The 70,315-nt window shown below is 41.4% G+C and overlaps 5 protein-coding genes across 14 annotated transcripts; 4 read left to right on the top strand and 1 right to left on the bottom strand.

The window, feature by feature from the left end:
* The first annotated feature begins 13,539 nt into the window (after positions 1-13,539).
* Positions 13,540-17,347, top strand: LOC135526370 (ras-related protein Rap-2c). Of its 3 annotated transcripts, XR_010453288.1 has the most exons (4): positions 13,540-14,725; positions 15,116-15,434; positions 15,910-15,986; positions 16,186-17,347. XR_010453288.1 is itself a non-coding variant. In XM_064954700.1 (3 exons), the coding sequence occupies exons 1-2, from the start codon at positions 14,453-14,455 to the stop codon at positions 15,392-15,394; spliced, it is 552 nt and encodes a 183-aa protein (XP_064810772.1). In that variant the 5' UTR covers positions 13,540-14,452; the 3' UTR covers positions 15,395-15,434; positions 16,201-17,347. The 3 variants fall into 3 exon arrangements, 2 of the variants coding, with proteins under 2 accessions (XP_064810772.1, XP_064810771.1); XM_064954700.1 differs by lacking the exon at positions 15,910-15,986 and having other exon boundaries at positions 16,201-17,347; XM_064954699.1 differs by lacking the exon at positions 15,910-15,986.
* A 1,916-nt stretch (positions 17,348-19,263) lies between these two features.
* Positions 19,264-24,166, top strand: LOC135526369 (UDP-N-acetylglucosamine transferase subunit ALG13 homolog). Of its 3 annotated transcripts, XM_064954698.1 has the most exons (8): positions 20,892-20,980; positions 21,163-21,295; positions 22,347-22,417; positions 22,526-22,612; positions 23,195-23,317; positions 23,449-23,517; positions 23,649-23,761; positions 24,004-24,166. In XM_064954698.1, exons 3-8 carry the CDS (start codon positions 22,393-22,395, stop codon positions 24,091-24,093), a joined length of 507 nt encoding a protein of 168 aa, XP_064810770.1. In that variant the 5' UTR covers positions 20,892-20,980; positions 21,163-21,295; positions 22,347-22,392; the 3' UTR covers positions 24,094-24,166. The 3 variants fall into 3 exon arrangements, with proteins under 3 accessions (XP_064810768.1, XP_064810769.1, XP_064810770.1); XM_064954696.1 differs by lacking the exons at positions 23,195-23,317; positions 23,449-23,517; positions 23,649-23,761; positions 24,004-24,166 and adding an exon at positions 19,264-19,492 and having other exon boundaries at positions 20,892-21,295; positions 22,526-22,609; XM_064954697.1 differs by lacking the exons at positions 22,526-22,612; positions 23,195-23,317; positions 23,449-23,517; positions 23,649-23,761; positions 24,004-24,166 and adding an exon at positions 19,264-19,492 and having other exon boundaries at positions 20,892-21,295; positions 21,452-22,383.
* A 6,386-nt stretch (positions 24,167-30,552) lies between these two features.
* Positions 30,553-47,306, top strand: LOC135526368 (sestrin-3-like). 2 transcript variants are annotated; one of them, XM_064954694.1, is made up of 9 exons: positions 30,553-30,717; positions 41,768-41,968; positions 42,219-42,401; positions 43,068-43,313; positions 43,421-43,532; positions 43,857-43,981; positions 44,196-44,362; positions 44,618-44,762; positions 44,983-47,306. In XM_064954694.1, exons 1-9 carry the CDS (start codon positions 30,652-30,654, stop codon positions 45,070-45,072), a joined length of 1,335 nt encoding a protein of 444 aa, XP_064810766.1. In that variant the 5' UTR covers positions 30,553-30,651; the 3' UTR covers positions 45,073-47,306. The 2 variants fall into 2 exon arrangements, with proteins under 2 accessions (XP_064810766.1, XP_064810767.1); XM_064954695.1 differs by lacking the exon at positions 30,553-30,717 and adding an exon at positions 35,248-35,271.
* A 2,760-nt stretch (positions 47,307-50,066) lies between these two features.
* LOC135526367 (forkhead box protein O4-like) lies at positions 50,067-58,013 on the bottom strand. Its single transcript, XM_064954692.1, has 3 exons — positions 55,545-58,013; positions 53,873-55,329; positions 50,067-53,650 (listed from the first exon to the last, which is right to left on the bottom strand). Exons 1-2 carry the CDS (start codon positions 55,974-55,976, stop codon positions 53,902-53,904), a joined length of 1,860 nt encoding a protein of 619 aa, XP_064810764.1. The 5' UTR covers positions 55,977-58,013; the 3' UTR covers positions 50,067-53,650; positions 53,873-53,901.
* Positions 58,014-58,709: 696 nt separating this feature from the next.
* Positions 58,710-69,187, top strand: LOC135526365 (sorting nexin-12). Of its 5 annotated transcripts, XM_064954688.1 has the most exons (6): positions 58,711-58,838; positions 58,972-59,253; positions 60,354-60,449; positions 60,577-60,701; positions 60,861-60,951; positions 67,197-69,187. In XM_064954688.1, exons 2-6 carry the CDS (start codon positions 59,089-59,091, stop codon positions 67,383-67,385), a joined length of 666 nt encoding a protein of 221 aa, XP_064810760.1. In that variant the 5' UTR covers positions 58,711-58,838; positions 58,972-59,088; the 3' UTR covers positions 67,386-69,187. The 5 variants fall into 5 exon arrangements, with proteins under 5 accessions (XP_064810761.1, XP_064810760.1, XP_064810759.1 ...); XM_064954689.1 differs by lacking the exon at positions 67,197-69,187 and adding an exon at positions 63,875-64,531 and having other exon boundaries at positions 58,710-59,253; XM_064954687.1 differs by having other exon boundaries at positions 58,711-59,253.
* The last annotated feature ends 1,128 nt before the right edge of the window (positions 69,188-70,315 follow it).

Genomic DNA, 70,315 nt, shown 5'->3' with positions numbered 1-70,315 from the left:
TCCTCTGATGTCAGGAAGCTTGGCTCCAATGATGTACTGGGCCGTACGCACTACCTTCTATAAATCCTATTATTTATCCTGATACCAGTCACTTTCTCCTAATCCTTGCCTACATGTACAGTTGAAGTCGGAAGTTTACATACACGTAGGTTGGAGTCATTCAAACTAATTTTTCAACCACTCCACAAATTTGTTGTTAACAAACTATAGTTTTCTACTTTGTGCATGACACAAGTCATTTTTCCAACAATTGTTTACAGACAGATTATTTCACTTATAATTCACTGTATCACAATTCCAGTGGGTCAGAAGTTTACATACACTAAGTTGACTGTGCCTTTAAACAGCTTGGACAATTCCAGAAAATTATGTCATGGCTTTAGAAGCTTCTGATAGAATAATTGACATAATTTAAGTCAATTGGTGATGGACCTGTGAATATATTTCAAGGCCTACCTTCAAACTCAGTGCCTCTTTGCTTGACATCATGGAAAAATCTAAACAAATCAGCCAAGACCTCGTTTAAAAAAACTGTAGACCTCCACAAGTCTGGTTCATCCTTGGGAGCAATTTCCAAACGCCTCAAGGTACCATGTTCATCTGTACAAACAATAGTACGCAAGTATAAACAGCATGGGACCACGCAGCCGTCATACCACTCAGGAAGGAGACGTGTTCTGTCTCCTGGAGATGAACGTACTTTGGTGCGAAAAGTTCAAATCAATCCCAGAACAACAGCAAAGGACATTGTGAAGATGCTGGAGGAAACAGATACAAAAGTATCTATATCCACAGTAAAACAAGTCCTATATCAACATAACCTGAAAGGCCGCTCAGCAAGGAAGAGGCCACTGCTCCAAAACCGCCATAAAAAAGCCAGACTACGGTTTGCAACTGCACATGGAGACAAAGATCATACTTTTTGGAGAAATGTCCTCTGGTCTGATGAAATACAAATAGAACTGTTTGGCCATAATGCCCATTGTTATGTTTTGAGGAAAAAGGGTGAGGCTTGCAAGCCGAAGAACACCATCCCAACCGTGAAGCACAGCATCAAGTTGTGGGGGTGCTTTGCTGCAGGAGGGACTTGTGCACTTCACAAAATAGATGGCTCATGAGAGAGGAGAATTATGTGGATATACTGAAGCAACAACTCATTACATCAGTCATGAAGTTAAAGCTTGGTTGCAAATGGGTCTTCCAAATGGACAATGACCCCAAGCATTCTTCCAAAGTTGTGGCAAAATGGCTTAAGAACAACAAAGTCAAGGTATCGGAGTGGCCATCACAAAGCCCTGACCTCAATCCCATAGGAAATTTGTGGGTAGAACTGAAAAAGTGTGTGCGAGCAAGGAGGCCTACAAACCTGATTCCGTTACACCAGCTCTGTCAGGAGGAATGGGCTAAAATTCACCCAACGTATTGTGGGAAGCTTGTGGAAGGCTTCCCGGAACGTTTGACCCAAGTTAAACAATTTAAAGGCAATGCTACCAAATACTAATTGAGTGTATGTAAACTTCTGACCCACTGGGAATGTGATGATAGAAATAAAAGCTGAAATAAATCATTCTCTCTACTATTCTCTCTACTCTACTATACATTTCACATTCTTAAAATAAAGTGGTGATTTTAACCTCTTGAAACTCCCCATCCCGGATCCGGGATTGTGACTAAGCCTCAGGCTCATTAGCATAACGCAACGTTAACGATTTCTGAAAATCGCAAATAAAATTAAAATAATGCGTTTGCTCTCAAGCTTAGCCTTTTCTTAACAACACTGTCATCTCAGATTTTCAAAATATGCTTTTGAACCATAGAAATTGACTAATTTGTGTAAGAGTATGCAAAGCTAGCATAGCATTTTGTGTAGCATGTAGCACGCAACATTTTCACAAAAGCCAGATAACCAAATAAATAAAATCATTTACCTTTGAAGAGCTTCTGATGTTTTCAATGAGGAGACTCCCAGCCACATACCAAATGCGCAGTGTTTCCTGAAAGCGTCTGTGTGTAGGAGAAATCGTTCCGTTTTCTACATTGCGCCTGGCTACCGAAACGAACCGAAAATGCAGTCACCTACAACGTGAAACTTTTTCCGGATTAACTACATAATATCAACCGAAACATGGCAAACGTTGTTTGGAATCAATCCTCAAGGTGTTTTTTCACATATCTCTTCATTGACATGCAGTTCGTGGAAGCTTGCTTCTCTCTCTGTGCCCCATGGAAAAATACTGGCAGGTGACTTTTGCGCACCAATTTCGGCGCAGGACACCGGGCGGACACGTGGTAAATGTGGTCTCTTATGGTCAATCTTCCAATGATCTGCCTACAAATACGTCACAATGCTGCAGACACCTTGGGGAAACGACAGAAAGGGCAGACTCATTCCTCTTGCGTTCACAGCCATATAAGGAGATCATGAAAGACAGAGCCTCAAAAATCCTTGTCATTTCCTGGATGCCAAGTCATCTTGGTTTTGCCTGAAGCTCACGTTAAAGGGCACGCACAGAGAAGATATTTGTATTTCTGGACACGTCAGAGTGTTTTCTTTCGAACAGTAGCAATTATATGCATAGTCGAGCATCTTTTTGTGACAAAATATCTTGTTTAAAACGGGAACGTTTTTCTTCCAAAAATGAAATAGCGCCACCATAAGTGTAAGAGGCTAACTAACCTAAGACAGGGAATTTGTACAAGGATTAAATGTCAGGAATTGTGAAGAACTGAGTTTAAATGTATTTGGCAACGGTGTATGTAAATCTTCAACTGTAGTATTTTTCCACACTTGATATCACCATTCCTCCAGTATTCAGTATAGACCAGCATAAGTGACACTCTGTGCACTGGAGGTGCTCCTATCAAATTACACTTCACAGGGTAAAACTTTGAGCGACAAATGCATTAACGGTAATCTGTAATTGAAAAGGAATATGAGAAGCGGATTTGACTGCACACATTGGTGCGGCAAAATTGTTGAAGTGTACCTATGATGAAAATTACAGGCCTCTCTCATCTTTTTAAGTGGGAGAACTTGCACAATTGGTGGCTGACTAAATACTTTTTTGCCCCAATGTAAATTGGGATTAGGTCTGGACTTTGACTAGGCCATTCCAAAACTTCAAATGTTTTGCTTTTTAGTGTTTTCATGCAGCCTTGATTGTGTGTTTTAGATCATTGTCTTGCTGCATGACCCAGCTAAGTTTCAGCTCACAGATGGATGGCCTGACATTCTCATACAGAGCAGAATTCATGGTTCCTTCTATTAAGAAAGCCAGAGGTTGATAGCACAAGGTCGCAACCATCCAACTGCATTTGCCCAGGTCACACTCTAATGTGCTCCTTCCTGTAAGTTTCCATACAGCTGACTTCCTACAGATAGTAAAACCACGGGATGTGTCACATGCTGTGGTCACACCCAAACGGATCTTAGCTATATGCCCAGTCCAATGACTAAGTCACACAAAGACAAGTTTGTATGTGAAAAAAAACATTAGTATCTAACGAGATAATTCTCTCAGTAATAAAACAAGGGATAACATGACTAATTTTGTAATCCCCCCCACATTTCCTCCCTTTTGAGACTAAGTCTCAACCTACTGGAAAATTACTTACAAGCATTTTCATCAAACATTAACATGATTTGGAAAGAGGAAAAAGGAAATACTTTCTTACACTTAGAACATTACAATTGTAAGTGACCTCTGTTGTCATTGACCTCCAATGTCACATAGTGCAATTCATTCTCAGAATGGGGAAAAAGGAACATGAATTAAACATCTGTACATGCTTCATCTCCACACACAAGGCAATCGCTTCATTGACACTGTCTACATTGCCATGGGAGCACCCTTTACATGACCCGCTTTGTGGGCATGGCCTATGGACATGCTGCATCATTAACTCAATGTTTTTACCTTGGTGTTATGGATTATCATCGTCTTCATCAGACGTAATCAGGCATAGGAAATAAATAATGTAAATAGGGTTCTGGGGCATCTCCTTCAGGGGTCAGTAATGGCATGGTGAGAATAGTGTCATTGGTTTTGCTGTACAATGTCTTAACATAAGTTATAATAAACATTAATGCAAACAAGATAACTTAAAAGCCATAAATCAACCAATGAAATATTGTAGCTCCGATAACACCAAATAATAACTGAACCCATCCAAATGGATTCTAATCATAAATTCTATCCTAATCGATCTAAAAAATTGTCATTTTCCAATGCCCTATACCAAGGAATTAACCCGCGCCAAAACTTGTCAACTTTCGAGGATCGTCTTGACTCAACTGGAACGTCATTCAATTGTGAAATGCTTCTTCTACCAGTCTTAATCTGCTTGGAATGGAAGAGTTGGTATTATGAATTACACAGCACTCAGTCCAATTTGTTGGTAAATAAAGATATGCCTTATCACCACAGATCCAATAAATGATTGGTAAACGTGGTTGAGCCATATTGATGTGGAGAGTGAGTGTCTGTTTCAATAGTGGTGTGCCCTACATTCAGTTTAACAGGAATTCGAGAAGTGCATGTTCAATTTATCCAGTTACATCCTATTGGGAAGACACTGTAATTAACACGTTGACATTCCCATCAATTGAGGTATTTTACCTTTATTTAACCGGGTAGGAAAGTTGAGAACAAGTTCTCATTTACAATTGCGACCTGGCCAAGATAAAGCAAAGCAGTTCGATACATACAACAACACAGAGTTACACATGGGGTAAAACAAACATACAGTCAATAATAATAGAGTAGAAAAATAAGTATATATACAGTGTGAGCAAAAGAGGTGAAACAAGGGAGGTAAGGCAAAAAAAAAGGTCATGGTGGCAAAGTAAATATAATATAGCAAGTACAACACTGGAATGGTAAATTTGCAGTGGAAGAATGTGCAAAGTAGAGATAGAAATAAATTATATTATAGATGGGCTATGTACAGGTGCAGTAATCTGTGAGCTGCTATGACAGCTGGTGCTTAAAGCTAGTGAGGGAGATAAGTGTTTCCAGTTTCAGAGATTTTTGTAGTTTGTTCCAGTCATTGCAGAGAACAGAGAACTGCAGAGAACTGGAAGGAGAGGCGGCCAAAGGAATACTTGGTTTTGGGGGTGACCAGAGAGATATACCTGCTGGAGTGCGTGCTACAGGTGGGTGCTGCTATGGTGACCAGCGAGCTAAGGGGGGACTTTACCTAGCAGGGTCTTGTAGATGACCTGGAGCCAGTGGGTTTGGCGACGAGTATGAAGTGAGGGGCAGCCAACGAGAGCGTACAGGTCACAGTGGTGGGTAGTATATGGGGCTTTGGTGACAAAACGGATGGCACTGTGATAGACTGCATCCAATTTATTGAGTTGGGTATTGGAGGCTATTTTGTAAATGACATTGCCGAAGTCGAGGATCGGTAGGAAGTTTTACAAGGGTATGTTTGCAGCATGAGTGAAGGATGCTTTGTTGCGAAATAGGAAGCCATTTCTAGATTTAACTTTGGATTGGAGATGTTTGATGTGAGTCTGGAAGGAGAGTTTACAGTCTAACCACACCTAGGTATTTGTAGTTGTCCACATATTCTAAGTCAGAACCTTTTAGAGTAGTGATGTTGGACGGGCGAGCAGGTGCAGGCAGCGATCGGTTGAAGAGCATGCATTTAGTTTTACTTGTATTTAAGAGCAATTGGAGGTCACGGAAGGATAGTTGTATGGCATTGAAGCTCGTCTGGAGGGTTGTTAACACAGTGTCCAAAGAAGGGCCAGAAGTATACAGAATGGTGTCATCTGCGTAGAGGTGGATCAGAGACTCACCAGCAGCAAGAGCGACATCATTGATGTATACAGAGAAGAGAGTCGGTCCAAGAATTGAACCCTGTGGCACCCCCATAGAGACTGCCAGAGGCCCGGACAACAGGCCCTCGGATTTGGCACACTGAACTCTATCAGAGAAGTAGTTGGTGAACCAGGCAAGGCAATCATTTGAGAAACCAAGGCTATCAAGTCTGCCGATGAGGATGTGGTGATTGACAGAGTCGAAAGCCTTGGCCAGGTCAATGAATACAGCTGCACAGTATTGTTTCTTATCGATGGCTGTTAAGATATCATTTAGGACCTTGAGCGTGGCTGAGGTGGACCCATGACCAGCTCTGAAACCAGATTGCATAGCGGAGAAGGTATGGTGAGATTCGAAATGGTCGGTAATCTGTTTGTTGACTTGGCTTTCGAAGACCTTAGAAAGGCAGGGTAGGATAGATATAAGTCTGTAGCAGTTTGGGTCAAGAGTGCCCCCCTTTGAAGAGGGGGATGACCGCAGCTGCTTTCCAATCTTTGGGAATCTCAGACAACACGAAAGAGGTTGAACGGGCTAGTAATAGGGGTTGCAACAATTTCGGCAGATAATTTTAGAAAGAAAGGGTCCAGATTGTCTAGCCCGGCTGATTTGTAGGGGTTCAGATTTTGCAGCTCTTTCAGAACATCAGCTGACTGGATTTGAGAGAAGGATAAATGGGGAAGGCTTGGGTGAGTTGCTTTGGGGGGTGCAGTGCTGTTGACCGGGGTAGGAGTAGCCAGGTGGGAAGGGTGGCCAGCCGTAGAAAAATGCTTATTGAAATTCTCAATTATAGTGGATTTATCGGTGGTAACAGTGTTTCCTATCCTCAGTGCAGTGGGCAGCTGGGAGGAGGTGTTCTTATTCTCCATGGACTTTACAGTGTCCCAGAACCTTTTGAGTTTGTGTTGCAGGAAGCAAATTTCTGCTTGAAATACAATACAGCAGTACAACCCAAATCCCCCTCCCCTTCGGCAAAGACATGACTATACTTCAGTTGCAAAGTTTGTGCCGCTTGTTCTTTGGTTGGTGTAAGGCCTGGCAAGGGTAGTTTTAACCGTTCATTAGCAATGGGGCTGGGGTCCGCAGTGTGGACGTGGACTGAAACCATTGTGTCCTATTTCCCCATCCTCTTCTAGGAACTCCTTCCTGTTCTCACATTCAACTTCCTGTTCTCCCACTACTTCAATTGGATTAAATGTTCTCAAGACTTACATAGGCTGAAGAGGTGCCCTCTTGGTTCCTACATTGACTATAGGGACCTGTGCTTTCCCAACCCTTACCAATGTATGGGACATCCGGAGGCCTTGGGCGAGTGCATATGATCCTGGCTAGAGTAGTGCGGTCCTAGCCGTGGCACAAAAATCTTGACGGCTACTGACAGTGACAAATGTCAGACTACATGCAGGGATGTAGATGCTTGACTTCTGGTGCACCCTGACCTTCCTCTCTGTGATGCTGGTATGAGTTTCCATGCTGTTGCAGAATGGTATTGTAAGCTTCGCGCCTGAGTAGGATTCCTGTGTAGGAGTGAACAATAACCCCCCTTTCTGGTCAAACAGTTTGTGATAACACTCACTGATCTGGTCTTGGCTGTGCGCTGGGGCGTGGAGGATCTCAGATTACCAATACTTCACATCTGGGGGTGTTTTGATTAAACACCTGAAAATCCAACTCGAGATACCCAAAATAGGGGATAACAAGACTGTTAGTCGCTTTGAGTGTTAACCACACACAATCATGAAGTGTGTGCAAACCCCAGGGCTTTAAATGTTGGTCAAAGATGGATTCTGTTACTATGTTAACCATAGAGCCAGCATCTATCAAACAAGGGACAAACACTACCCCCATCGAAATGTTCATGACCAGACACTTGCCCCCTATCTGTTTGACTATGTTAGGACAGGCTACATCAATGGTAGTATTGGCATTAATAGTGGTCTCAATAGAGTTTCTGGCAGTGGTTAAAGGATTTGTGTCCGTACCTGCTCTCTTTGCACTTCTTTCCGATTGTAGCCTGTCCGATCTTGGGCGGTTGCCTTGATAGCAATCTCAGATTATGTGGCCTTGTTTTCTTGCACTTGAGACAGATTGGGACACCATTCTCTGTGAGTTGAAGGTTAGCCTTAGAGGAACCCCCTCATCCAATCTTTTACATATCATGTCTATTTAGGTTTGTTGTTTCAAAATAATTATATCAATGCATTCAAATAAAAAGGTTTTGGGGTTGTGACAGCATTACAGTTGCCCAAAGCTCTTTGCCATACATACCATAGCAGTTACGTTCTGAGAATACACTGCTGTTCAAAAGTATGGGATCACTTAGACATTTCCTTGTTTTTTAAAGAAAAGCACATTTTTTGTCCATTAAAATAACATAAAATTGATCAGAAATACAGTGTATACATTATTAATGTTGTAAATGACTGTTGTAGCTGGAAACGGTAGATTTTTAATGGAACATCTACATAGGTATACAGAGGCCCATTATCAGCAACTGTCACTCCTGTGTTCCAATGGCACGTTGTGTTAGTTAATCCAAGTTTATAATTTTAAAAGGATAATTGATCATTAGAAAACCCTTTTGCAATTATGCTAGCACAGCTGAAAACTGTTGTCTGATTAAAGAAGCAATAAAACTGGCCTTCTTAAGACTAGTTGAGTATCTGGAGCATCAGCACTTGTGGGTTCGATATCAGGTTCAAAATGGCCAGAAACAAAGACCTTTCTTCTGAAACTCGTTAGTCTATTCTTGTTCTGACAAATTAAGGCTATTCCATTTCCATTGTCAAACCAGTTGGAGAACATTCCCAAAATTGAAATGAAATATCAATGATACGTTCTGTTAAAGTAATGAAATACCAAGAAAATAATGTTTCAATTTTGGTCAATTTCCTTAAAATGTGCTGAGAATGTTCCAAAGCCAAGCAACTCTCTTGCACAATTTCCAGAAAGGTTGTATGCAAAATAAATCACCAAAGCACTAAGAAACATATGTTTCTCAAAATGTTATGTGCTCGTTGTGATTCTACTACAGGAGACATTCTACTACAGTCACATTCTACTATAGTCACATTCTTTTATATTATACTACAGTCACATTCTAGAATTTAGTCAGTTAGAATAAGGGATGCAGAACATCCCCATTCTCTCACTACAGGACCTCCATCTCTCTGAGCCAAGGACAAAGACCCCCCAAAGCCTTATCTGAGTGAGTCAGGCAGGGCATTCCTCTGGGCTGGGGGAGAGGGCAGCTGGAAGGGAAAGGGCAGCGGTTCATGTGGTCAGAAGGGGAGAGAGTGCGGGAGAGGGGTTGAAGGTGAGACCATGCCTGATGCTTGATGGTGGCACATAGCTGCCAAGTGTATTTGTCAAGGTTATTATAGATGTGTGTTTTTATATTAGATTTAATGTTTTTGTTTTTTGTTTTTTCTGCATCCAAACACTATGTCACCTAAACCAGTTTGCAACCTCTGCTAAGTGGGAAATATGGTTTGTGTTTAGAGAGCTCAGCCCTCTCCCTCGCCCACACAAAGCTCTGGGGTTTACACAGAGAAAGGAACTCCGATCACACAGCCTCTGAGACAAAGAGACAATTCACAGAGATTTCCCCCTATTTAATTCCCCGTCTTCTCTCTCTCGCACATACACACACACATTCACACGCACACACACACACACATTCCGCTACACTCGCAATAACACCGGCTAACAATGTGGATGTGACCAATACAATTTGATTTGACACATGTATACATAAACACACATATACACACAAACACCAGGGATGGGGGGACCATCAGAGACATGACATAATACAGTCCCCCAGAGAGAGAGAGAGAGGTTCAGGTTGGTTCTCCCCTAATATGCTTACTGTTGCCCTACTCACTATGGCCCTGTATCAAGACACACATTCCCGTGCAAGCACACACGAACACACACACACCGAGAAATGAAAAGAGAGAGAAAGGGAAGTGAAGTGAAGGAAAGAAGGAGTGAAAGGGTGATGGAGTGGAGAGGGCCAGAGGCTGAGGAGGATATCTCCCACAGTACACAGCTTAGGGTCTCTGTGGTTAATGGCTCCTGTGGGAGAGAGAGGGAATGACGGAGCAAGGGGGAGAAAGAGGGGGAGAACATAGAGAGAGAAACCCATTAATGGTATGTTGCTCTTATCAAATACACAGCAATAATAAAGTCTACCTCAGAAGCAGCACTCCACCAACTTACCTCTGGGGAATTACAGTGTGTGTGCGTGTGTGTGGATTTTAGCAAGGAGTAAAATGTTTGTTTAGGAACTGTTACTGCATTGCTGCTAACTGTATGTACGTGTAGGCCACTCAGCAAACTCAGCCGGTCATACCCATACCCCAGAGACAGAGGGGAAGAGAGAGAGAGAGAGAGGGGGGGGGTAGAGAGAGAGGGAAGAGAAAGAGGGAGAGAGTATAAGAGACTCTGTGAGAGAACCTTCCTTGCCTTCTTAAATACACCTGCAGTGCAGACTGACTGACTATGCAAGCTCAGTCAGAGATGGAAAAACACAACATTTCACTAAGCAAAGTAGATAATGTGTGTGTTTGTGTGTGTGTGTGTGACCCAGCTGCTGTGTCAAGCTGCCCCTGCACTCCCCATGGAAATCTGAGGAGAGACATAGTTCAATTCCATCCATTTCATTTCAAGTCTATTCAGAGAAATTAAGCAACTGAAATTCAATTAGTGAAGTAAATGTTTTTCAAAGAAAATGTACTGTATTTCTATTCGTTCCCTAAAGCAATAATATATACGTTTTAAATTAAAATGTCACTGTTAAAACGAGAAACCACGCAGACTATATTGAATGAGCTGCATGTCCTTTTTACTCCTTACTTGCCACTACTCATCAGTCTCTCCATTTATCCTATCATAGGCAGGTCTCACCATCTAGTGGTGAAACTGAACAGTAACGCAGTACACGAAGGTGTTATAATTGCAAAAGAATACAATGCCAAACCAAGTCAATAGCGAGTGGTAAGTAATCCTAATAAAACACTACTTTAGCAATATGTCTGGAACTCAAAACAAATGGCAGAACAGAGTAGAAAACACTATTTAGCCAAAAATGTTATTAACGGCTACCAGCGCATTGCCTACCGGCATGCCTAAGAGCCTGTTTAAGCTTGATCCTAAAATGTTGTTGGAGGTTCCGTATGGAGGGTGTGACCCATTTGCGAAGCCTCCTGGGCACTGCCGATTTTAGCATGGAAATCCTGGTAGGCAAAAAAAATAAAGGTTGAATGCATGCCAGCAAAGCCAGTATACAACACGACACAATACAATACATTAATTGCACTATAACGGTGACAAATGGTACCCACAAACTGTTAGGGCCTACATCAAGCTATCCCAACAGCAGTCCCAACATTTGAATTGAACTGAATTGCTTGACAATTGAGATGTACAAACTATGGCATAAGGGATTAGAGGCAATCCGTAATTTCGATTAAGACATTAATGTGTGAGCTACTATTTGTTTAGCACTTTTCAAATGTACAGTGACAGAATTCAGAACATGGACAGTTGTTACAGTGTTCTCCCTGTACAGCAAGTCAGACCGTATGATAAATAAAAAGGGCATATAAGCAGATGATGAAAGCCCTTACAATATTCAATGATTACATTTCTCTAAAACAGGTTATAGGCTACATGTGCACCACCAAGTCAGAATAGTAGGTAAATAGAACAAATTATTAGGGTAAGGCACATGTGCTTCTAACAGCTACATACACTTAGTATTATTTTCTTAGTTACAGTATACATATCTCCCATATCTCCCTGGCATATAATATAATTTATGCAGCAGCATACAAGACATTTTTGGACTCACCTTGTTGTGCTGTGCTCACTTGAACAGGAAGGTGGCACGGCGGGTTTCGTGGGCAAATTTTGTCATCGAAGTCTGGCACTCTCTGGATTTATGGTGCTTTCAAAACAACTGGGAACTCTGAAAAAAACAAGGTCAAATCATGATGACGTCATTGATCTTCAGGTCATAGCTGTAGAAAGAGGCCGGATTTACAATTCCAAGTTAGATGACCGTTCAAAACGTATTTTCCTCGTCGGAGCTGGTTTATTCCCGACTTCCCAGTTGTCTTGAACTCACTGAAGTCAAATTTTTGCAGTTCCGAGTTGTTTTGAGTGCGGTACAAATCATGCTTCATTGACAGCATGGCCAATGTTGAATGTTTAGCATTTTAAACTTGAAAAAGATTTGGGACCACACAGCCACTGTCATTGATTCCTTCCAAACCACTCATTGTTGAATTTGCGATTTCTAACTTGCTGTGTAATGTTAATGTCCAATGGCCGATGAGCACCGATATGTTTTATCTATCATTTCTCTTCATTATTTCTCTTCATGTGACAAGGATTAAAAAGGATTTGCCAGTAGATTGTCAACTTGATTCATGATGATGGCTGCTAGCTAAGATTTTGGAAGTATGATGTTGACATGATCAGTGCAATCAAAGCTAATGTACATATAACGTAATTTGACGTCATTTTACCTGTGGCCAATGACCTTGGGCCTTCATGGATGGGCATTTCTAATGTAACTCTATGGCAGCATCCAAAGGGTTAGAATTTTCTAGGTCTACCCTGAGACTTGGCGGTGACGTAGTGTCCCCATGAGTGTCAGAACACTGAGCAAATCACGGCACAATGCTCTGTATTTTCTGCTGGCTTGCCCCACCACCACATAAAGCACTGAGCTAGGCTGAAACACCTTCCTTTTGGAGCTGCCTTACTCAAGAAAACAAAAAAAGAGACCATTTTCGTATGCCGCTTTATTAACTCAATGTTTGTTTGTTTTTTACATTGTTTGCAAACTAATATGTGACACATATTAATGCCAAAATAACATTTAACTTTCTCTGTAACTTTTTCACTCATCACTATTCATGATTAATTCATGATTTTTCTTAATCATGGCATTATATGGATTGATTTAGAAATTTTCAGAAGCATCTTGTCTACTCACTTAAAAATAGAATTACTCCAGTCATCATTCACCATTCAGTTCCTATTGGACAAAATATAACCCAAAATACATTCAAAACAAACTGCAAATACATCCAATGAGTTTTTAAAAGTCACATGCTTGATGTAGTCATTGTGTGCTTGGAACATGGGACCAAATACTACATTTTTGACTACTTCAGTGCCCTATAACTATAAATGAAATTTGTCCAAATACGTATTACATCTTCAAATGGGGGGACTATCTCTATGAAGTGCTTTAATTTATAAATGGTAAATCAGATATATATGAACAAAAATTATCCACAAGAATATGAGGTCCAAAAAAGCTGAAAAACACCCACAAATTCACATCAGTGCTTTTGTTTGGAATCTCCTATTTATCTTGCTATGGAAAAGCTGAAGCACAATTAAAACACACACAAAAATAGGACAAATCAGACAAATTATTTCTTGCCTATAACAATCTATAACATAGTTTCTGTAAATAGCTCACTTAATGTTCACACTTCGATTATCAGCCATTATAAAGATGAATGTATTCATTCATTGCAGCGAACTGAATCCTGTAAATTCCATTCTATGCAGCATATTTCTATGTGCAACGTTCTATACGTTGCGCCCAACTGTCCCGCCTGAAGTTATATTTGAACCAATGGGAATGACAATAAATCTTCAAGGTGACCAATTACATTGCAGATTTTTCACGATGGTCCTTCCTTGACATATGGCCTGCATTTTGGACAACCATGTAGCGGTTCAATGTCCCTGCTGAGGACTTAAATATATTAGTATTTGCACCAGCAAATTTGGTGCTCGTAATTTGATTAGATTTTTGAAAGAAAATAAGACCTGGTTACTTACTAGGTTCCACAGGACATTGCAGCCCAGTGGTGGTCGTGAGGATGTACGGATACTAGGGAGAGGCCGTGAGGACGAAATTAAGGAAGGGAGTGGGAGGTCTTTCCCTGTCTCGTACTAAACAGCAACCAAGCAGTGTACTGTGGACAGCATTGGACTGAAACTCCAACCCGAGGTTCCTGAACGATATCTGGCTGCTGAAGTGCAGCTTGCCCGTGATAAGGCCAGGGACCAGCCGTGGTGGAAGTGGCAGACGCTGGCATTGGGCTTTTGCGACACCGGTATGCTTTATGATGTGGTGTGAGCGAGCCACATTCACATGTTCTCCAAAAATGGAGACAATACAAGTCATTATAATATTGTGCATATTAACTAGCTAGCCACCAACTCCGGTAATGCACCGTTTTGGGGCAGATTACTGATAGAAGCAACAGCCCATATTCATGTCAAGGTAACGTAGTTATGTTTACTGTCTGAAGGATTTGTCATAAGAAGGCTCCTTATCGAGAGCGAGCATGGAGGGGCGTTGTGGATTTAGCCAACTTTGCTAGTTAGCTCAGTGCAACACTTCTGCTTTTAACTAGATTTTAAATTGTTTTAACTAAACGCATACATGTTAACATTTTAACTGGGAGGTTGATTTGTGCGGGTTTACAGAGTTGTGTTGTCAAGGTTTACTTGATTAATGTTGTCACGGGCTATAGCAAACCAGCTAGCTAACGTTAGCTAAGTAACCCGGGTCAAACTCGTGCACCCTAATGAAGGAGTACAAAGTGGTTGTGCTGGGAAGCGGCGGCGTCGGCAAGTCCGCGCTGACTGTCCAGTTTGTCACGGGCACTTTCATCGAGAAATATGACCCTACAATTGAGGACTTCTATCGGAAAGAGATCGAAGTGGACTCGTCGCCTTCGGTGCTGGAGATCCTTGACACGGCGGGGACAGAACAGTTCGCCTCCATGAGGGACCTGTACATCAAGAACGGCCAAGGTTTCATACTTGTCTACAGTCTCGTCAATCAACAGTCATTTCAGGTAAAGGGCCTTTATCTGGTGTTACCTGCCAACATGTCAAGGAGCCTGCAACCTCTTGATAGAGTTGTAGCCATGTTTTAAATGGGCCTACTGAGCAATGCCTATTGTATTCATATCATTCTGAGTGCATCATTCCTAAAAACCATTAACAGCCTAATCTCTACAATATAAATCCATAAACCTCTCTTCTACCCCATTTCCATAAGTCTGTCCTCTACACACTGAATGTTTAAGATCAACAGGTTAGAAGAGTGGCCAACGGGCTGCTACTTAACCCATTGATATACATTGAAGAGCAAGGCAGCAATAACTGTTGCGCAAACATTTCCCCACAGTTCCCGAGAATATCCTTATATCCATCCCTAAATTCCTCCCCCCTTTGCTCCCCAGGACATCAGGCCGATGCGAGACCAGATCGTGCGGGTGAAGCGCTTTGAGAAGGTGCCACTGATCCTGGTGGGGAACAAGGTGGACCTGGAGTCTGAGAGAGAGGTGGCGGGTGCAGACGGTCGGGCCCTGGCCCAGGAGTGGGGCTGCCCCTTCATCGAGACCTCAGCCAAGAGCAAGACCATGGTGGACGAGCTGTTTGCTGAGATCGTCCGTCAGATGAACTATGCCACGCTGCCAGAGAAACAGGAGCAGTGCTGCACGGCCTGTGTGGTGCAGTGAGGAAGTAGGGGACACTGTCCCCTCTACACCTCTCCCCCAGGTAAGCACTACACTTTACCCTCCACACACGCATAGTAGGACAAAGAAGTGTAAATGCACAATAGGCTTGTCACTGACAACGGGCAAGAATTCACAGGTTGTGAGAAGATGTATGGTCATGGGTAGCAGAAGTGTAGAGTTCATAATGCGTGTACAAAAAATGTACTTGTGGAGGAAGGGAGATGAGAGGATCAGGGGTGGAACAAAATTACAGCTGTTAGATAAAGCAGACAGGGAAGGGGGTTTGCTTCTCAGATTGTTAACCATTGGTTTAGCCTGTTATCATTAGATCAGATGAAGAATGTGGTGTGAAGAACCCAACTGTCTGAGCAGTGGGCACAAGGGCAGAAAAGAAGAGTAAGAGAAGAGGCTGGCAGTGTAAAGGCAGAGGGACGAGACTTATGAGCCACAGAGAGGGTAGGTCCCAGACAAAGGAAAACGCAGCATCCTGAATATAAATTGATGTTTCAAAACAGGAAGCAGATTTTCTGCACTGTGTGAGAACTACCCCCTGCCTTCCCCACACAAACTGCAGACACACATACACATTGAGGTATTGGTTGTTTTTAACTGGGTTTCACAGTTTACATATTGATGAAATGCTCATTTCCTTAACTGTGTAAAGGTCTTAATTACACAAATATGAATATCTTCATACTGTCTCAACACCTAGTGGTGTCTTCAGTCTTTCCTTTACTCTGTCAGTAAGTAAAATAGTACTTTTTTTGTTCTCCATCATCATTATTTGGCAGGATCTCTCCCAACAGGTTCCTGCTTTGATGACCCAGGAACCACTTCAGCTCGATCACACCTTTTGACCTCTCCAGCTGGCAGTGTTACCTACAGTACCAGAGAGCAGATTCTTGTCTGTCCATAATCCAATTCAAGGGAGTGTTGAGCCTGCCCAACCTTTGATATCTTGACTGTGGAACACATTCACCTGCAGACTCACTGGCCTTCATGGTGACCCGGCCCAGGGAAGACCCACTTTTCAATGTGTAGAGGATAACCTTTATGGGAATGAGGATGAATAATTGTCTATGGATTTCTATTTTCTCATTTGGGGTTGGGGAGTGCTGGGGCAATGAGCAGCAAACTGTTCAGGACCACAGCAAAGCTTTTTGAAGCTGCTCCGTCATTAGTTCCCTTGGTTTTACTTTTTACTTGTATCGATTTATTAAATCTGGTATCTAATTTTAAAGTAATAATGGACATGCAGGTTGAGGACTCGTGTCAGAATTTAATCAAACCGTGGTAAATGTATGATTGCTGTGGTTCATAGGGCCTAAAACCAACTGTATGGTGGTTATAAAGCAGACCACCCTTCAACTTTCTATTTTTCGATGGGCATGGTCGAGCCAGGTCTCCAAGCATGAGACGTTCACGTTGAGCACTATGTATGTTTGTTTTCTGGTTACCGCTGTGTGGTTTGCTTTAAAGACAGGAGATACAGTTTCCTCTTAGTCATGCAAATTACTAATATGTCACATGGTTTGATCAAATTCTGACCCTAAACAATCAAACTTGCCCTGAACCACTTGTCAAACACGATGTACTGAGGGCAGTGTCTGCAGGTTTTTATGCCACTCTTGTACTTTATTGATGAATTAAGGTCAATGATTATTAAGGAACTCCACTTAACTGGTTGCCTTGGTCTTAATTGAAAGGAAAAACCTGCACACACTAGGCCCTCCATGGAATGAGTTTGACACCCCTGTCCTAAATGATCTAACTTAAATTGTTACTTTTGCTTTTCTCATAACCTATTTATTAAAATATCTAATTGCTTTGTTAGCCAATTATCAACTTTTTTTATATATATACTTGCTTTTGGGTTTGCTTTTGTGACTTTACAGTGTGTTGTTTTTGAAGATGAGAATTAACAGAGCCTTAAATGATTTCAGTCTTACATTGGTTTCTGTGTGGTTGTCTTTCTTCCAACTTTTCAATGTAATTACTGCCGTCATGTGGTACAAACCTGATACCAAGATTGAAGAACACAGGCCAGAGGGGTATCCTAAGAAGCAAGCTAGATCTACTCAGGGTGTTCTAAAGCTAACCAGCTTCAGTAAGCCTCACATACCAGCTTCATCTGTACTAAGACAGTGGATATAACTAGCAGGCTCGTAACTGCATGTTGAATGCCAAACTCTTCATTGAGTCTGCTGAAACCTCAATGGATTGGGAAGTCTGACACATTTTCATTTGTGCTGAAATCAAAATGAAGGCAACGTTATCTTGCAAATTCAGCAAGCATATATGGAGATGACGCAATCTTTTCGTCTTCTCTTCGTTCTGAAGGATTTGTTGCCGTAGAAATTTACCCGACTAAGGTACATTTGCATGACTGGTTACCTCGCTGAAGGATACCTCTGATCAAGTGGTCACACGTTTGGTGTCCTGAATCACTATTGGTAAGGACGTGCGCTTACATTTCTGGTTTAGACTGTTACATTATTACAGATAATGTGATATACTATACCACTCAAGGTTGGACACCTACTCATTAAAGGGTTATTTTTTATTTCCTATATTGTAGAATAATAGTGAAGACATCAACTGTGGAATCTTGTAGTAACCAAAAAAGTGTTTAAACAAATCAAAAAAAGATTTGAGATTCTTCAACGTAGTCACACTTTGCCTGGATGACAGCTCTGCACACGCTTGGCATTCTCTCAACCAGCTTCACCTGGAATGCTTTTCCAACAATTATTCTACAATGTTGAAAATAGTAAAAAATAAAAACCCCTTGAATGAGTAGGCGTGTCCAAACATTTGACTGGTACTGTTTTGGGGTTTCAACTGGTACAAGGCTACCTTCAGAAGAGTCTTGTTAGGCTGGTGAGTGTCTTAGAGTAAGTAAGCCGAACTGTTCGGGTGGTACAGACAATTTCTTGAGAAGACTGAATTTTACGATGTCTCATTGTCTGAAAAACACTGCTTAAACAGACTAATTTTTATTGGGACTTCTGTATTATGCTAATTTGATTTTGACTGGGGTGTGGACATCGACTCTAGGGGGATATTTACCATCCCTCCACATTGTAAATATGGCATTGAAATATGGCACTGGAACTGACCTTTATATAGTATTGCAATGAAACAGGCATGGCGCAGGCCTCGAACCCTCGACATTCTAGCCCGAAGTCCAGCGCGCCATCGGTGTGTCCCAAGAGCATGCTCAAGCATCAGAGTTGATATCCGTGCTTATAAACCCAGGGTCGTTACAGTATGTTATGCTTACTTACAGTACTTTCTCATGTTCTTATTTGTATTGTGTTTTTTGTTATACGTTATGTTATTTTTAGTATTACTTTGCTATTGGCTTACTACATCGTTTGGTTTAGAGCTTTAAAGAAAGCCATTTCACTGTACTTGTGCACGTGACATTAAAATGTGAAACTTGGTTTAATATTCAGATTAAACCACTCAAGTGGCCTTAAGGTTGGGCCATTTTGGCTGAGACGAGGCTACTTACTTTTACTTTGCTCAATATTTGTATAGAATATGGTGTAGAACAGTTACGATTTTCTATCATGTAGAAAGAATAGCGGCAGCTCTCTATAATATACTGTATTTCTGTCTACAACGTTATGTGTGTTACACACAGTAAGGCCAAGTACAGTTACACAATCAGCCACGAGGGGGCAGCATTATCTTATTTGAAAGCAGATGTTCATCATAGTAGATTCTTCAGCATTTGAGGTGTCGAACAGATTTTAAGTATTTTCACATCACTGGCGTAGTTTTCTAAATTGTCAGAGGGATACTACCACTGTTTCTACAGTATTTCAATAATAATAAAATGTCGAGGCTGCAGGTAAATCTCCAAATCTCCTTTAGGTGGCAGAGTGATGTATTGTGAGTAAATAAAAAAATGCGAACGTGACGTCAAGCTACTGACAGATGTAAACAAGCAATCGATATATTTTGGTACAAGTACTGTAACATTTGATAACATTAGTTACATGCGTAACCATGAAGAGGGTATTTGTTACTGTAGGAACAACGAGCTTTGATTACCTATTTGAACGTGTTACTTCCCCTGAAGCTGTTCAAGTGAGTATGATCTGTGAAAATGAGCTAAAATAAAATAAGCTAGCCCGTTCAAATAGACGGTAAATGTTATTTAAGCAATAAGGCCCGAGGTGGCCTGCACGACGCAACGTGGAGTACCAGGATACAGCCCATAACCGTGGTATATTGGCCATATATCACAAAGCCCTGAGGTGCCTTATTGCTATTATAAACTGGCTGCCAAAGTAATTAGAGCAGTAAAAATAATTGTTTTGTCATACCCATGGTATATGGTTTGATATACTACGGCAAAGTACCCAATTGTCATAAATGAGTCAAAGTAAAGATACCTTTATAAAAAATGTGCTAAATATACTTAAATATCAAAAGTAAATGTAATTCAAAAATATACTTAAGTTGTAAAAGTAGAAATCATTTCAAATTGCTTATATTAAGCAAACCAGATGGCATCATTTTTTATTTTTACAAATAGCCAGGGGCACACTTTCAGCACTCAGACATCATTTACAAATGAAGCATTTGTGTTTAGTGAGTTCGACCAGATCAGAGGTAGTAGGGATGACCAGGGATGGATGTTCTCTTGATAATTGCATGAATTTGACCATTTTCCTGTCCTGCTAAGCATTCAAAATGTAACAAGTCATTTTGGGTGTCAGGGAAAATGTTTGTAGGAAAAAGTATATTATTTTCTTTAGGAATGTAGTGAAGTAAAAGTTGTCAAAAATATAAATAGTCAAGTAAAGTACAGATACCCTAAACAACTACATAATTAGTGCTTTAAATTATTTTAACTTAAATACTTTACACCACTGGCTCTAATGCTCTGACTCAACACAAATACACTCTACTTTGCACACGATACAGTTTAGGAAACAATTGTAATTTAACTTTAATATAAGCGTGAAATACTTGTTCAAATACAAAAGATACTTACTGTAAGCAGTTTAGGAAAGTTGCACCCAGTTGTATTTTGAGAAACACAGGAAATGTGGGATGGAATGGTCCAGTGGAAATGCGAGTGCAACATAAGAGGATGTGTCTTAGCCAAGGCGCCGTGTGAAAACCGTCGGATGCAAGCAAGTGTATCTTTTGTATTTTTTTAAATTATTTCACGCTTATATGAAAGTTAAGCTCCAAAGGTTTGCAAAACTGTATCGCAAATTAGGAGTATTTCTGTTTAGACAGAGCTTTGGGATTAAACATAGCATCGGGTTTGTAGTTCACTTGGGAGCCAGCTGTGATCAGTAACATCCGCTGAGAACCCAAGGGAGGGCCGGTTGTAAACTAGGTATACCCAACTTGGGTTCATGAGCTCTAGCTAGCCAGCTGGCCTCAAAAACTAGACAAGGATAAGTTGTGGAGATGTGCCATACCCTTTCATTGTTCTATTTATAGTAACATTTCCTTATCTTTCTTGAAGGTGTTGAAAGCCCGCGGCTATCAACATTTGGTCCTGCAGGTTGGACGAAGCTCCATCTTCCCAGATTCAGACAGCTGTCACAAGCTCACGTTAGAGGCCTTTAAATTCAAAGATTCCACCGCTGAAGATGTCAAATGTGCCGACCTGGATATCAGCCATGCTGTTGTGTACAATGTCCGAAGAAATAAAAAAGCTAAACTACCAAGCCATTTTGCTGGTCTTTTCATGTTGATAATTTATAATAATGAAATGCCTCTTCTTGTATTCTCAGGGGAAGGTAGTTGTCTGGAGACCGTTGGTGCAGGCAAGCCACTATTAGTGGTGTTCAATGACAAACTTATGGACATTCACCAGCTAGAGCTGGCCAGACAGCTACACCAAGACCTACTGTACTTCACTGCAAGGTCAGTGTAAATCCTCATGTGCAAATTAATCATGAAGACTCACACTTTGTCAATCTAACATATTGTACATTTCTGCTAATGAAGTCCCAGAGTTGTCAAACTGATTGAAATTCATTGGGTCAACTTATAAATCTCATTTTGTCTCAAATTTCACAGCAATCTCACTGAGACCTTGAGGACGATGGACCTTTAGGTTCTCTCACCCTTGTTACCTAGACAACCAAATCATTTTGCCAATTTCCTGGACAAGACCCTTGGTGTTCAATGATTCCAGCGCAGGGAAATATCTGAGGTCGACTCTGTGTTCTTTTATGGTCTCTGGAGATGTTTGCACTCTGAAACTCTCCTCATCTTTGAGATGAACTGGCGGTGGGGTTGGACAGAGGGAAGCCTGGGCCCCATGTGCCTGGCTTCTAGGTTCTCCTATCAGCATGCAGAGCAAACGGCAGAATGCGACGTCAGTCTATGCAAGACTTTAAGATTAAGAGTTTGTTGAAAGGTCTGGCCATGTTCTATTTCATCTAGTTGAAGACAGGATGATTAGGCATTAGATGCTGACTTTTTAATGGTGGAAGGGGTATGTTTTCAACTTGAAATGATAGGAAAGACACTCTCGGATGTAGATACAGTGTATTGTAACTCTCATTTCTATGATTTGTTATGAACAGAACAACTTAAAAATATGTATAATTTGATGTGCTGTTTGGTGTGCTGTTCATATATGCTGTTGTCTCGATTATACTGTTGTTGTTGTCTGAAGTGTAGTTAAGCTTCTCCTTCACTCCTTGTGACACTGGTCAGCACACTGTAATAAGGCTGGCATAGACAGCAGTGGGGTTGCACTCTGACATGAAAACAAACACCACATCCTGTTCAGATGGAGATTAGCACAGATGGAGAAAGCAGCCTCCAAAATTATAGGATCAAAGTTGTGAAGCCAACAAGAGAAGAGAGCACTCCTGTGAAATCACAATTCATATTATGACTTCATAACCATGTTTCCAATGATTCCAATCCATGGAATGTTTCTCAAAAAGCTTTCTTACTTTAGGCTTCTCATTATCGCAAGTAACTCTGGTTCCTCAGCTTCCTGAGTGATGTTCATCTGTATTAAACATGGAGGTAAGGCCAAAGTTATAAAATGCATTCCGCTGGTGTCACATTTGATGTTTGCAGTGTTAGAAACTGTATTTCACACAATTTCTTTATTCTCATCCCATCTCCTCACAGACAATGAGCAGTTTCTGGCCAACACCAACTGTCCTGTGGTTCTCCTGCTGCAGTACATGAGAGCTAAGATGGGCCTGCCGGAGACAGGTGGGAGTTCGGGGGGGGGTCATCAGGAAGGGTGGTATGGGGGGCCTTAATGATGATGACAGCTTCCTGATTGAAATGCTGCTGTGCCGATCGTCTCTTACAGACTAGGGGGGTCTTGAGACTATCCTAAATTTAGTTTCGCTGCTGTAACTAAAGCAGGGAATGTGGATGGGGAGCGCTGATGTGAGAGTCAGGGATTTGGTTGGGGGGGGCAGCGGCATGTGAGTGGGGGTTCACCAGCTGGTGTTAAATATTTCACACTGCTCAACTCGAAGGGTGTCTGCTTACACCTGCTGGGTCCTGCCACACTTACCACTGTGTTGCCGCTAAGCCCAGAAACAGGGCCATGCACTAATGAAGCTATCTAACATTACCACTCTCATTAGCACTGAGATTAATGGGGCTTGCTGATGAGTGGGTTTGTCTACCGCAAGACTATCAGTAATAAATCCTGCACTCTGGCTCTGCCCCTCATCAGCCATCTTTATGTTATGCTACATATTCAACCAGTTTTGTCTCTTTCTCTATATACAGATAGATTTGTCTTAAATGTGTGTGTTTGTGTGTGTGCGCGTGTTTCAGAGCTGGTGGATCTGTGTGATGACCGTGGGGCTCTGAAGCTTCTCTTTCTGTCCCAGCAGCCTCAGGAGTGTGCCAGCCGACTACTTCCTCCCCGCTGCTCCCTCACATTCTGCATTGTTAATCGTGAGTTCTATACATAATAGAAGTAGAACCAATGGAGTGGACAAGGCCTCTATGAAACTATTCCTAGTTACCAAAAATACGTTTCTATACATGGCTCTTCATTGTTTTGAAGTTTATGTTTATCTTATCAGGAAACCCAAAGGATGGTGCCTATATTTCCATCACCCCCTTAGTGGCCAACCCAGACCCTGCATTTCTGGGTAACAATAAACTCTGCTTGTTAATTATGCATTCAGATAAAGTATTTCATGTGTGTCTTCTGGAGGATTGATTTGTTTACCCATTGTCTTAGCGTGTGTACATATGCTGTTCCTGTCTGTATGTGTATCAGAGACTCTGCAGACTCAGACTGACAGCCTGGAGAGGGCTCGTCTCAGACAGCTCCGCTCTCAGGAGGACCGCAGAGCCACGGAGGCGCCCTCTCAGACCCAACCCACACAAACTGTGAGTATGTGTGCTGTGTGTGTGTGTGTGTGTGTGTGTGTGTGTGTGTGTGTGTGTGTGTGTGTGTGTGTGTGTGTGTGTGTGTGTGTGTGTGTGTGTGTGTGTGTGTGTGTGTGTGTGTGTGTGTGTGTGTGTGTGTGTGTGTGTGTGTGTGTGTGTGTGTGTGTGTGTGTGCACTCCACCAATTATTTGGACAAATAGAAGTATTAGAAGATTGCCAACTTTTGTACTGTGTCCCACAGGCTAAGGGCCGGGGCCGTGCGGTACATATGGACACCCCTGATGATGAACCCTCCAATCGCCGAACTGGAGGCAGGAGGAGCAGGAACTGAAAGAACCTATCAATTTTACAATAATTGATGTGCATATAAATTTTGAAATGTAATAAAGTGGACACTGAATCTATCTAAGTCTACGCCAGCCAATGGTCATTAGTGTTGAATAATACGGTAGATCAAAATAGAAATATGACTATAGATCTAAATAGAAATCTGTTATACAATTGCTACGCTCCCATGTCTAATACGCTTTATGTTCTGAAAGGTAGAGAGTTTTAAGTTAAGCGATAGATGATGTCACCTTCTGTTTCTGTGATTGGTGGGTATGAATACCTGTTCCTTACCAAGCTTTACCAGTTGGGATAATTGGATGGAAATGACTGAATTGGGATAAATATATTTAGAAAGGGTGCGAAATCGTGACTGAAGCTCTGACATCAGTGTTTATTTTCCAAGAGTAAGAGTTATGTTATGTGTCTTTTAATCTTGCTTTGCTCAACAGGTGTTGAGGTGTTGTTGCAATAATTATGTGTCTTGGAATATGTTCAACATGCACAATTTACTTTTGTTGAAGGCTTTATCAGAATTTAATTTATCTTGAAATTAATTTCCCTTGACCAGTGAGGGATCTTAAATTAGGGGTGGTATGTTGGGGCTATCTGCCAGAGGGACTGAATGAGGGGTGTGACAGTGTGCCATTCTCTTTTCTGAAGGTTTATTTAGCCACCTCTGGTGGGTGGCCTGGCACTTTGAAACAGGAAGTTGTGGGTTAAATGCCAGCAGGTGGTTCCTCCCAGTGTTTGTGGTGTACCATCTTCTAAATTATGTACAAGGCCTGGGTCAGATGGTTTTAATAACAGATAACTTTCCTTCCTAGAATCACGGGATTATTTTCTTAATGTATGTCTGTGGAAGGCCTAATAACGTTTGAGGAACAAAGGCCTTCGGGATTTTGTGATGAAGTTCCATTTGAAGTTTAGTTTTCATTTCATTCAACTGGTTTTTACCCAAACTGAAACAAGTACTGAACTTGTTTGGTCCTTTCCAAAGTGATTACCTCAAGAAAAGGAAGAAGGAGGCATGTTATAAGTATTTGAATAGGGCCACTGTCAGGCCATACAGCTGTGTCTTGCAGATGGCCTAACCTCTTGCTAAATACTGTGAAAAAAAATAAGGAAGAAAGAGAAACAGCTGAGCTGTTCTTGTAAAAGGTTACATTGAGAATCTAGACATCATTTAGAAAGTGGAATGCAACATAAAAAAATACATTTTCCATGCCATTGTCTAATTCGGGAATGCTTGCTGTGTGATTCTTCTCTTTGATTGAGAATTGATTTACCCAATCTCTAGAACATCTACACTGTATATAAAAGAACGAGCAGTATACACTGAGTGTAGAAAAATAAAAATGAGCAACCCCTTTTGCCCTCAGAACAGCCTCAATTCATTACGGCATAGACTCTCCAAGATGTTGAAAGTGTTCCACAGGGATGCTGGCCCATGTTGACTCCAATGCTTCCCACAGTTGTGTGAAGTTGGCTGGATGTCCTTTTGGTGGTGGACCATTCTTGATACACACTGGAACTGTTGACTGTGAAAAATCCAGCCTCTTTGCAGTTCTTGACACACTCAAACCAGTGCGCCTGGTACCTACTACCATACCCCATTCAAAGGCACTATATATTTTGTCTTGCTCATTCACCATCTGAATGGCACACATACACAATCCATATCTCAAGGCTTAAACATCCTTATTTAACCTGTCTCCTCCCCTTCATCTACACAGATTTGAAGTGGATATAATAAGTGACATGGATTCACGTGGATTCACCTGGTCAGTCTGTCATGGAAGAGCAGGTGTTCTTAATGTTTTGTACACTCAGTGTATACGCTATTTCACTTTTTATCCAGCAAATATCCATTCAATATTTCCATTTGCCTACTTTCTTGCTATAGTAAATCAGAACATTGTGTATGAAATCATGATTTAGCATGCCATGTAATAGTTACATCACTTCATGAATTTAGGAGATGAGATAATGGGGTTATTCCAAGAAGTTTTAAAAGTCTTTGCCCTTTGCTGCAAAACAGCTTGATCAGGTTCCTATCAGATTCGTTGAGACCACATGACAGCTTTATGCAGCCCTTTTACATCACAATCATTTAATATTTAGACTTGACCAATCATGGAATGTTCTAACGTTTAAAAAAACACATGGAATTGCCCCTCCAGTTCAATTGTGGAAAGGTTGCACTTTATTCTGATTATTTAGATTAGAGTTATCTGGTTCAGACTGGTCTTGCATGTCTGCCAAAATGGCTATCACATGATGTTTTTGTGGACATAACTGTGTGTTAATCTAGTATGTATTCAGGAGTTAGATTCTAGCAGCTCAGTTTTTCTCCTCTCAAGTTTCTCCAACAATTACAACTGTTATATCTAGCACATTCAAAGGATATTCAAACTTTTAAAAGTAAAGTCATATAAAATATGTCAATGGTATTTACATGTGCGAGGTGAAATAAATATTTCAGGCTGGTGCAATTTCAGTAACCAGCAGACCATAGCTCTAAGGGGTGTGCTGACAAGGCTGACTTGTCATTGCTCTGAGCTTGTTTTGTGTTTTTACCAGCTGTAGAATGAGAATGCTTGTACACCAGTCCCCTCTCCCAGTGGAACTGGGGCCACAATGACTGTAAGCTGTCATCATTAATGGTGGTGAATATTGGGTACTGTCTCCCTTGCCATTCACTGGCAGTTGATTGACTCCCTGAACAGATGACTCAGTCCATGGCAATAACTCCTGATATTATATAAGGCCCCAGATCTTAATCAACACCTTGTTCTAGAAAAACAGGCGGACGCTGATGATATTGATATCGGTTCCCTTATGGGAGAATTAATATAGGCCTTAATGTAACAGCTAATGAACAAATTACAGTTAAACAGAGGTCCAGTGAAATGGGGTGGCCTCATCCTTCCAGAACATAAACCAAACAAAGGGCTAACTACAATTTCTAATGACTGTTGCAGTGACATACCTGGAAAATATTCAGACCTTGGATGTTCCCTTGGAAGTAAATGGTTGCCTTTCACACTCACACTCCCTGTAGGTCTCTCACCTCACCTCTCTACCTCAGCCTTGTTGATTATGACGTATTGCTCCTGAGGGAGGCCAAGAGTGTGAGAAGCTACTTTTGGCAATAGAACAAACCACATATAAAATCTTTAGATGGAATTACATTTACCTAAATCAGAGTTGATTTCTTTTATGCACAGGATACAGCAGGTGTAAAAGGTACAATAAAATGTGACAATGACATACTTGCAAGCTCTCCTTTCAACATTGAAGTAACAGAAAACAAAAACTCAATTGTAGTCTTTTTTTTTGTCTCAAAGGCCCACCTTTTTCTTTAAGACTGTGGAAATCTAATAGGAAGAGTATTTTATCAACAGCAAATGTTACAGAAGGTAGTGCATTAGGAGTGCATGTGTATGTCTGATAAATGGGTGTCTTTTGGGAACTAAAACATTGTGCATTTTAGCAGGACATGAATGAATGATGGCCAGATTACTGTTTTAGGACAAAAGCACTATTCATTCAAGACCTGTGTGTGGACTGAGTTAGTCCAAGCTGAAAGCAACAGGGGGGCAGAAGGTCAATAAAATAATAATTAAATCGCAATAGTCATTAGTTGATATCACATGTTTGGGAAGAAAGCAATGATACTTGTTTATTTCCAGACACCAACAGCAAGGAACAATGGAATGGCTGTGATTTAACCTGGCATTTACAGATGGGGCTCTCCCACTTCTTGGCCAAGTTGAAGAGGCAGGGAAAAAGTGTTCTAAGTCAGTGTTAGCTCTGTGGCTCTGATGACATATGCCAGAATCTTGGTCCACTCTCTCTCAAATGTGTTTACTTGAACAGGAAATATACATAGATTTTTTTACACAACAACCATTTTATACTAGGCCTCACATTCAGTTAAATGGATTGAGGACCTTGCTGCTGTAGAATCTTGATCTAGTTTGACAAAGATTGGCTCTTTTTAAGGGACTGATATAATTTATTGTCCGACCAAATAGTATAATCCCAGTGGTGCTCTGAGATATTGGTTTTCTCCAGGTTGGAGAGCACGTTGGGCTCTGAGACAAACTTACTAAATACAGACAGGAAAGAGCACTCCTTGGCTTGAGTCCCGCCTGGGGCCCTGCTGACAGTGCTATGAAATGGTGAGATTTTATGTAATAATTTAATATAAGAAATAAATGTATTACCCTGTCTATTGTTTTCTCGGCCTGTTTTGTTTCTCCAGGCATTTCCTGGGGGTTTGAATTATGCCAGCCATTACGGAGTTCTGGGCAAGAGTGAACCATTTTATGTTTCAGCTTCTGTACATTGTACACTGTATGTTTCCTCAGATGAAGGCTATTCTACTGTCAGTTAGATGGTTTATTTTTCTATATCGCAAATATATTAAATTGTGTAGGAGGATAAATAATGATCTTCCTGGCACATTTGTATTGAGTCAGTGTGTATGAAGCAACTTCTACAGACAATGTTAGATTTTCAGGCAAGCAAAAGGGGTTTGGTATCAGATTCCCAACAAGAGTAACATGGTTCCCTGGTCCTTTGCCCAAATAAAATACCACCAATGAACCTATTAGACGTTGAAGCATCAGAATCTTGTAGTTTTCAAGTTACTGTATATCATATTGTCACAAGTGCAATCTCAGATGTGTTTCATTACTGCTTTTTAAACACTTTTGTGTTGCTCATTGTCTGTTTCTGTTACGTGGATTCCATGTGGAAAATAGTTTTGATTTGAAAAAAGTCAACTGTTGTTTTAAGGGTGATATTTCTACCACAGGATTATGTCAACATGGTAACCAAATTTGAGACAAACCTTGTATAAAATATAGAAAATGTGTACCTTTGAAACAATGTCAGTTCTTTACAGTTATGTACGTCGGGTTAAAATAGTCGAGGCAGCACCTCCTACTGGAGAGTTGATTTATCTACAGCTACCCTTTGGTCTCCCATCAGGCTTTTAACCAAGCCCAGCTTTGATATTTGTCACTGACTATTACCAATGTGCTATCATGAGAATGATTGTTGAGAGCTCTCCACTTAAAAACCAAATATACACTGTTGCTATCAAAGTCATTTCAAAAGGGTAGGTTTAACAGAGCAAATGAAATGTGACCATACTTTTTATTTAACATATCATTAATGCTTGTCAGGCCTATATAGCATTTGCAACTTAGAAATAGGCAATACTATAGACCTAAGGTTTCAAGCTCTGCATGTATCACGTTTCGGGTATGACCTAGATGCAAACAGTGTCCAAGAAACAAAAGTTTATTTCTAAAACAGGGGCAAGCAATGACAGGTCAAAGGCAAGCAGGGGTCAATAATCCAGAGAGGGTGTAAAGGGTCCAGAACGGCAGGCAGTTGGGTCAATAATCCAGTTAGGTGGGCGTAAGGTACAAAAACGGTAGGCAGGCAGAAGGTTCAAAACCACAAAGGACTAGGAACAAGAACCATGCAGGGGGACAACATGCTGGTATGTTTCCAAAACAAACTGGCAACAGACAAACAGAGAACTCAGGTATAAAATACTCAGGGGATAATAGGAAAGATGGGCGACACCTGGAGGGGGGTGGATACAAGCACAAAGACAGGTGAAACAGATCAGGGTGTGACAGGATGATTTCAAATGTAATGATATTGAACACAACCAAATATCCACATTTGAAGGACATATATCTTATGATTGAATAGTTCCATATTCATTTGTAGAAAAACTGGAATTAACACCAGATTTAGGCAAGATAACATGTTACAGATGCAGCTGAAAGCTTGTGTTTATAACTTGGTGATTATAACTTGTTTGCTTTCCTTTTCCTCAGAAGTGTCAGGGAATCGTTCCGTATGACGTTATCTGATGCATGCATATGTTCCTTTTTTAGTACAATCTTCTGTTCCTCTATTTTTTTCTGATGAATTACTAGTAATCAAGTATCAGGATGGACATTTTTCAATTAAGGTATCTTTACTTTTACTCAAGTATGACCATTGGGTACTTTTTTACCACTGCACCCACCTACAAACACACCTGCTGATATACCCATACATATACATCACTTGCGTTTCTTTTTTTTTAGGGCCCTATATGAGAAAAATGTATTTTGGACCCAGTAGGTACTGGAGTAAGTCCTGTGAGAGGTAATTTTGTTGTATGGCTTTCCTCTCTGTGGACTGTGGAAAAATAAAGAAAAACACACTGCAAATTTATCTCAACGTTGAATGGATCAAATGTTTTTTTCCCCCACTAGCAGTAATTGAATTTCATGTCAGCCTTTCAGTGAAAGAGTTGAAGCTTTAAATGCCATCTCTGTAAGTTGATTGGTCTTTAGCATTTGCACCACCCCTACTCTTTACTCCGCCCCTTTATGATTTGATTGGGCACACTGTTACTGGAGCTGTCAGTCCACTGCGAGTTTTTTTTCACCTCTAGCTAAATGCCCAGACTTGTAGTGGCTCCGCTTTGTCAGGTGGACATCAGGAGAGACAGAGCCGTATCCATGCACTAATTAGTTGGAAAATGATAATCTTTATGAAAGAAATGGATTACCCTCTCAGAAACCAATGTCAGCGCGTCCAGAACCAGGTATTTGTCTTGACTTAACTACTAAAAAGCCAGTCAACGTTCCAATTTATGATTAACGTTAGCTGGCTACTAATAAAGTTCCATCGACTGTCGTTCATTCATTTTGTCCTGAAAAATTTCTGGCAGGTTTTGTCTCTCACGAAACTGTTAGCTCCAGAACTACGTTAACTACTTATACTTCTATCCCTTGATAATGGTGGTGGGGTGGGGGGTGTGTGTGTTTGTCTCGAGATTTGCTTTAGCTAGCTAACTCATTTTAATGTCCGAGCTAGTTTGTCGCCCTCTAATGGCTAGGTAGCTAACGTTAACTGCCTTGGTAACTCATTCAGACAACTGACTTGATAACCAGCTAGCTAACGTTAGATGACAGTTGACAAGGGGCAGGTGAGCAGCTAAGTTAACTACGTTAACTAACAGGTGGCTATTAAGTTAGCTAACAAGCTAGCTTGTTTACTAGCCAAGGCAAGTAAAGTTAGCTAGCTAACTAACGGTTATTCTGAGCCAAATGGCCAGCTAACGTTAGCTAACTATTGTTTGTCATCTCTGAAATAGCTAGGGAAATCACGTTAACTAACTAGCCAAAGTACCAACAAAGCAATGCCAATGGTCATCGATTGTCATTTAATTTATATAGCTAGGGGCTTCTTGAAGGGACGGTAACAACCTGTCAATAATTTTGATTTGTCAGTCCCAGTCAATGAATGAACATTTGCTGCTGTTGAAAAATGGTTTAGACATCTATTCAACTGAACTAACGGTGTTGAATGGTAACCTAGTCCTAGTATGTTACCATAATGGATTGACAACTAGCTAACGTTAACTGGATAGTAAAAATGAACATGTTAATCTGCAAAGTAGGCTATACTTTTCTTCGTGATGTATTTGCATTATGATTTTAGCTATATTTGCAGCCTAGGCTTGATGGCCATCAGCCGCCTACTCTTTTCTCTTTTTGTGGGAGAAGGCAATAATGACAATCTCTAGCGATTTGCACGTACAGAAAAAGTGTCTGCTAATGCAATGTCATTCCATCATTTTGGCAGTCTGTGTTCTGACCAGCTGCAAAGAATCTAGTTGGCTTGCTAACGAACAAAGACAGTCCTTGACAGAGTTCAAGGAGCAGTTTTCCTGTTCTGTTTCAATCGGCCTAATGCATTGTCCTCTGTCATAATGTCAAACGTTTGATAAAGATATGTGTTTTGCGTGTATTTTTTCATTAAGATTTAGTCCTTGTGTGCAGTGATGCTGGGTGCACTGCCAATCAAAGTTGTTTTTCTCATTTCTGTGCTGTTTTTCCATGTACAGCCGAGAGGGGGCAGTGCGGATAGGATAACTTGTTTACTGCGATTCAACATTCAGAAAGAAGTAGCTAGAACAATAACGGAATGTGGTCAGTGACATGCATTCCTTAATATTTGATGTAAAATGATATTTGACTTGTACTTGCATATAGGGGTTTAGACCTAGGCTTTCTTCAATGCTATGTATGTCAGATGTCACATTTATTGCCTGCACCAAACCTGTCAAACATACACATGTGAATAGCCATCCTTATGAGATTTGCACCAGGCGTTTGCAGATTTGACTAGACAGAAGCATGGGATGTATATTTTTAATTTTAATAAACAAGATCCTTTCTGAGGTTTACAGTTTTGGACATTTGTTGCAGCTCTGGTTAGAAAACAACAGACATATTGTTGCATCATGCTTTTGTGTGTTCTTTGTGCAGAACCCAAAGTAGGGCCCCCTCCTAGATTATTGCTCCCTTACCACTGTATATCCTGTCAATAAAAGTGCCATAGATAAATGTCAGGTGTTTAAAAACTGTCTTATCTGCTGGCATTGATATGAATTAGCAATTCTTACATACACACATGTTGTGTGTGTGTGAGTGTTGCAGAATAAATGTACACAAGTGTTTCAATCATTTCACCCGCACAGCTCGATCACGTCTGCGTAGGACAGCACTAAAATAGAACTTGGTTCTATTTGATACACGCAACGCACTGAAAGTCCCTTCCTGTTGTATTCGGCGCATGAGAAAAATATAGTTTGATTATTGAATATCAGGAAGCTACAACCCCTGGATGCTTGAAAGACAAAGGAGGAGAGATTAAAGAAAGCTAAAATCTAATTGGCGTAGAAACATAACATTTTGTATGACTGGGTCAAAATTCTGCGAAGAACCAACAAGCAAGAGGACCGTGTGCATGATGGGTAAAATAACAACCCAATGTTTTATCTCCCAAGACTAACTAGCTATCTGAATGTCCATGAAAGTTTCATTTGCATTTCGACCTGCCCCCAAATTATTAAAGTTGGTTCAGTTGGTTTTGATATTTTAACCCGCGTGTCATGATCTCTGGACTGGTGTGTGCGGACAAAATCAACATGCGTGCAAATCACCGCGATGGCGCATGTGTCTGTGGCTGGTGTAGTCAGCATATTAGGCATGCTTCTAGTTTGAAAAAGAGTCAGAAGTTTGAAAAGGGGGTATTGTGAATGTAACTAACCAGGTTACAAAAGATGACTATATCAAGCAAATAATGTAACCTGAATTCTGAAACACCCTGTGTGCATTAGCACTTGTTTCTTGTCTATGCTCAGCTGTCTGTCTCATGTCACCATATAATCTGGTTCTACCTGCCTGTCATGTTTTTTTGTTGTGTTATACATGCATGTCTCCATATGTAGCATGGTATGTTTGTGTGGGTCGTCTATGGCTGCTGTCCTGCCCAGCTCCCCACCCCTGCAAGGGGGCTCCCCTACCCCTCCTGTGGGCTGCAGCTGGTTGTTTAGCACACCTCCCTTGCAGAGCCAAAAACAAAGCTTGCTGTTTATTTCCGATGAAGAGGGACGAGTGTGTTAATGGTAAGCAGCCGGGTCTCGACACTAGCAGAGCAGCTAATGACAAGGACAGACCCCTTCAGGCTCACTTGGAATGTAGATAGAATATCCCTTTATCTCCTCCATCTGCAGCTAACCCCCTCCCTTGCAGCCCCCTGCACTACCTTATCCACTCCCTCCCTCCCTGTCACATTTACCCTTTTTGAACCACTACTTGCATCATTTTTCTAGTCTTTGTTCTCCTTTGCTTGGTCATCTCTGCATACTTCCCATTTCTTATTTTATACTCCACAATTTATAGGCCATTGTCTATTTAAGCAATAAGGCACCTCCGGTTTGTGGTATATTGCCAAAATACCATGGCTCCCCCTCTTTCCCTCCCCTCCCCACTGCCACTATCCTTTGCATCTCGTTTTTACCTTGTGACGTTCTCGGATCAATAAACAAATTCGTTTCCCTGTGCAGCAGAGAGACAGGGACCAGGATCAGGGTGGGTGATGTGGTAAATCAATGGTGCTTTTGCATTTCAAATCATGTTAACCTCTGGGAGGGAGTTACAGGCCTTCGTCAGGACAATACTTTATTGAAAGGCTTTCAGCTGATTTACAGCCTCTCAACCTTCCTCACTTAATAGAATATAGCAGTCTGCTCTTGGAAACACTCTCAGTAATCCCTGTGCATGTTATTAGTCTCAGCCTTTACACTTTGATATTATATGTTGTTGCAATCAGTATGGCATGTCTCTATATATAGGCCTACAGTTGAAGTCGGAAGTTTACATACACCTTAGCCAAATACATTTAAACTCAGTTTTTTCTCAATTCCTGACATTTAATCCTAGTAAAAATGTCCTGTTTTAGGTCAGTTAGAATCACCACTTTTATTTTAAGAATATGAAATGTCAGAATAATAGTAGCGAGTGATTTATTTCAGCTTTTATTTCTTTCATCACATTCCCAGTAGGGCAGAAGTTTACATACACTCAATTAGTATTTGGTATCATTGCCTTTAAATTGTTTAACTTGGGTCAAATGTTGCGGGTAGCCTTCCACAAGCTTCCCACAATAAGTTGGGTGAATTTTGGCCCATTCCTCCTGACAGAGCTGGTGTAACTGAGTCAAGTTTGTAGTCCTTGCTCGCACACGCTTTTTCAGTTCTGCCCACAAATTTTTGATAGAATTGAGGTCAGGGCTTTGTGATGGCCACTCCAATACCTTGACTTTGTTGTCCTTAAGCCATTTTGCCACAACTTTGGAATTATGCTTAGGGTCATTGTCCATTTCGAAGACTCATTTGGTACCAAGCTTTAACTTCCTGACTGATGTATTGAGATGTTGCTTCAATATATCCATGTCCTTTTCCTCCCTCATGATGCCATCTATTTTGTGAAGTGCACCAGTCCCTCCTGCAGCAAAGCACCCACACAACATGATGCTGCCACCCCCATGCTTTACGGTTGGAATGGTGTTCTTCGGCTTGCAAGCCTCCCCCTTTTTCCTCAAAACATAAGTGGTCATTATGGCCAAAGAGTTCTATTTTTGTTTCATCAGACCAGAGGACATTTCTCCAAAAAGTATGGTCTTTGTCCCCATGTGCAGTTGCAAACCGTAGTCTGTGGATATTGATACTTTTTTACCTGTTTCCTCCAGCATCTTCACAGGGTCCTTTGCTGTTGTTCTGGGATTGATTTGCACTTTTCGCACCAAGGTACGTTCATCTCTAGGAGACTTCCTGAGCGGTATGATTGCTGCGTGGTCCCATGGTGTTTATACTTGCGTACTATTGTTTTTACAGATGAACGTGGTACCTTTAGGCATTTGGAAATTGCTCCGAAGGATGAACCAGACTTGTGGAGGTGTACAATTTTCTTTTCTGATACCTTGGCTGATTTCTATTGATTTTCTGGGATCTTTTATTTCAACTCATGAAACATGGGACCAGCACTTTACATGTTGTGTGTGTGTATATATATATATATATATATATATATATATATATATATATATATATATATATATATAAAATTATAGTTTGTACATTAGCTACGTATTTCAACTTGTTAGTTGGGCTATACGTACACAAATACAAATGTGTTAAAAGTCAGCAGAATTAATGTGTGACTCATTGTGTCATTTCCTGCCTGGGACTGATGAAAGGATGTTGGTTCCTGTTTTAGTTTGACTAGACTACTTCTTATAATGGAACATGTTGGAGATTAATTTCCCTATTTGAGCATGTCAAGATGTCTGGGGAAACTAATTGTACCATATAGAAAATGTATGCCGTTGTGATAGTTTAAAGTGTCTGACATTTTCTTGTCTGGTTTGAATTATTAGTGAACAATTGCACAATTCCAACAACGGTGAACAGAAAGACTAGTTCCATGTCTTCTGAAGCAGGTCACTCACCCTACCTGTACGCGTGCCAGTGACGCCTTCCATACAGGTTCTCTCATACTGTAACTTAAAGGGATACTTATGGATTTAGGCAATGAGGCCCTTAATCTTCTTCCCCAGAGTCAGATTAAGTTGTGGATACCATGTTTATGTTTCTGTCTAGTATGATGGAAGTAAAGGTAGTTTTGCAAGCCATTGTTAACTAGCGTTATCACAATGACTAGAGGTCTATGCTATCTGCTAGCATGCTTGATTCTGTTGCCCTACAACGCTATCAGGTAAATGGTGACTGGCCTGTTGAGAGGTGCTGAACACATTTGTATTTTACTGCCACTCTGAGCCTGTTTTCCATCGGGCTTGGTTATCGGGCCCTGATGAACTACTATAAATGTACAGGGCGAGTGGGACGTGGCCTCTGAGGTTCGTAGCATCCTGGTTGGGAATAGGGTACCATTTGGCTGACTGGTCTGGAGCGTTGGCATTCCAGCTTTAACTCATCGGTCTGACACGTTAATAACACACACTAATAATGTGGTGTCATGGCCACAGCCAGGATGTTTATGATCCAGCCTTTAAATCCTGACTGAGCCCTGACTGAAATTTAAACTCGTGTTTAATTCGTTTGTATGGAACTTGATTCCCAGAAAGTTTCTCAAAACACCCATGGAGACTTGGTTAGACAGAGTTCCTGGAGAGTGGGACTTTGATTGCTCTCCAACATGGAAAATGTGGGGCTACAAATCAGCAGGCACAGAGCTGTGGGGGCATACATGTAGGGTTGTGTGAGTGACGTATGCCAGTGTCAAAGACCTTGATGCTAGACCAATGAGGCCCGTGTCGTAGAGTTGAGCTCCCGTGTTCCTTGAAAGTAGACAAGTGGGTCAGGATCCAAGTCTGCATGACTAGAGCTTTCTCTCCTGTTTGCTGTGGTCTCTGTCACTGAACCACTTACATGTTTTTCTCTCTTCAAAGGCCACACCTGACCATGCATGCTCAATATAGGATTACCATGACATTGACACATTGCAGTCAATAGCTGTTGCATGGTGATTTAAAAAAGGACTAAAGTCATTGTGAAGGAAAACTCGTGTATTGGAAGGCCATAGAAATAAATGTCACATTTAGACAATGAATTCCATGGGCTGTCAGCTGAGTGGTTAAACCCCCTAGGCCTGTCCTGTTCCCCTTCTTGACATCCACCAAAATGTTGGAGGAGATGTGTATTAATTTTAATATTGGAAAGTCTTTGTACCTAATGTTGGAGGAAGAGCACCGCCACCTGCTGGGTAAGGTGTGAAGTGAAGCATTTTTGAGCCACAGAGAAGCCAGTGAGATGTGCTAACATGTGGCTAAATGCCAGTGAAATATGCTAACATGTGGCTAAATGCCAGTGAGATATGCTAACATGTGGCTAAATGCCACAAAGCTATTATGTGAGGTGTTAGAGCTACATAACGATCATCGCAAATCACCATCGCTGACACACACCCGTTGATATAGAGAAATTGTCAGCTGGGGATTGTCAAGCAAATAACTATCAGTCTCACAGTAATTGACCAAAACACATTTAGGATCTCCTGGCTTCCACATATAGCCTACAAGCCATTTTTGTAAAGTCCATGTAATATAGCATACATTTAATATAGCCTACACCATCACAATAAATCCATGATTTATTTTAGACGGGCCTAAAGAAGCATGATATGAAGAAAATGTAGTCTTTCAGAAGAGAAGAATAGTGTACCCTGAGTTGTCCTGATGTGGTTATACCAAATGGCTGTGGGTTACACTATTTCATTTAACAGACAAGATTTGCTTATAATTCCGTGGCATTATTTTAGAGTATGAAGAATACAATTTGAACAAGGCTGAATAAAATATAAATTTTGTCTCCAAGCGATTTGAGGGAGTGTGCACCTGCGGCTATTCTGTTTTGAGCGGTTAACCAAGAAGTGGGTACTTCTGTATGCTTAATTAAGAGTGTATGTAACTCTAATTGTTATACAAGTTGGCCTGTTTTTTTGTGTTTTTTTATACATTGTAAGGCTGCATGATTAGATTATAAAGGCATGAGCTCTGCTTTTGTACACACACAAATAGTCTCTCATTCACGATTTGATAAGCACTTGATAATGCCTTGCATTTCATGGTGGCATCCCCTTTGTGGCCGTAATGCACCCTAAAAAATCCATGCCTTTTTGCATCCTGGAGTGCTGCGTTGTGCCCTTCTCCCTGAGTGTGCTGTGCCCTCTCACTCACATGACTCACTGTCCTTATCCAATTCAGAGGTGCATGTTGGAAGAACTGTTCACGTTTACTTTTCGTCAGCCAACAAGATGAGTAGGCCTAACGGACAGCAAAAGCACTAGCCTATGTCTACTATCCCCCATAGTACATTAGTTGACCTATTCTGTGTGAGAAATAAATATTCCAAACAGTCTAGGACAGTTGTGGGATGTGATAGATCCCAAATGAATACAACCACTAGCATCAAAACATGTTTTATGCGATGTGGCTGATGCAACAAATCAGAATGTTGAGCTTAAAATGTTTTTTCTTCACATAAGCGCAGCAATGCATACATGGTAGTAGGCTACAGTGGGGCAAAAAAGTATTGTCAGCCACCAATTGTGCAAGTACTCCCACTTAAAGATGAGAGAGGCCTGTAATTTTCATCATAGGTACACTTCAACTATGACAGACAAAATAAGAGAAAAAAAATCCAGAAAATCACTTTGTAGGATTTTTAATGAATTTATTTGCAAATTATGGTGGAAAATAAACTTTTGTTATTGACCAAATACTTATCTCAATACTTTGTCATTGCCAACGAAGGGTATATAAGAGGTCAAACATTTTCTGTAAGTCTTCAAAAGCTTTTCACACACTGTTGCTGGTATTTTGGCCCATTCCTCCATGCATATCTCCTCTAGAGCAGTGATGTTTTGGGGCTGTTGCTGGGCAACACAGACTTTCAACTCCTTTCAAAGATTTTCTATGAGGTTGAGATCTGGACACTGGCTAGGCCACTCCAGGACCTTAAAATGCTTCTTACGAAGCCACTCCTTCGTTGCCCGGGCAGTGTGTTTGGGATCATTGTCATGCTGAAAGACCCAGCCACGTTTCATCTTCAATGCCCTTGCTGATGGTAGGCTTTGTTACTTTGGTCCCAGCTCTCTGCAGGTTATTCACTAGGTCCCCCCGTGTGGTTCTGGGATTTTTGCTCACCGTTCTTGTGATCATTTTGACCCCACGGGGTGAGATTTTGCGTGGAGCCCTAGATCGAGGGAGATTATATGTCTTCCATTTCCTAATAATTGCTCCCACAGTTGATTTCTTCAAACCAAGCTGCTTACCTATTGCAGATTCAGTCTTCCTAGCCTGGTGCAGGTCTACAATTTTGTTTCTTGTGTCCTTTGACAGCTCTTTGGTCTTGGCCATAGTGGAGTTTGGAGTGTGACTGTTTGTTTGAGGTTGTGGACAGGTGTCTTTTATACTGATAACAAGTTCAAACAGGTGCCATTAATACAGGTAACGAGTGGAGGACAGAGGAGCCTCTTAAAGAAGTTGTTACAGGTCTGTGAGAGCCAGACATCTTGCTTGTTTGTAGGTGACCAAATATGTATTTTCCACCATAATTTGCAAATAAATAAATTAAAAATCCTACGATGTGATTTTCTGGATTTTTTTTCTCTAATTTTGTCTGTCATAGTTGAAGTGTACCTATGATGAAAATTACAGGCCTCTCTCATCTTTTTAAGTGGGAGTACTTGCACAATTGGTGGCTGACCATACTTTTTTGCTCCACTGTATAAGTGCAAATGTTCCATTAGTGGAAAACACCATTATCAAGTGACCGCAAATGCGATTATGCGTGTAATGCTTTTATTATAAAGAGGCATTTTTTTTATGGTGAAAATGATCTTCCCCAAACTTGAAAGTCACGTGCTGCTTATGTATGTCAGTTAGGCTCTACACCCTTTGTAAAGCGGATTAATGTACTTAATTTTAAGAAGTTATTTGGCCACTTTACTTGTGAAACAAACCTTGTCAAAACATATAGGCCTATGGGCAAGGCTACATGAGGTGTGCGACTAGGATTCCAAAAAGTCACATTGTTTCTTATGCTGGGCATCATTCACAAGGGATAATATATAATTCACAAGTGATAAGCTAATATTGTCACCCATCACACTTTTCTTGATTTAATCTTGTCTTTACATATACTAAATAATGTGACATTTTGTTTTGATTTAGAATGGACCATTATCATGCACCTGTATCGAAAACGGGGGCAGCAGGAAAAAATACATGTCATCTATGTACTTAAATAGCGAATGGAGGACGTTTTCCCCTGTGGTTTATTTCCATGCCAGCCAGGTAGGCTGTACACCTGTTGTAAATATAAGCACTGTGCTTAATATTAGGAAAGTTGAGAAATAGATCTTGTAGGCCGAGCCTATAGAAACCTGATGGGATCCTTATATTTTTAAGAGGCCATCACTTATATTTTTAAGAGGCCATCAAAGCCTATAGAAATGTTGCGCAACATGAGTTCATGGGCTCTCGTGAAGGGTCTGATTTTAGGTTTTCGAAAACATTTGCATTGATGTCAGACTGATTAGCGGGACAATAGAGTGCTGAGTACCAGGCAGTTAGCAAGTTTAGTAGGCTACTAATGACCAGCAGCAGCATCAGAGCTTGGAGAAGCCTAATTACCTCGACTTAAATGGTCATGTGGAATTTGACTGGCTTCATCACTCGTGACCGCCGGTGTGGCGGTAATAAGTTCACCACAACAGCCCTAGCCTTAACTGAGAACACCAGGCTCTGCCAACAGTCTGCTTAGCCACTTGGATCCTAGGTAAGCTGCCCTGGAATCTCACATTTCACACACTGGGGAACTGAGTCAAGACCCACTCTCTCCAGCCCTGTGCCAACACCTTTTCCTAGAAGCCGTTGAGAGTGAGGTAATAAATCCCTTTAGCCTTTAGAAGACCAGTCTCTCTCTGAGTCCATGTTTCTCTTGGCCTGTGGCTCTCCTCTTTCCCCAGACAGTTTCTCTCTGAGTCCAAGTTTCTCTTGGCCTGTGACTCTCCTCCTCCCCAGCCAGCCTCTCCCTGTCGGTTTGGACTGTCCTACTTCTTTACTGTGGTTCTTCCCTCAATGAGGCCTCATTCAGGTCCAGCCTCACAATCCCCCATACACCCAAGTTCCTCTACATGTATCTGCTCTACTCATTTTATCATAGTAAAGTGGAGGACTTTGAGCAGTTAATTCAGGGTTGTCTCATTGCATCCTCCTATGACTATTGATCTGTTTTGTCTTTTGGTTAATCCTCTCTGGTACTGTGAATGTGTTGGATGCTGAGCTCTTTTCCCTACCAGCAAGTCTCTCTGCCTGAAAAGTGTGCAGAGCGGCCTTGTTTGTGTTTTGCAGGGGAATATTGTGAGGAATGTCTAGTGGTAAAATATCTCTGCTGCGGTTATAAGTAGTCTCCTGTCGACGGTTGGTTCAAAACCCACAGTCCTGACCTGCCTGCAATTCACATACTGATCTCACTGTAGGCTGACACCACAGGGACCATCAAAACTGAGGCTATCTGTCAGCATATCTGCTACCATAAGCAATCCTCACTAAATATGGCTTGTGGAAAAACTGGCATTTAATTTATTCCCCATTTTATTATAAAACTTTGATTTTCACCTGGGATGAATCATTGCACAGACCTAGTTGCTGTGTGCATTGTCAGTGACATATTGTCTCTGCCACCTGTCTCACCATCCTCTTCCTCTGGTCCTGTCCAGGTGACGAAGGTGAACACTGAGAAGGAGCGGGTGTCGCTGCGGTGCATGAAGGCTCTGGCCAGCAGGGGGTGTGTGGACGCAGTGTCCCAGCAGATGGCCTCTCACCCCCAGTACCTGGAGAGCTTCCTCCGCACCCAGCACTACATCCTCCACATGGACGGCCCCCTGCCCCTGCAGTACCGTCACTACATCGCCATTATGGTGAGGCCACTGGACACACGTTGCACACACGCACTGCATGATGCACAGAAATGCGTATTGTATTTGCACCAATCACCCACTCACAGTTGCGTACACTTGCACTGACCCCACTTTCATGTACATAAACATTTACACCGACACAAACTCGCCACAACCCACCCATGCACATTGACACAAAAGTGGTCAACATCCTGGAGTCAAGCCTACTTGTATTGAAGTGTGTGTCTGTCCCTCCCTCCATCTCTCCCAGGCTGCAGCGCAGCATCACTGTGGCTACCTGGTGTCTCTGCACTCGGCCCAGTTCCTCAGGGTGGGGGGCGACCCGCTGTGGCTACAGGGGCTGGAGGCCGTCCCCCCTCGCCTGCAACACCTCGACCAACTCAACAAGGTTCTGGCCCACCAACCCTGGCTCACCGCCCGCTCACACATACAGGTACCACAAGAATCAGCTCCTTGAAAAAGTTATGGGCTCTTATAAAAAATATCTAATGTGCCAAAAAATAATATTTTGTTGCCTAAATTTGGATTTAGATTGATTCTTATCTTTGCGGTTTAGAACAGTGGTTCCCCCTTTTTGCAAGGAACTCAGTCTGGATTTCAGCTTACTCTTGAAAGTCGTAATGGTAGAATTGCACAAGGTGCAATTTTGAAATTGGGAAGTGCATCAGTTTTCCTCTTGTCATTTCAGACCTAGAGAGCTATTTATAACTTGCTGACGTTGCAGATCAACTAGCCCATGTCAGCTAATGTTTTTTAGCCCATAGATGTTGTAGTAATATCACATTAATACACATTAGATATGGCCAAACGTATAGAATTGCAAGAAAAATTAGCTTTAAAACGGCAACATTTTCTCTGCACCCCATGACAAAAATGTGTATACTTGCAGGAAATGTACTTTAAACCTGCAAAATGTTCCCTCCACCAACAAGAGGGGGTGTGAACAGCGGGACGTTCACCAATGTTGGAAGGGGGACCTGAGTGAAAAAGGTTTGGGAACCGCTGGTTTAGAGGGTCATATCCCTGATCAGTAGAGTTCTCCACCCCTGTCTAATCTCCACCATGAGGCTCACTCTCTGCTGTGTCCTTCCCCCACCAGGCGCTGCTGAAGACGGGGGAGCAGTGCTGGTCTCTGGCTGAGCTGGTTCAGGCTGTGGTGCTCCTGGCCCACTGCCACTCTCTTTCTAGCTTTGTGTTTGGCTCTGGCACCGACGCCGACCCCGTCCCCCTCCACATAGCACCCAACGGCACCCCCCCGGGCTACTGCCTCTGTGACGCTGCCAACGGCAATTTCAGCGCGCCTCCGCCTCTCACCACACCCTCAGAGCACACCACACGACGACGGGTAAGGGTTGTGTGCTGTATCAGACTGAATATGACATCGGTGCTAATCCACAACAGATTGTTTCATGTTCAACTTCACGTCTTTTATCATTTCATCTGTCTTGGCAGTCTCTGGACTCCAGTTGTGAGATGGTGTGTCTGAAAGAGAGGATACAGAAATCCCAGGAGGAGAAAGAGAGGGGGGAGTGCGTCCTACACACCCAGACACTCCAGCACACAGGTACACACACACACAGCTGTCTCCGCTCACATTCACACCTGACATTGTGAAGCTGCGAGGGCTAAACTTATCCTCATGTGTGAACCAGTGGAGGCTGGTGGGAGGAGCTATAGGAGGACAGGCCCTTTGTAATTGCTGGAATGGAATCAATGGAACGGTATAACAAAAATATGTAAACCACATGTTTGACTCTGTTCCATTGATTCTATTCCAGCCTTTACAATGAGCCCGTCCTCCTATAGCTCCTCCCACCAGCCTCCACTGGCGTGAACGTTGAGTGACTGATCGACTATATTTATTTATCCTCTCATTGTTTCCTCTCAGATGTGGAAGATGAGGAGGAGATGATCTACTCAGCAGACCCCTCTCGTTTCATAACAGACCCTGAGTTCGGCTACCAGGAGTTTGCCCGCAGGGAGGAAGACCACTTCCAAGTATTCCGGGTGCAGGTAAGGACATGGTTTATGTTCATGTTGGAATACGTTACGCCCTCCCTAGGAGATGACCGGAGTCCATGTCAGTAAAGTAATAAATCAGCTTTTGTAGAATGTGAGTAGCATATGCTGCATCGTATGTCTGTGGGCATATAGTTAGCTGAGGTGTTACAGGAACCATGTGAGTATTTCAGGTTTGTTTGACTGTGTGTGTTTTCTGTCTGGGCAGGACTACTCCTGGGAGGACCACGGCTTCTCCCTGGTCAACCGGCTGTACTCGGACATCGGGCACCTGCTGGACGACCGTTTCCGCAGCGTCACGGCGCTCCCCTCGTCCAACGGGCCTGACCTGAAGAGAGCCATCTGGAACTACATCCACTGTATGTTGGGAATTAGGTGAGGTCATTCTATTGGTCTGCACACACACACACACACACACACACACACACGTATACATACACAGGAACCAGCACAAATCGTATGAACACTGGGTACATAGTTTGAGTTCTTGTAAAGTGAGATGCTATCGTGATCACATGCATTGCAGCCAGGTTAGTCCTATGATTCAACGCTTGGGATTCGCTGCGAAGGCCCCGCTTGGATAGCATTCATGTTTGCATGACATGTGACACTTGTGGTGTGGGTCTGCAGGTACGACGATTATGACTACGGGGAGGTAAACCAGTTGCTGGAGAGGGAGATGAAGCTTTATATCAAGTCTGTGGCCTGCTACCCTGACGCCACCAAGACCCCGCTGTGTCCCCTGTCTTGGGCACCACTCAAACCTTCCGAGAGGGTACGCACCCAACCGCATACCAATACATACTGCATCCATATAAAGCTGAACTATATACTGGAACTAAATCTACTGGAGAATAATAGTTTTGTCCAATTAATGTGGTCAAATGGGATGCAAAGTGGTCATTTGTGTTCTGTTTCCCCCTTAACCCCATTCCATCTCTTGCTCTCTTATGATATCATCCTCTTTTTTCTTATTTTTTTCTCTCTTCTCTTAGATCCATGTGAACTTGCTTATAATGGAGGCTCGGTTACAGGCTGAGCTTCTGTATGCTCTGAGAGCCATCACCCAGTACATGATAGCTTAGGTCGGTTGGCGGGAGGGAGGCACAAAGTTCATCACCAACGGTACAGAAAGACCAAGCTAGAAGGCCGCAGGGTGGGAACCCCCTTACAGCAGGCAGGGATATGGGGAAGAGACTGGCAAGGAGGAGGAGGAAGCGTTGTGCAACTATCTGTCCTATTTCTAAGTTAAAAATGGGCCAAAAAATATAATGCAATCATTTAAGATCTAGTGGAAAGCTATTTTCCAAAGTCAAAACACACACAACGCAATTCTCCTCTTCCCTTCACTCTGCCTGCTCATTTTCCACTGCGCAAGGGTGATCTGTCCACTTCTCATTTAATGTGTTTTCCTCTTACAAAATGTCTCTGCTCTTGATGGTTAATGTGCAATTATATTACTATTATTACAATAGATATGAATTATTTTTATTTGTATTCATGTTTGTCTCAATTCTGGGATGAAAGCAGACGGTTGGTTCTGCATTGTAGCGAAGAGATACGTACCCATGGCCGTCACACTAACCCAGTTCTTGGTTTGTGATTAGTCTTTAGAACTTTACATTTGTTCTAAACAAATTGTTTATCCTTATTGGATTGAGTGGATGTTTTGGAGATATTGCCATAATTTGTCTTGTTAGTCCCTGCCAGTGTTGGTGTAGGTAGTTGGTGAGGGTGATGGACAGTTGTTCATTGTAGCTCTCTTAACATTTTGCTTTAGTACTGTAAGGTCAAGAACAAAAGCAAGGCGATATCACACAACTATAGTTTATTTTAAAAGCACTTTATTTATATATAAAATATGAAATAAAACAAGGTAGCTCAGTGGCAGAGATGGAGGCCAAAGTTGGTCCGAGTCTTTCCTTTCCGCTGTATGGCGTCTGATAGAAAGGATCCTTCTTGGGTCCCTCTGTAGTTAGATCAGCTGATCTCCATTCCTACAGTCACTACATAGTCCCAGAGCATTCTTGTGTAGGTGGAGTAGTGCAGGTCTACACAGGGTCCTAACAGAGGCCATGGCCCCAGACCTGAAGGAGATCACAATTCACTTCAGTATCTTAGATAAATCTGAAATTGCTACAACTATTTAAAAACAGATTTTAACTTTAATATACACAGGGGTGGCCAAAGTAATGTTTTGTAGAGTGACGCTCAGCCGTATGACTGTCAGTTGTTATATTGATGTGCTTTGGCATAGATCAAATGAAGGAATCTCCATTTCAAGGAAACCTCAACCATCCCTAAAACTGCATTGGTCAGCAGCACTCTGAACTGGAATATTGCAACAAAAAAAGTCCCCAAAAGTGACCTGCGCTGGGTTTTGAATTGCTGTTAAACATACTCTACTATGCTACAGAAGATGTAGACTACAGATCAAATGTCATCAGTAGTCTGTGTATGATCTTGTGCATGTGAAAAGTAGGTTTGTCTTTCAATTATTTATTTGGTGAGCTTTATGACCTAAAATAAAGATGCTGATGCATGGTACAATTTGCAGAGCAGAACAATATGGCTACTAAAAACTAGATTTTCACCTTTATATTATTTTTTTTTGGTTGTTGACACTTTGTAAACTTTGCATCACAATACTATGAATGTTGAGCCCTTTGTTCAGTTGCTGGGTTCGCTGCTATATCCTGCCTGTTGTGCTGCACCCTGAATATTTCAGAGGCAGTGAGGTTGACGACTCTCTTAATGGGCTCGACCGTTTTAAATGACAGAGGGAAATTAAGAAAGAAGGAAGTGGATATCAATAGATGCAAAAGAAGTGCTTTCTAGTGCAGGTGCCTTTAGGCCAAACTGGACTGGTGCTTGAGTGGACAGGCTAGTCTACTCTGGGTTGAGTGTGGGCCTCATTCAAGCAGACTGCCACTCTGACTCGTCTGGAACAGTGTTCTGTGGCCCATATAGAACTTCCTGTGCCATCGCCGCTGGACACATGGACGGTTACTCTACTTGGAAGTACTACAGTCCTCATTGGCTCCTTGTCAACACCTCTATGACATTGTTATGGCTCCAAATGCAGGAGCGAAAGAGTTTTGTGTTCCTGTCTGTCTGAAGCTTCTGACCACCTGGCCAAGGAACTAAACGATAGAGCCACTGACACAAAGTTGGATGTTACAGTTGTTCAATATTTACCACGTAAATGAATGGACAATATAATAAAATAAAAATGTCAAACGTAAGTGGAAAAAAAGCAAAAAAAAGTGTTTTTGGGAAATGTGAAGACTTATTTTTTTCTATAAAGATGTTCTATCAAGTGAGTGTTTTATTTACTGTGGTTGCCTAATAGTGCTTTCACATTTGCCGTATGCTGTAGTCAATTCCAAATCAACTTGTCAGTGTGTACAACAACTACGTTGTCGAGTCCCTTCTCAAGGAAGCCAGTTTAGTTGAACCATTCACAGTACTATTGCAATAAGTGCAATTCAGAAACCTATTATACCCTGAGTATGCACCTTTCTAATATTGAGTTGCACCCCATCATTGAAGCATATTTACAAAAATATGAAATAAAGGGGGTCCTTGCAGTTAAAATTTAAAAAGATGGTTGTCTTATGTCATTGAGGCAGAGTAAGGGTGAGGCTAGCCTGGATCCATAACAGCATCTGAGACCGAAGACAGATGGCAGGGTGATTTGAGCATGTCTGCAATCAACTCATCACGGATCCCTGACCGTAGGCCAAGTTCCCTTCTTCTCCCTCATCCCCGTGATCACTTTACTGAGAAATCCACATTTAACCTATCATGTTGTTGTGCAATATGAAACAAACAAGCAGTTGTGCTCATGCATATTGCTAATAGTTGGCAAAAATACTTTGATTTCATTTAAATTGTCACTAAAATAGAGCACAGTCAGTATGATTTATTTTAAGGGGCTAACTGATTCCAGCTATGATAAATGACAGCATGAAAGATGAAGGAATTGGGTTCAGCTTTTTTCTGATTCTTCATTCCAGTCCCACCAGTCCTCACTTGCTTCCATTCTCTGATTCTTAGGAACATAGGCCAACAGGTTGCAACAGTGGCCTGAATTAATTCATAAGGTAATGTCCTACATACATCTGTAATTACTTTGAAAGGCCTCCCTCCCTCGTGACATGATTAAAACATGGTAGCTGCTATTGGATAACATATGTTAATCCATTAGTCTCACAGAAATGTTGGACTTGCGTCTGAGAATCCTTTTTCTATACACGTACTCCCTCTAGTGGCAGATATTAAGCATTGTGAATCAATGTTAAAACGTTTTAAAAATTACATCCCAATGTTATGTTCTTTGATACCATTAAGTTCATGAACAATATACATGTGAATATTAGTGAACCAATGATATGTTGAAATAAAATCATTACTTGGCTAAATGAGTTAAACAGAGTTTAAAGTTTATTTCCACTTTCCAGAACCGTGTTCAACGTTATCTCTGGCTGACTTTACAACATGTAAAGTACGATTGGGGAGAAATATATGGATGTCCAGAGAGCAGACATATCAATAATTATTTTTTTCCCCCTCGTTATGTTGAGATCACAACATATTTATCTCATGATCATGACATAACAAAGGTTGTTTTGTCGAGATCACGAGAAACTCTCTAAATAGGAGTGGACCTATTAATGATTGACAGTATGGTTGAAGCGGCAGAGCCCACGGTGGATCAGCGCATATGTTTTAAAGGAAAACTACACCCAAAACTGTTTTGCTTGTCAGCAATGAAATTTTCAAGATGTAACTTTCAAAATACAGAAATCATCCTGTATGATGCAAAATGTAATGATTTCTCTATTTTGAAAGTTACATATCTTAAAAGGATTGCTGACAAGCAAAACATTTTGGACTATGTCCACAATGGACTAATGAAACAAATACCAAAATATAGTTTTTAGGTGTAATTTTCCTTTAAGTTTTCTTAGGGCATTTAAGCCCTGAACGATGCCTGACAGGCAGCCCCGTCTCCCAGGCTGTGCCAACCCCAAGACCACAGCCAATCGGATGCGAGCAACAACGCAGCTAACTTTGCTAGTATTGTGAGCGAGCTAGCAAGCTCGTAAAAAAATAAAAATAATCTATGCTGATTGTTAGCTTGCATAACTGATGTGTATAATTGTAAAGGGACACTTCATGTTTTATGGATATAAACATTTACAGTGGGTGAGCTCCATTCCTGACAGGCTGATCAGATTTAATAGCAGCCTCAGAGAGTGATAAGTCAGCATGCTGTCTTGTTGGCTGTCTGCAAGGAGCCTTCCTTTGAAACAGCCTACAAGGCAACATCCTGTTTTATTAGCCTCTAAGGCTTCTATTGAATTTAATCAGCCTGCCATGAATAGAGCTCAGCCCCTGGATCAGATATTAATTTGCCTATAAAGCACCTTGACAGCTAATCTGCCTGCAAGGAGCTTTACCTATGAAACAGCCTACAAGACAGCATCCTGACTTATCAGCCTCTGAGGCTGAAATTGCATCTGATCAGCCTGTTAGGAGTGGAGCTCACCCACTGTAAATGTGTCCCTTAAAATGATACACATCAGTTATGCATGCTAACAACCTGCATAGATAACAAGCTAGCTAGCTAATAAGACTACTTAGCTAGCTGACAAGACTGGCCAAGTTAGCCGTGTTGTTCCTTGCATGCGATTGGCTGTGGTCTTGGGGGTGGCACGCAGCCTGAGAGACAGTGCTGCCTGTCAGACATCGTTCAGGGCTTAAATGCAGCCACAGGGCTCCTCAATGGTGGTTATCGTGCATCTGAACAAAGGAATGGATGATGTGTGGTACTTTTGATTATCTCGTGATCTCGACAAAACAACTTTTGTTATGTAGTGATCATGAGATAAATCATTTGTGATCAACATATGGAATTTTTTTATATTTTTTATTCAAATGTCCTCCTGTAGTGATAAGACCAAAACTAATCAAAGTAAATCAACCCATATTGGCTATGCACAACTTATTAACCCCTGACCCCCCCCTTAAAAAGAAAATACTTACTCAACCCTGTCCACATACTAAAATGCTGTACTATCAAAAAGTGGGGCTGTTTTTTATTTAAAAATAAGAAAATTACTAACTCCTACTTTTATTATAAGAAAATTAGTATTAAAGAAATGTAAGAAACATATTGAGAGGAAATATTACAGGGACTAGGGGATACAAAGTAAAAAGCCCATATATTGTAGGTGACAGTGGCTGAAACGCCAGCAGATTACTCAAGGCATGACCGAGCAAATAAAGTCTATGAGAAGGATGTCCTCTATAGCCTGTGCTTTTACAAACAGCCACCAACACACAAGTTACACTACTGTCCAACACTGACACATTCACTTTCATACAGTCCTATCAAACACACACCCATCCTAAGATGCATAAGCAGAAGACATGTCTCAAAGACCCGGATGATAATGGTAACAATAGTATGACCCTGTGGAATCCATCACAGCAAACAAGTTGATTTGTTGTACATCAATGGGACCAGTAAATTAATTGCCTTTTGCTTACATTTCATACATCATTACTAAAATACCTCAAACTACATGGTATTCACTTTAATTTCAAAACTATTTGTAAGTGACAACGTTTGGGGATCACAATACAGAAAAATAAAAGGTTTGTTTCTTGAAAGATGCACTATGCAGAAATCGCTCCGCCATTTCCTGGTTGCTAAAATTCTAATAGCTTGCCTAATTTCAGTTTGTGTGACAAAATAATCACGCATAGTGTAGCATTACGCATTGTACCATCTAAACCACTGTGAAATATATTTTCCATAACCAAAAATCGTACCATCTAAACCACTGTGAAATATATTTTCCATAACCAAAAATTATATTTTCAGATGGTGTATAAAATCGAAAGTAAAAGACAAAAATTAAACTTAAAAACGGGAAGCATAGAAATAGTGCACATAGAACAGATCTACCGCTTCTTAGACTTGCTTACAATGACGACAATTTTGTCAGGTTGCCCAAAAAGTTACATATTTCAGATTTAACTAATCACAACCTCACTCAAAATATCCTTGTGCTGCATACAAATGATTCAAGGCCCTGAAATAATCTAAATATGCACCCATTGCATTATGGCCCTCTTAGGGTATGTCATAAATGACAACTAGCACCGGTCAATAGAAAAATCTGTGAGAAAGAGAGTGCTTTATACAAATGAAAAGCTAAAGTATTCACATGGTTACAGTGAAATGATCAATAATGGATGTCAAACTCCATCTAGGATGCATTTCAGATGAAAAACTGGTCAACACAAAACACATTTACAATAAATGAAACCTTTTCTTCTGTCGTGATCAAGTATTTAAATACAAACTTCCTCTTAACACAAAACTCATCTTCTAAAGGAAAAAAAACATGAAAAATGACATGGTGCATCTTGCTATTGAATAACATGCTATAGTGTTCAATATTGGCAGTTTAACAACCTCGAACAAGACTATTGTTATGATATACATGACTAAAGATCTCTTGTTTATTTCTATCCTTGAAAGTAAAATTAGAATTGATATTTTTAAGCGTTAAATTGAGAGTGGTATGGTTCAAAGACCCTTGTGTCAAGGATGCCTCGCGATCAAGAAAATGGCAAAACACGAGGGGCTGTTGGTTTCCAGTCTTGTATTTTAACATGTAAATTCACCTAAAATAAATGTAATTCTGCTGATTATCTGATTACTCACTTAAGGAAGATGTTTCCATTATTATTATTTTTGAATGACCCTGAGATTTGATCGCCGCATCATTTGAGATGTGAATTCAGAATCACTGCTGAAAGCAAAATGTCCTCCCTTGTGTAAATAACGTGCAGGTTTTTACTTGGATTTAAATTTCACAATAATCAAGTCAAATTAACTAAGTGCCAAGTCAATTTGGAAAATCAAGTTATTATTCTTTCTTTCTTTCTTTGGCTCCACTTGCGAAGCTTATCTACACTAAAATGTTTTTGTTGTTGTTGTCCCAATGACCCCCTACCTGCCATGTAATTCTTAGTGTTCTTTTGGTTATGTATAAAATCTACATGCATCTCATCTTTTACAAAAAAATAAAAGAATATATAGAAAATGACCGTTCAAAATGATCTGAAATTGTTTTTCTCCATAACTTCTGATTAGTAATAGAAATATATTCATATATGTTAATATTTCACACATAACCTCCATCTAAATTGTATATTAAACTAGTCAAATATTTTACTTCTCACATGTTGTATTAATTTAATGAAAAAAAAGATGTATAACAAAGTTATCAGTGAGAAAATATTTCCACGTGAAGCCCCAGTTTCCCTTACTTTAAGGGATAGAACATTGCAGGAAAACATTAAATGCAAAACCCTTCAAGAGGAGATCTTAACAATTTCCTTCAAGATTTCTTTTGAATTCTCCTGATTGATCTGCATAGCATGACATGTCTATTTACATAGCATGTATACAACCTTGCCTCTTTTCTTTGATGAAATGATTCAACCGAACTTGGTTTAGTCTCTTATTTTGCCATTAGAGTACAGGAGCCACATGACAAGAATACTCCCAAGTGCCTTGAAACACAACCCAGTTCCGCAAAACCTTCAAAACGGCCCTTAAAGCAGTGGAGGAAAACAGCTTTCAATGATATAACACTGTCAACCAAATAATTTGTTGGCAAATACAATTACCTTTGAATGCCCCCTGTAAAAAGCTCACAAATCACTTTTCTTCACATTGTTAGTGTAACTGCACATCAGGAAAATAAAAAAAACTCCACCAAAGTGTTTTCTACCCTGCTCTTTAGCACACACTGAGCGGAGTCATGAATGCCAAGCGGTAAATGCATATCACATACCCTGTACTGTTAAATGACTACTGACATAACTCCTAGTTACTTTGCAGCTGCGGTCTCGTCAATGAAAAAGAAACAGAAGCACATGTTTCGTACCACCAAGCGACCAAATGTTAGACTTCGTTCGGTCAACATGCGGAGTCCAATGTGAAATCATATATCTTCAACTTGGTCTCATCCAATGACTTAACATCATCAGCCTTTGCTCGTGCCATCTTCTCAATATTTGAATTGAGGAAAGTCCAGAGGAGTGTGTTGGAACTTCATTCCCTCCATAGATAAAGATGCAGCAGCGTCATTTCATGTCCAAGTTGGTGGTTGTCGGTAATAGTTAACCACCTACAATTTATATGAAAACTGGCAATTTTTTCCTGTGTGCACTGTCCATTTCACCTTCAATATCAAAGACATCAAGGAAGTGTACCATATCAATCCTAAAACTACTTTGGTATAGTGATAATAGTCATTGTGATATTAACTTAAGAGTTGTTAGTTGTGCTTCATCTTTTACTCCAAATAAATTCTGTCATACTTTTCTCAAACACTCATAAAAATACGGCAAAGTCCCCAAAAGTTGCAACTGTTACTAGGGGGAGGGACATGGATGGCCCGTGACATGGATGTCTGAGGTCTGGTTTCATCAAAAGTACAAGCACAAAGGTTTAAAAAATTGTTTCGGAATTGGATCTTCAGCCAATGGGGAGATGAGGATTAGGAATGAATGCACCAGGTGTGTTCTTTGTTGTAGGTGTCGTTGAGTTTGTGTGTGATTGGGGATCCTTACCTGCAACAACAAGTAAAAGACAAATGTTCAAATTGTAGTTCATGATGTTCTTGATTAATCTCCAGAACAAAGCAGGGGATACAGGAAGTGAGTGAGGGTGAGAGGGAGACAAGGGTAATCATGAAGAGGATAAAGAAAGCAATGGGTAAAGAAAAGGGTGGTTTAGTTGTGGAGTGCAAAACTACTGAGAGGTTAGAACCTGAAAGTATAATTTCAGCATACCTGGCTAACACTGCAAGGTTGCTGAGAAGTTAGCTGGGTACCCAGTTGTGGGCGGCGCTCTGCGTAGTTGCAGGGCCAGAGTAGCTTTGCCCACCTGGCACTATGGGGTCAAAGTTGAAATCAATGCCCTCTCCATCCATGAGGTCACTGTTGATGATGTAGTCCACGTCACAGTCCAAGTTCTCTGTGAACATCTCAATGTCCAAGTCGGTGGGCAAGCGGTCTTGACTTGGTAGGAAGGAGCTCAGCGTTCCGAACTGGCCCATCCCTGGCAGACCTCCTCCTATATTGGATAGAACCCCTCCGTGGTGAGGCCCCAAACCTGGCAGCTGTGCATGCTGAGCTTTGAGGGCTGAGAGCTGTGGAGAGTCTTGGGCCATGCCTGACAGGATCATGCCCAGGCCCAGCTGAGAGTGCTGCTGTTGAAGCTGGGACTGCATCCTCATGGATGCCACAGTGTTTGGCTCAAGCCCCTTCCCCAGCAACAGCTGGTTAGGTTTGGGCCGCCCTCCCACCATGGGCCCCCCCATGCCCATCATCCCCACTACACCAGGACTGGGCATAAGGGGGTCCACCTGGGTCATCATGAAATCACTGGGAGGCGGGGAGTCCGAGGTGAGCAATGCCTCCAAGCTGGAGGGAACATGAGTGCCATAGAGACCAGTCCCACGGGAGCCAGGGCTGGGCATGGGGTTAAAGAGAGAGTTACCATAGTTTAATGGTTTTGAGTTGTTATTGTTGCCACATTGTGTGCCTGAGGACTGTCCCCCAGTCTGGTTGGGGGCCTGGGAGATGTTAGATGGCTGTAGCTGGCGGAAGGAGGGGAACCCGGAGCCCCGGGGAAGCAGTGTTGAGGCAGAGGGCAGAGGGGTGGGGGGAGCCGGTGGGGCTGTGCTGGGACTAGCCCCTCCCTGCTGCTCGGTCATCAGTGTCAGGCCATCGATCAGGTCCAGCTCCTCCATTAGTGTCTCAGTGAGGGTGGGGGGCAGGTTGCCCGTGGAGTAGCCGAGTAAACCTTCCTCAGGCAGGTCATCCTCATCCTCCTGCCCGGGGCCGATGGGGGACAGCCGGCCACTCAGGGTGCTGGCATTGGAGCTGGTGCGTGGACGGAAGCTGGTCCACATGTCAGGTTCGTCTAGGCTACCACGGGATGAGGGGCTGCCGCTGTTTACCCCCCATTTGGGGAACTGCTGGGAGGAGTTGGGACTGTCTGCGCCCCTGTCGCCATCGCCCCCAGTGGTCCCGCCCAGGCCTGCTGCTGCCTTCTTGGTCTGCTTGGCTCGCATCCGGCTTTTCAGCAGTTTGCTGCTGTTGTCCATGGAGGCAGCACGGCGACGGGGGGCTTTCCCAGTCTTGCCCCCCTCTGGGTTGAGCATCCACCAAGAACTCTTGCCTGTGGACTCATTGTGAACTCTCAGGAACTTGTTGTGGAGTGATAAGTTGTGGCGAATTGAATTCTGAGTTAGAAGAAGGGGGGGGGCAAGAAAAAGGGTTTTAAGATTGGTGCCTTGTTAAATTTTCAGAAAACATTCAACTTGGTTTGACGATAGATTTCAAGCAATAACTTCCATTATTCACTAATTAATGCAGTGTAATAATGTTCACAGCAAATTGGCTGTATAACATGGTTCTAACAATGTGAATAACAATAATGATGAGCATGTTTTTTTACCTTCCACCCTGCTGAGCTGTTGCTATCTCCTTTATCTTTGAAGTAAGGCACAGTTTTCACCATCCAGTCATATATCTGTGCCAAGGTTAGACGCTTCTCTGGAGAGTTCTCAATAGCCTGACTAATCAGGTCCGCGTAAGACTGGTTCCCCCATGCATTGCGCCGGGATGATCCCTTTCGGGGTGTGGCTCCACCTACTCCGGCTACGACTCCTCCCTCTGTGACCACAACTTTCTCAGGCTCGGATATGACTTGCTGTTGCTCCTGCTTATCGTCAGCGGCGGGCGGGGTTCCCGCAGAAGATTCAGGGCCGTCCCCCCCCTCCGGTTTGACAGCTGAGATGTCGGGTCTGGGGAGCGGCCATGTGCACGACCTAGGTCTGCTTTGCGGCTCAAAATCTGGGTCAATCGTAGGTACCGTCGAACCCTCCATTGTAAAAGTTTTGTTTGCTACAACTATCCTAAATGTAGACAACTAAGGGATGATACATACAATAAATTGTCAAGGTAAATAATAGTGAGACAGATATTGAAACAAAATGTTTTTTTTAAATCAAAATAACAATATTGTATTTTTGTAGGGTCGCAGGTAGCCTAGTGGTGAAGAGCGTTAGGCAAGTAACTGAAGGCATGAATCCCTGAGACGACTATGTGAACAATCTGTTGATGTGCCCTTGAGCAAGGCACTTAACCCTAGTTGCTCCTCTAAACCGCTCTGGATAAGTGCATCCGCTAAATGACTAATGTAAAATGTAATCTAGGGACATGTATTTGTAATAGGCACACCAAAATGTAGGCCTATTCTTATCTAAGAAGGGGTCTATGTTCAAAATTAGACTATACTGTCTAATGTAATTATTGTATAACCAAAAGTTCTATATAAACCTCAACTATCTACACAAAAACGCTATGTTCCATTCTCTATTAAGGGGACTAGTAGAAGAGAGAAACAATAATCTGGATACACCAGTATAGCGGTGTTAATCCTGAGATTGGAGATTAGGGGACCCAAATAATCCCTTTAATAGTAACTATCATAAACCTTCCGATTTACATGGAGCAGAGGAGGGCTGGGATGACGGTTCCTTTGTTTGTATAAAAGAACAAAGAGAACTCGGGGAGGAACGCACACCAAAACATCTGGATTGAAATCAAAGACCAATGCAATTTATGCCCCACATAACGTGTTACTGTGGGGTATATACTTTAAAAAAAAAAATATATATATATATATATATACATATATATATATATAAACGTTTGTCTCGGTGGCTTGTTGTGGAAAATGTAAATATATTCGATGTTTATGAAGGTAAAAGTAACGTTAGCTATAAAAGTATTGCTCTCACAACACTATAAATTGAACTGACTTATTTCGCGTCTTGCTTTTCGCTTTAACATTATAACATAAAAGTTACCCTCAAACACATATACTTTTCAAATAACCCACAAATAAGGATTACCACAGTGGGTCTCTGTTACAAAAGAGCCGACTTGGTTTGCGGTGCCTCCGTCTGCACTTGTAAACAACGTGCTGTCTCGCTCCTTCGCTCGTAGAAATAACCCCCCGCTTCAATAGAATACTGGAGTTTATATAATATTAGTTTGAACATTGATATTAAAATTCAAAGCAATTTAGTAAACAACAACTTTTTGATTTCAACATACATCTAACTGTCACAGCTCCCGTGAAACAATATTACTTAGAGTGAACACAAAATCTGGATTAATGGAGGATGCAATAAAATAGTCAATGTTTCAAGTAAAATAAATCTGCAATATTTGATTATCTAAGCAATGACACGTTTACTTCTGATGTCAAAACAGTAATGTTATGCTGGCTGTCGCTTCTTTGGCTACAGTACTAAGTAATTTTAGTCGACTGACAAAAATAAAATGTTGAGCGCAAAACCTTACTTAACAGTTTGATCATGGTGGTCTGTAAAACAAAATTAGAAGAAACAAATGGATCAGAAAGTTCGTGGTTTTCTGATTCAATTTTTCACACTCCTCCACATTGCGGGCAAGCGCGTGTCACCATCTGCCATGTTTCTTGACACGCAGCAGCACACGATGCTCGCGCGAGCACAAACCTTCAGAGTGTGCCTAAAATTGGATCACTCCGCGTCTTGTGGCCAATTTAAAGCACGGTTCGTAATCCACGGTTTCTTGGAGTTTAGGCTCTCCCACCTCGGCTCGACTCCACACACCAAACGTAGTTTTTTAAATAGCGTGATAGCCACTTAAAGTTAGCTGCTGGCTAACTCCAGTTATTTCGGAGTTTAAAATCCTTTCAAAAGTCGGAAAAAAAGGCTTCAGTACCGTCCTTTGGAATTCTCCCCCTTTCATTCGTTAGTTTCGCTTGACTTGTGGCTATTCTGGATGTCCAAATATTCATTCATCGTATATCTTTTTTTGTTTATTTTTGACTCGAGGCGAAGACTCCCTTCTGACGTCTGTTTACCACTGCCAGAAAACGCGTACTGCGCATGCGTGGTCAGGACTGCTGGGAAATGCAGTCAGTCATGTGACTTCTTAAGCACGAATGTAAACAACGAACGGCTGTCGAGCTAAAATACCTAAATCAGGATTGTGTAACATTTCCTAAAGTGTACACACACCACCTACACACCTAAACCAAAGCTGGAAAGTTACCCGACAATGGTCCATCATATTTCAATTGCCCAAGTAGCCCAGACTTCTAGGCTACAGATCTATTCAGCTCCAATCTCGTCTTGAAGCACATGCATCCCTCTTTCATTTGACCCTCAAACTTTCACCAATAGTCTCAGTCTATCGGTATACTGTCATTAAAAAAAAGTAGGTCGTAGTCAGGTTACTTTAAAATTGCCATTGTTGTACAGTGACATTCAAAAATAATGATTTGTGTGCAGAAAGATCTGTGAAGATGATTCATTTCAGTGTGATATTATTTTTTCAAGAATATCGGTACCAACCTAGAAAAGCATAGGAATGTTCGATGTGTTCTATGCAACACGTTTCATTAGATTTTTTTTAGATCAGCCTAAATCAGCATGGTACAGTGTGTTTATTTAAACAATAATCTGACATTGTGCACAAGAACTACAATTCCCAGTGTATTTCAGAGTATAACTTTGTTTGGGGAGTGTTTATCGAATGCAGCGCGTGATGTAAGCAGAATAATAATACAGAGTAGAGCTAGACCTATGTACAACAAAAATATACATCTGGTCTGATTTAAACTCCTGAAAGTATTTATTTTGGAAACAATTATTTATTTATTTTACAACAGAATAGGCCGTCCTGTAAATTTGTAAGACTTTAAAATTCTAAACAGTCGTTCTCTTCATTGATAATATTTTAATCACATTTTGTCTGTATGATTATTGTTTTACACTCGTTTAATTTTGGCACAATTGTTTCATTCTCTTCTGCAATTGGTTAAGGGTAACGCCGGTAAATACTTGGGGAAAGAGGAATGCGTTTCCTCTGTTTCGATTGGCTGCGGAACAAGAACCTTCGCAATTGTATCGTCTTGAGATCAGCCGCAGCAGAAGCCGAACATGTCGGATCCCACTGTTGCAGATACTCGCCGATTAAACTCTAAACCACAGGATCTCACAGATGCGTATGGCCCCCCAAGCAATTTTCTTGAAATCGACGTTTATGACCCACAAACAATTGGAGTTGGCCGGAACAGATTCACCACCTATGAAGTGCGAATGCGGGTGAGTGTTCTAGGTTTGTACTAGCTTGCAGTATTGAAATCGGGGCCGGTGATTTTAGCAGGGCCTAGTTTAAGTGACGCTAGTATGATGAGGGAACATGGGTGGGACGGTTTTTCGAGAGACTGGACTTTTTGCTGTTCAAATGCTTAGTCTTTCACTTCTTTGTCATTTGAAATAATCGTTATATACAAATTCCTGATGCAGTCGTTACTAAGATGGCTACCACCAACATCAAATAGCCAGTATGTGAAATAACTGTGTTAGTTTGGTAGCAGTGCTTCTGCCAGATAACATAGTGACTAGCATGGGCTGTGATTTCTGTAGGATGTATAAGCTTTTTCTCCAACCCAGAATAAAAGCCTGCACACCCTTGGAATCCCCAGGACCAAGATTGGAGAATACTGGGCCAGCTAACGCTCTAGTTATGAGATAGGCAACCAGCCACTAGGGTGTTAAACCTTCATGGTATTAGAAAGATCTGTTTGTACATGGGCTAGTCTCTTAAATCCCAGATCTAGGGCATGCTGGCATGCTGAACAGAGACTACATGTGCTGAGGGATAGACACAATTTGCACAGTGTGTACTGGGCTCCCGAGTGGCACAGCGGTCTAAGGCACTGCATCTCAGTGCTTGAGGCGTCACTACAGACACCCTGGTTCGAATCCAGGCTGTATCACAGCCGGCCGTGATTGGGAGTCCTGTAGTGCGGCGCACAGTGTCGTCCGGGTTTCGCCGGTGTAGGCCGTCATTGTAAATAATAATTTGTTCCTAACTGACTTGCCTAGTAAAATAAATAAAATATCTACTGTATACCCTTACTTAGTACTACAAATCTCAACATATTAATGCAACAATCTCTGTGTTTTCCTACTCTAAACCATCTATTATCACTAGACACAGCAACACACACCAGTGTCACAAAACTGAAGTGTTTTTCACAGATTCAGAGACAAGATGCTGATCAAATGATTCATCAGTGAAGGGTTCTGGTGTAAGCACTGATGCCTGAACATGTCACTGTGGATTCTGTGCTGGAAATGTCACTCCTGGATTTCTGTCATTTAATGTAGTGATTTAATATAAATTTTTTCATATGCAGACAAATCTTCCCATCTTCAAACTTAAGGACTCTGTTGTGCGGAGAAGGTACAGTGATTTTGAGTGGCTGAAGAATGAGCTGGAGAGAGACAGTAAGGTAGTTACACACTACATAACTAATTGCTTGCATGTCGGACCGGTATAATACTAATCTAAACAGAAATGTTTAAGACATTAAAGTTTGTATGTGACTAAGTTACTGATAAGTTGTGTGCTTTCTAAAGATTGTGGTGCCCCCTCTCCCTGGGAAAGCTTTAAAAAGACAGCTGCCCTTCCGAGGAGATGAGGGTATCTTTGAGGAGTCCTTCATTGAGGAGCGGAGGGTAGGCTTGGAGCAGTTCATCAACAGGTGTGTATAATTTCTGTCTGTATTATTTCTCTCTGTATCGCTGTGTCTCCATTTCAGGTCATTATCAAATTAACTCCCAGTCATCTGCCTTTGACTCCACTAATAATCAACTATGATTGATATTTAACTGAAACCTGCTACTCTCTCCTCTATCACCAGACTTGCAGGTCATCCCCTGGCCCAGAATGAGCGCTGTCTTCACATGTTCCTTCAAGATGAGTCCATTGACCGGAACTATATTCCTGGAAAAGTACGCAAGTAGGATGGGCATGGTTGGGGTTCTGACTGGGTGGGTGTGGTGAAGAGGCTGGTGGGAGGGACTGGCTGATCCTTAACGGTTTCTATCCATCTCTCCCGACAAGGGAATAGCATTTTATTTTTTACATTAAAGAATATAAATACTGTGTGTATGTATGTAAAAAAAAGTATTCTGAAATGGATTACATTTTTTTTAAACCTCTTATCTTTAGACAATAGCCCATAATGACAAATCGAAAACAGGTTTTTAGACATTTTTGCAGATCTATTCAAAAAAACGTACACCTTATTTACATAGTTATTTATACTCTTTCCTTTGAGACTCAACATTGAGCTCTGGTGCATCCTCTTTCCATTGATCATCCTTAAGATGTTTCTACAACTTTATTGGAGTCCACCTGTGTTAAATTCAATTGATTGGACATTATTTGGAAAGGCACACATCTGTCTATATAAGGTCCCACAGTTAGCAATGCATGTCAGAGCAAAAAACATGCCATGAGGTCAAAGGAATTGTCAGTAGAGCTCCGAGACAGGATTGTGTCAAGACACAGATCTGGAGAAGGGTACCAAAAAATGCCTGCAGCATTAAAGGTCCCCAAGAACAGTGGCGTCATTCTTAAATGTTATAAGTTTGGAACCATTAAGACTCTTTGTAGAGCTGGGCGCCCAGCCAAACTGAACAATGGCAATGGGACAAGTCTCAATGTCCTTGAGTGGCCCTGCCAGAGCCTGGACTTGAACCCAATCAAACCTCTGGAGAGGCCTGAAAATAGCTGTACAGCAACGCTCCCCATCCAACCTGACAGATCTTGAGGATCTGCAGAGAAGAATGGAAGAAACTTCCCAAATACAGGTGTGTCAAGCTTGTAGCGTCATACCCAAGAAGACTCGAGGCTGCCAAAGGTGCGTCAAAGTACTGAGTAAAAAGTCTGAATACTTATGTAAATGTGATTTCAGTTTATTTATAAATTAGCCAACATATACAACATTTTTTTTGCTTTGTCATTATGGGGTATTGTGTGTAGATTGAGGAAGAAGGAAAAAAATATTTAATCAATTATAGAATTAGGCTATGATGTAACAAAATGTTTTAAAAGGTCAAGGGGTCTGAATACTTTCCAAATGCAAATATATGTATTTACACTACAGTTCATAAGTTTGGGCTCACTTAGAAATGTCTTTGTTTTTAAAAGAAAAGCAAAAACAATTATCAAATGAAATAACATCAAGTTTGTCGGAAATATTGTGTAGACATTGTTAATGTTGTAAATGACTTGTAGCTGGAAACTGCTTATTTTTAATGGAACATCTACATAGATGTACAGAGGCCCATTTATCAGCAACCATCACTTCTGTGTTCCAATAGCATGTTGTTAGCTAATCCAAGTTTATCATTTTAAAAGGCTAATTGATCATTAGAAAACCCTTTTGCAATTTTCTTAGGTCAGTTGAAAACTGTTCTCATTAAATAAGAAATAAAACTGTCCTTCTTTAGACTAGTTGAGTATCTGGAGCATCAGCATTTGTTTAGATTCCAGACTCAAAATGGCCAGAAACAAGACCTTTCTTCTGAAACTCGTCAGTCTATTCTTGTTCTGAGAAATGAAGTCTGTTCCATTTGAGAAATTGCCAAGAAACTGAAGATCTCATACAACGGCGTGTACTACTCCCTTCACAGAACAGCGCAAACTGGCTCTAACCAGAATAGAAAGGAGTGGGGGGGCCCCGGTGCACAACTGAGCAAGAGGACAAGTACATTAGTGTCTAGTTTGAGAAACTGATGCCTCACAAGTCCTGAACTGGCAGCTTCATTAAATAGTACCCGCAAAACAGCAGTCACAATGTCAACCGTGAACTGCATTTTTGGTTAGGGGCTCGTAAGTAAGCATTTCACTGTTCGGCACATGTGACTTATAAAATTTGATTTAAAAAGGCGACTCCTGGATGCTGGCCTTCTAGGCGGAGTTGCAAAGAAAAAAGCATATCTCAGACTGGCCAATAAAAAGAAAACATTAAGATGGGCAAAAGAACACACACTGGACAGAGGAGGAGAAAAAGTGTCATGGACAGACAAATCTAAGTTTGAGGTGTTCAGATCACAAATAAGAACATTTGTGAGACAGAAAAAAATGAAAAGATGCTGGAGGAGTGCTGGATGCCATCTGTCAAGCATGGTGGAGGCAATGTGATGGTCCTTGGGTGATGAAGTGGGAGATTTGTACAGGGTTAAAGAGCCTTCCTTCTTCAAGATCCATCACTCCATTTTGCAATGCCATGCCATACCCTGTGGACTGCGCTTAATTGGAGCCAATTTCCTCCTACAACAGGACAATGACCCAAAGCACAGCTCAACTATGCAATAACTTTTTCGGGAAGAAGCAGTCAGTTGGTATTCTGTATCATGGAGTGGCCAGCACAGTCACCGGATCTCAACCCTATTGAGCTGTTGTGGGAGCAGCTTGACCGTATGGTACGTAAGAAGTGCCCATCAAGCCAATCCAACTTGTGGGAGGTGCTTCAGGAAGCATGGGGTGAAATCTCTTCAGATTACCTCCACAAATTGACAACTAGAATGCCAAAGGTCTGCAAGGCTGTAATTGCTGCAAATTGAGAATTCTTTGACGAAAGCAAAGTTTGAAGGACACAATTATTATTTAAATTAAAAATAATATATTACCATGTCAACGTCTTGACTATATTTCCTGTCCTTTTTGAAACTCATTTCATGTATGTTTTCATGGAGAACAAGGATATTTCTAAGTGACCCCAGACTTTTGAACGGTAGTGTATGTGTGTATATACATATCTATCTCTGTCTATACAAAAGTATGTGGACACCTGCTTGTCGAACATCTCATTCCAAAATCATGGGCATTAATATGGAGTCTGTCCCCCCTTTGCTGCTGTAACAGCTTCCACTCTTCTGGGAAGGCTTTCCACTAGATGTTGGAACATTGCTGCAGGGACTTGCTTCCATTCAGCCACAGGAGCATTCGTGAAGTCTGGAACTGATGTTGGGTGATTAGGCCAGGCTCGCAGTCAGTGTTCCAATTCATTGCAAATTTGTTTGATGGGGTTGAGACCAGGGCTCTGCAGGCTAGTCAAATTCTTCTACACTGATCTTGACAAAACATTTCTTTATGGACCTCAGTTTGTGCACGGGGGCATTGTCATGCTGATTTTATACACCTGTCAGCAACGGGTGTGGCTGAAATAGCCAAATCCACTCATTTGAAGGGATGTCCACATACTTTTGTATGTGTGTATGTAAATGCGGGTATGACCTCTGCTTTCCAGTCTTGACTTCTATCAATATTTTATAAATGTTGTGCTTACTTGAAGCATAATTGTGTAGAATTATATGATAATTATGCATAACATACACAAGAAATATCATGCATGTATATGTGATTTGTTTCAAAAAAGTAAAAATGAAGGAATACTGTATTTAGCAGGGGGATGAAAGGGTTGTTCTGAAATGTCAGAGATTACATTTTTCAGTGGTTTAAGGTACCTGAAATCACTGTTCTGTGTCACATGTTTTTGTGTTTTACAATGTCTTTCCCCTTTTCTTAGGTGTGAATAAGGTAAGGTTGCTTTTTATTCGTACTAATACCATTGTGATAACCCCCCCCCACATAAAACAAAAATAGAACTCAGATTTGGTATAGCGGGTTACCAATGATGCATCCATTCATCTACACACACATACAGTGGGACAAAAAAAGTATTTAGTCAGCCACCAATTGTGCAAGTTCTCCCACTTAAAAATATGAGAGGCCTGTAATTTTCATCATAGGTACACTTCCACTATGACAGACAAAATGAGAAGAAAAATCCAGAAAATCACATCGTAGGATTTTTAATGAATTTATTTGCAAATTATGGGTGGAAAATAAGTATTGTCACCTACAAACAAGCAAGATTTCTGGCTCTCACAAACCTGTAACTTCTTCTTTAAGAGGCTCCTCTGTCCTCCACTCGTTACCTGTATTAATGGCACCTGTTTGAACTTTATCAGTATAAGACACCTGTCCACAACCTCAGTCACACTCCAAACTCCACTATGGCCAAGAGTTGTCAAAGGACACCAGAAACAAAATTGTAGACCTGCACCAGGCTGGGAAGACTGAATCTGCAATAGGTAAGCAGCTTGGTTTGAAGAAATCATCTGTGGGAGCAATTATTAGGAAATGGAAGACATACAAGACCACTGATAATCTCCCTCGATCTGGGGCTCCACGCAAGATCTCGCCCCGTGGGGTCAAAATGATCACAAGAACAGTGAGCAAAAATCCCAGAACCACACGGGGGGACCTAGTGAATGACCTGCAGAGAGCTGGGACCAAAGTAACAAAGCCTACCATCAGTAACACACTACGCCGCCAGGGACTCAAATACTGCAGTGCCAGACGTGTCCCCCTGCTTAAGCCAGTACATTTCCAGGCCCGTCGGAAGTTTGCTAGAGAGCATTTGGATGATCCAGAAGAAGATAGGGAGAATGTCATATGGTCAGATGAAACCAAAATAGAACTTTTTGGTAAAAACTCGTCGTGTTTGGAGCACAAAGAATGCTGAGTTGCATCCAAAGAACACCATACCTACTGTGAAGCATGGGGGTGGAAACATCATGCTTTGGGGCTGTTTTTCTGCAAAGGGACCAGAACGACTGATCCGTGTAAAGGAAAGAATGAATGGGGTCATGTATCGTGAGATTTTGAGTGAAAACATTCTTCCATCAGCAAGAGCATTGAAGATGCAACGTGACTCGGTCTTTCAGCACGACACTTATCCCAAACACACCGCCCGGGCAACGAAGGAGTGGCTTCGTAAGAAGCATTTCAAGGTCCTGGAGTGGCCTAGCCAGTCTCCAGATCTCAACCCCATAGAAAATCTTTGGAGGGAGTTGAAAGTCCGTGTTGCCCAGCAACAGCCCCAAAACATCACTGCTCTAGAGGAGATCTGCATGGAGGAATGGGCCAAAATACCAGCAACAGTGTGTGAAAACCTTGTGAAGACTTACAGAAAACGTTTGACCTCTGTCATTGCCAACAAAGGGTATATAACAAGGTATTGAGAAACTTTTGTTATTGACCAAATACTTTATTTTCCACCATAATTTGCAAATAATTAAAAATCCTACAATGTGATTTTCTGGATTTTTTTTCTTCTCATTTGGTCTGTCATAGTTGAAGTGGACCTATGATGAAAATTACAGGCCTCATCTCTTTAAGTGGGAGAACTTGCACAATTGGTGACTAACTAAATACTTTTTTTGCCCCACTGTATCGGTCTTCGCTTCACCTCTACTTTATCAATCAGCACCTGTCCAACGTTCTCCTTTGTTCATTTTCTCTGCGTAAATGCAAGTGTAACTGTTGGCATGATCTGGTTGCATGCATGGGGTAATCTTCACAATTCATCTTTAGTAGAGATTACTTCCCCTTTTGACTCAAACCAGTCATGCAGGCTTTCAAGGGGGCACTCAGTGAGACCTAGAGGGCGGTATCTAACATACTGTATGTCATGCAGACTTTTTCATTGTTTTGCTAACCATGGTTGGTATCTCACCCATAGTTTTTTTTTTATGACAAAATACATTGATGTAGTAGTGTACATCAACTGCTCTAATCTCCAGCACCCTAAAGTCTGCGTCTAATACAGTATACTGATAGAGCAATTGCGTTATTTTATTTAGTCTTTAACTAGGCAAGTCTGTTAAGAACAAATTCTTATTCACAATGACGACCTATCCTGGCCAAACCCTAACCCGGACGACGCTGGGCCAATTGTGCGCCGCCCTATGGGACTCCCAATCACGTCCAGTTGTGATACAGCCTATGAATCACTAACTAGTTTTTCAATTGTGATTTTTCATTTTAAGTATTGATTTCAAACAGCCAATACTTTGTCATTAATGGGTCAAATGGAACATACCCCTAAAATCATATCACTTATTTTTCTTTGATAGCTTGTTAACCCAGCCATAGCATTGGAGCCTAAAACTAACCTACATACACCGACCCTACTCTAATTATTTTCTCTTCCTAGTAGCTACTATGTTATAGGCTTTACTTGTTGAACAGTACTGTTCTATGTGCCTTTGTTTAGACTTTTTAAAGACTTGGTCTACAAAGTGTAGCAAGGCTATAAAGGTGACTGTAGAAATGGCAACTAATGTTCAGATGCTAATGAGGCCATGAATTACCTGTGAATTGTTTTCCTTTTCTATAGCAGCCCGGGGATGAAAATGATCTACTCAGCCCAGCCCCCGCCCCTACACCCCCTGGCTGTTTGGCTTTATCACTAGAGCTCACGTTGCCTCTTCCACGGGGGGCCTCCCCTCACATCCTCCTTAACACCTGCATCTGTGTTGGAACGCTCTGTAAATATGATGTACATATATACATATCTTATTTGTAATCTATGTCTGGGGAAGCTGTCAAGATACTTACATACAGAGCATTTAACTTGTAGCAGATGTTTGAGGGTGGAGAAGGTGAATTCATGAAACGAGTGAGTTAGTAAGCTACCTTTTGAAACAAGAACATTTTCTACTTGACTTTAGGCTGAGTCATTAAGGCTAATGATTTAGTAATAGTTAACACCAAATTAGAGTACTGCGTTGTTTCAGTAACAGAAGATTGCTTCCTAACGCATGAATTTTGCTTGGTGAAGTAGCATTTGGTGTAAATTTCTCATGTGAAAATGACAAAGGCGCTGAATACTTATTCCAGAGCCCCTAGTTTTTCTTAGTTATAGAGATTGATCTCTAGATTTTCAAAGGGAAACCTGGCCCACCTGACTTGCCAAACACAAAGAAAACAATTATATTACGTTCCATTAAAATACTCTTTTATTCATGTATATGTACTTGACAATTCATTAGTGAATCTTGATTGAGGAATGATTCCACACTAGAATTGTATTTTTGCGAATAATTATGATTGAGTTTTCGGGGACAAATATTCATACAATCTCAATTGTCATCAAAGATTTCCATGGCACTTGCTGCAATAGCAGGGATGTTAACCCCGATCTTCTTGGGAAAACTCCCAACCTAGCTTCTCACCACCGTGGCCACATAATCGTTCTAAACATCTCTCCTCTACTGCAACACTATTGTAGTTTTTTTTTTTTTTTTACTTGTGAAATAAAGGTTGATTGATGGCAAAAAATAATGTCCAGCAGGATACATTTTTACACTTGCTGATCCAGGGTTGTGTCTCAGAAGGAAATGTATGCAGTGTTTTGGTGCAACTGTTCACTCTGATCTGTTGAATGTGTGGGGTGAGGCTGATTGTACAAAGATCGGCCCTCTGTCTGATTGCCCTGCAGCCCTGACAATCACCCTTCACACTGCTGTTTATCCAACCAATCGGCGCTTGGATGCGAGAAGAATTATAGGGGCCTCTAGTGGCCAAAAGGCTGTATTGGCATGGGCAGCTCCATTGAGGGCTTCCATCATTTTAACGTAGTCAATTGGGTGGGACTTCCAACTTCATTTGCTGATCCCTCTTGGTAACTTTGCTGGAGTCATGTCTTACCGGGTCCTCGAGTGATCAGCTAATCGTGAAGAAAATCGACATCTTCAAAATGGAGATCGCCTCAATGGAACTGCCCATGCTGTGACAGAAGACACTAACAGAGATGAGTCCATCTATCTATGGTAATGACAGATTCCCACATGATGTTTTCCTATCTTAAAGTTGTTGCTCATCCATTGAACCTAACCACACAACCATAAAGAACTATCTCTAATGGAAACAGCTGTGTGTTGGTAACAAGACAAGTGCTCAGCATGGGCCTGAACATCTACCCTGACAGCACTATAGTGGGCAAACCAAAACCAATCAGCATTAAATGTACATGCATAGCCAACCGCTCAGAAAAGCTCCAGCCAAACTTTTTTTTCCATGGTCCTAGTTCTTGCTGGATATAGCGAGCAACAATTATTTTCACTGATGCAGCCGGACATTTTTGGTAATGAAGCAACAAAGACAGTCCCTGCTGCCCTGTGATTGTATTGTGCCTTCCTCGGACATCCTCGGCCTCACCTCAACAAAACGAATGGCTACTCGCCAAACATTTAATTGGGGTTTTATATGTTCATGTGTATTTTCCTGACATTCAAATACATAAAGGCTGATTGTTGCTTATTGTTTTTTTATTAATGTTATTGGCCACAGTGTAATGTTAGTTTATTAAACGATTATGAAAATATATCAACACTGGTTTTCTCATTTAACAAATGTGCTGTTATGGCTAGTCTCGATTACCAATTTAGTGGAAATGACTTTCCCCAATTAGTAGTCTCAATTATCAAGACCTACCATTGGTCAAGAAGAGAAAGAGAAAAGGCAAGGAAGCGACCAGACTGGAGGGAAAGAGCCTAGCCCAATATGAGAGTTAAGATCTGATCTAGTGGGGAAAAAATCCAGACTTGGATTTCCTGTGTAAATGCAACCTCTGACTAATAAATGAATGAGACAAAGTCTAAAGACGTTTGCATACATAGGTTAGGTTTGCTCCTGGCAGATCTAGGCTAGGCGAACGTCTGTGTAACCTTTTCATTTGAAAAACAAGGAAAAAGCAGCAATATTATTGTTTGTTCATCTTGAGCCACCGTAGCAACAACATAGTCAGAAACACTTCTTCGAAATAGTCTGAATTAATCTAAAGTAAATCAAGAAATCTGTCATTCATTTTTACATTTTTGCTGTGGTCATAGTCGAGCAATTTTACATCTACCTCAGATCTTTGGTGCAGTATTTCTTAAGTGAAATATGCATGAAGGACAACAAACACTATTTCTCAGTCTTATTAGGAGTAGAATTTATGACCAATCACCAATGAAGGGGTGTAGACTTCCACTATCAAACTCAACTTGCCTCAAGAAAAAATATGTGCACCAGCAGCGAAGACTAAAATGAACAAAAATGTTGCCAAATTCTATCCGAATATATGCCAGAACTGTTTAGACTGGGAAGCATATGGTAAACGTAATGCTGCGTTCACATGCTCGTCGGAACTAGGAAACTTATACACACGTGCCACATTCAACGAATCAGCAAGTTAGACATGTCTGAGTTCCTATTAGCATGTGAATGTGACATGGTCCAATAACAACCTGCTAACAGCATGTGTACCGGGTCCCAAGCTACATTCATAATCAGTAGACTGTTCTGATTGGAGAATCACTGTTTGTGTTGCTGAGCAGTGACCAAGAAAGTATTAGCTGTGTTCAAGAGCATCAAAATGGTGATGTATCATGGGAAAATTATGACTGACTGATCTAGAAATAATACTGAGTAGTTATTTATGATGCAGGGTGATTTATAGATAAGTCAGTT

The sequence above is a fragment of the Oncorhynchus masou genome, chromosome 32, assembly GCF_036934945.1.
Source record: "Oncorhynchus masou masou isolate Uvic2021 chromosome 32, UVic_Omas_1.1, whole genome shotgun sequence".
NCBI lineage: Eukaryota > Metazoa > Chordata > Actinopteri > Salmoniformes > Salmonidae > Oncorhynchus > Oncorhynchus masou.
This window is presented reverse-complemented; position numbering and strand designations above follow the sequence as displayed.

Bases quoted from the DNA above. Each gene is read 5' to 3' on its own strand.
- LOC135526368 (XM_064954694.1), top strand. From the start codon at position 30,652: ATGATAATCTTTATGAAAGAAATGGATTACCCTCTCAGAAACCAATGT. The intron at 30,718-41,767 runs GTATTTGTCTTG...GGTCCTGTCCAG, and splicing joins GTCAGCGCGTCCAGAACCAG to GTGACGAAGGTGAACACTGA. The intron at 43,533-43,856 runs GTACACACACAC...GTTTCCTCTCAG, and splicing joins CCAGACACTCCAGCACACAG to ATGTGGAAGATGAGGAGGAG.
- LOC135526365 (XM_064954688.1), top strand. From the start codon at position 59,089: ATGTCGGATCCCACTGTTGCAGATACTCGCCGATTAAACTCTAAACCA. The intron at 59,254-60,353 runs GTGAGTGTTCTA...TTTCATATGCAG, and splicing joins CCTATGAAGTGCGAATGCGG to ACAAATCTTCCCATCTTCAA. The intron at 60,952-67,196 runs GTACGCAAGTAG...CCTTTTCTATAG, and splicing joins GGAACTATATTCCTGGAAAA to CAGCCCGGGGATGAAAATGA.
- LOC135526370 (XM_064954700.1), top strand. From the start codon at position 14,453: ATGAAGGAGTACAAAGTGGTTGTGCTGGGAAGCGGCGGCGTCGGCAAG. The intron at 14,726-15,115 runs GTAAAGGGCCTT...TTTGCTCCCCAG, and splicing joins TCAATCAACAGTCATTTCAG to GACATCAGGCCGATGCGAGA.
- LOC135526367 (XM_064954692.1), bottom strand. From the start codon at position 55,976: ATGGAGGGTTCGACGGTACCTACGATTGACCCAGATTTTGAGCCGCAA. The intron at 55,330-55,544 runs GTAAAAAAACAT...CTTCTAACTCAG, and splicing joins ACAGCTCAGCAGGGTGGAAG to AATTCAATTCGCCACAACTT.
- LOC135526369 (XM_064954696.1), top strand. From the start codon at position 19,412: ATGAAGAGGGTATTTGTTACTGTAGGAACAACGAGCTTTGATTACCTA. The intron at 19,493-20,891 runs GTGAGTATGATC...TCTTTCTTGAAG, and splicing joins CTTCCCCTGAAGCTGTTCAA to GTGTTGAAAGCCCGCGGCTA. The intron at 21,296-22,346 runs GTCAGTGTAAAT...TTCTTACTTTAG, and splicing joins CTACTGTACTTCACTGCAAG to GCTTCTCATTATCGCAAGTA.